The sequence below is a fragment of the Marmota flaviventris genome, chromosome 8 (genome assembly GCF_047511675.1).
Source record: "Marmota flaviventris isolate mMarFla1 chromosome 8, mMarFla1.hap1, whole genome shotgun sequence".
Classification (NCBI taxonomy): Eukaryota; Metazoa; Chordata; class Mammalia; order Rodentia; family Sciuridae; genus Marmota; species Marmota flaviventris.
The window spans coordinates 47,083,622-47,155,710 of NC_092505.1; positions in this window are offsets into that span (position 1 = coordinate 47,083,622).

Here is a 72,089-nt window from a genome sequence, read left to right on the forward strand (position 1 = left end):
CACCCAAAAATCAGAAGCTGGAATTTACATATAAATAATTATTTGTACAAAGCAATATGAACCTAAAGAAAAACTATGAAAAATGAATATTAGGTAGCTTGAGTATTATTTCTTTGCTACTGACCTTCAGAGAGTACACCCTACCAAGGAGTTTGTAAAGTAAGTGAGGGCATTGTTTGAAATGAAATTGCCTTTCTATCATTGACTGTGGCACTAATTTCAGGAATAAGAAAAATGACCATAATTCTTGCTTTAGTTAGGTTAGAGTTCTACGGGGTAAAAAGAGATATAATGAGTGAGATCAATATTTAGCTGTCATCCTATCTTGGTTCAGTAAGCACTCTTGTAAAATAGTAAAAAACAAAGATTTTATCCAGAACAAGATACTAAAAATAAGTCCTTTTAGAAGATATATTTAATTTGTGGCAAAATTAAAGTGAAAATTTCTTTCAGCCATCTTTGGATGAGTTAGCAACTATCAAAAAAGTGTTTTGTTTTTACTTTAAGTACGAAGAAGTTCTTCAGTGTTCATTGAAGCTTCTCCATAGTTATGTATGTCACAATAGCAGAATTCACATTTTTTTAAGTGCACATGAAATATTCACCAAGAAAGGAAAAGTGAGAGAGAAAAGAGAATTTTTTTAAACACCTCACAAAGTATATGCTCTGACAAAAATTTAATTAGACTTAAATCAACAAAAGTAAATGTCTTCAAATTTAACAAATTAGAAAATCAAATCACTGGAACCAAATGAAAAGGAAAACAGTTTAGCAAAAAGAAGAACTAGAAAAATCAATGATCTAATTTTCCACCTTAAGCAGTTATGAGAACTAACTATAAAGTCAGTAGAAAAAAGAAATAAAAATTATCATAATAGAATCTAGAAAAAAATAGATAAAAATCAATGACATAAGAGGTAAGGTTTTTAAAAAGAGATATAAAATTGATATACTTCTAAGGACATTCATTAAGGAAAATAGAGACTCATATTTCCAATGCTGAAGACAGAGCAATATTATGATGATCCTCAGACGTTAAAAGGATAGCAAAAAATTATTATAACTATCTTTATGGCAATAGATTTGACAACTCAAATGAAATGAACAAATTCCATGAAGACAAAAAAATAATTTAGAATTAGAAAAAAGTATAGTGTTCAATACCAATTAAAGACATTATATTCATAATAAAACTATGTACCAGGCCCAAATGTTATCTCTGGTGAATCCTGTTTGCCTTCTATGGTAGATATAAATACAAGTCCTTCATAATTTTTTATTAAGTAAATGGATGAAGAGTGAAAATTTCCCAAGTCATTTTACCTTTTTATGCTATCAAAACAAAACAATGACATAGTAAAAGACAAAGAAAACTACAAACTGATATCCTGGAAAAAATAAATAGAATAAGTGAGGATTATTAAAAACTGCAAGATTGGTTTAACATTCTAAAATAAATCAAGGCAATTTACCATACTAAAAAACTTAGGGGAAAAAACATATAATAATTTCAGTACATGCAACTCTACACTCACTCATTTCAAGTGGAAATGTAAGATTACACAACCACTTTACAAGACTTTGGTTTTGCCTATAAAATTGGAAATATACTTACCATGAGATCCAGGAGTTCATTCCTAGATTTTTACCCAAGAAAAATTTAAACATATGTCTTCTCAAGGATTACACACAAATCATTTATATTCATTTTGGCCAAAAGAAAAATGGAAAACAACAAAGAACAAGTAAACAGATAATCAAATGGTGGAATACATGAAATTGAATATTGTTCAACAGTAAAAAATGCAAAAAACCGAAATATTAATAAATGGATTGACATACATGAATCTTAAAACATTATGCTGAGAAAAATTGCCAGATAGAAATACCAGACAATCACATTCCTATGAAGTTCTAGAAAAGACAAAAGTAATTCATCATGTTGAAAATCAGATTAGTGATTGTTTTGGGTTTGGGGTGAGTGTGAATTTACTGCAAAACAGCATGAAGAAATTTTGGGGATGACAGATATATGACATACCTGCTGTGATGGGTTTATGCCACATATGCCTACATCTGCCAAAAGTTCATCAAACTGCACCCTTAAGATGGCTGCATTTTATTGTATGCAAATTTTGTCTTAATAACATTGATTTTAAAGAATTGCAGTGACTGGAAAGCATTTTGAGGATTCTTATTGTCCAAAGCTGCAGTGTCAAGGTTGTGCATGTCTCCTCCCTTCCATTATAATAAAGGACTTCTTAGTTAGGTGCCAACTAGCCAAGATCTCCACGTGGGGTGCTGAGCTCTTAATAAAACCCAAGGCCAAAAGGTGAGCACAAACAGCCCCACAACTGCTTACTCTGGAAAAAGTCACCCACACCCCTCCAGAGGTAATCCTCTTAAAGATGTAAATTTGCAGGAAACATTTTTTTATGGAGTTTCTTCCCTGTTCAGACATTCCTGTAGTGTCTGCTTATTGTTTTTTTTTTTTTTTTTTTATTCTGAGATTTTGTTTTGTTTTTAATCCTGCTTAGTATGATGATGGATTTATAGGCTGGTGGGGCGGGCAAGTAGCTAGATTAATGAATTAGTTCATTCAATACATAGCAAATATTACCAGTCCTGGAACACTGTGCGGGCAAATGGGAGTAAATGAACAAAAAAACGTTCTTAAGTACCCACAATATATATACAAGTTGAGGGAGATCTGGTGCACTATCATGATATCAGCCCTATTCAACTCCTCTTAAATTAATTAGCAAAGAAAAGTAGAGGGAGAGAAGTATACCATATAAAAACTGGTGTGGTAGAAGACAAGGGCTTTGTAGTTAGAAAAACCTGGATTTAATTCAAGCCCTTTTTTATACTAGGTTAGTGAGTAAGTACCAATATTTAGTGTAACTAGAAAATAAATGTGCATGCTTTTTATCTTGTTTTTGAGGACTTGAGAAAAAAATGAAAGTAATTTGCAAGTTAACATTATAGGAATAGTTGAATGCAATCTGGATACTTTGAATACATTTGCCATTAATAGTTATTCACATAATAAAATTTTAAAATGATCCACAGAGAGCTAGTGAAAAAAAATTGAGATCTGTAATCTTCATTTAAAAAAGAAATACAGCATTTGTTGAGAAATTGTTCAACTTCCAATATTTTTTAATTGTGATTTAACTTTGTTAAACTTGACCAAAGTAATCAGATTTTTTTTTGTACAGTTTCTTAGGCCCTTTAAGCCTGAGTTTCCTCATCTGTGAAAAAGGCAAAGCATACCTACTTTAAAGTTCAGTAAAGTACCAAGAACCATTCATTGTAAGTTTTCAGATCAATACTTTTGAATGGAACTAAGTGGAGATAAAGCAAAAAGAGTTTATTCTATTACCTTGGTTGACATCCACTGGAATCCCATAGTTGTTCAGCTAAACAGCTTCCACAGGCACCCAAAGTCAACAAATGAGATTGTGTTCTCTGTTGCTGAGATCTTGTCACTGTCACTATTCAGGAAGAGTTGACCCTGGTACTGTGAGAACTTAGTAGCTCAATAGAGTGGTGTTTGTTTTCTCCTTTAACTTTTACTTTTTTGATCAGTTACTCATATTGACAGTAGAGTAAAAGAATCACTGGCTGGTTATGAAAAATCTACCAAATATTCATCAAGGTATCTTTTAATTGGATTGTGCCATCTAAAGAAAACTTACCCTATAGAAATAGGCCCACAAGTTGATTTATTTATTTATTTACTTATTATCTCATTTAATTGGTTTCTTATTGTTATGAAAATAAATCTACTTGAGTAACTTGAATGGTTAGGTCATTAGGTTAATGAACTTAAGTAATGATTTGAATAATGCTAACCAGTAGGGTTGACCTAATTAATTCCAAAACTAAAATGTGCTTGTAGAAATTTGATCAATCAATACCTAAATTGGCCACTGGAGGGCTAGGTAATATATCAGATATAGTGGTTACAGAAATTTACCACAGAGGTGGATTTAGAAACTTATATTAGCACAGCTGTACACTTTGTTCAGAATTACCTCTCCTCTGTACTTAATAAAAATAAAAGAAAATCATGATCACTTAAAAAGTGATTTTTCAAAATAAAAAAATAAAAAAAAATCATGATCACTTAAAAAGATGAGACACTTCTACCTCGGATGAAGAAATATAGAGAAACATTGTATATGTTGTATTTATATTTACATAATATATATATATATATATATATATATATATATATATATATATATATTATATATGTGCATATTATTCATAAAATATTTATGCAATATATATACCTATGATGTATACATTAATATATAATATCATATATTAGTGTGAACATATGTGTGTATGTATATATATATTCTTTGTAGGTGTATACCTATATATTTTTTTATACACAGACTGAGGGAAAGCAAAATATTCTATGACAGAGCTTTTCAAGTAGAATGTCCTGTCCCAGTAGCCAGTTCTGTAAGATTTCACCCTTCAATGATACTCCTTCCCTCAGTTTACTGAGCAAATAAGATGATTTTAATTTAGGTTTATTGGAAACAAAGATCTGCATTAAAAATGTTTTAGGAGATTTTGGAACAATGCCTGTAAAGAAATAAGGGTTAAAAAAAAAGTTTCACTATGATTCAGTTAACACAGAATTCTCAACCAGACCCTTGGGGACCTCTGGAGTTGGAAGAGCCCCTTGGTATTCAAAGGGAGACAATTGTCTCAGAATCTTCACATCCCTGCTTAAATTATTCTTTGGATAGGAGATGCCCTCAAAGCAGGTGCAACTTTTGAATCCCGCTAAACAGTAGCGTGGAACATGCTAACTATTGGTGGAGCCTGTCATTTCTCTGTAGGATAAGTGCCAGAGAGGGTAGAAACCATGGGACATCCAACTAAGACTCCTAGACTTCTGGTTGCTAAGAAGATCAATGCTTCACTCCTGAAAGAGAGCTCTGGACAACACAACAGATTATTCACAATAAGTATCCCTTATATTGCTTGAACCACTCCCTTCTTATAGTAATTTTATGACATCCATATACAGCTTCTCCAGAATTCTCACTGATCTCCTTTATGAGAAACTTACAAGAAGAGGTTGGTAGGATGAGACATACTTTTGCTGATTGACTAGTCTCACCTATGGCTAATTGCCCTACTTACTAGTGACTTACCAGATGCAAGTGTCTATCCTCTGAGAAATTGGGTCAGTAGACCAGCAGGGTTTGAGATTTCAGAAAATATAGCAAAAATATAAATAGTCACAGAGATGGATAATCAGTGGAGCCATCTTTACATCAAGTTTTTGGTTCCCATAGCCAAGTACTTTAACCACAGGGAACCCATCATAATGTCATGGTTATGTCAAGTGTAAAGTATACCCTTGAGGATTGCTCATAGCAATCCTTTCAAGTTGACTCCTAGCTGTACCTTCAAAGAGTGGATATATCTAACTATAAGGCTGGCAACTTCTGGGTGGCATGACATGGAAGGACTAGTAGGTCTGAAGCATGCCTACTCTTTTGTAAAGGAGACTACAGGATTCAAGGCTTTGTTGTATAAGAACCCCTGCCTGTGAGAAAACAAAAACAAACAAACAAAAAAACTTTAAGTCCCTCGATGAAAAAGTCCCCTAACAGGCAGAAAAGGTAAGTAAAGTCATTTCCAAAAATGATAGTTCTATTCAAGGTCAATTAATGTCAAGTTCGAAGGTATCTATTGTAACTAGCTTACCGCCAATTGAATGGTTGATATCGTTAATGTATGATGTTATGTGTTTGTTCCTGTTGCTATCATGTCAGAATTCAACAAAGTAGCTAACTAAATGTTGATAATCCCAAGCCTGTGTAATTGGGCTCATTCATAGCTTTCATATCAATCACAATAGATCCCCTCTTCAGGCATGTTGTACCAGCACTGGAATGGCCTAGTTAGTGTCTGGCCAATGTCAACTATTGAAAGCCATCCTGACTTTCATTGTTTAGTTTTTCTTCAATAGTGGATTTCCTTTGTTGAGAGTTACTATGTAGTCCAAGAGACTTAACATTTTATGTGTACTCTCAACTGCACATCTCTTCTCTATGCCTTTTTGTTTCATATTTGCCCATCTCTCTTCTTCTGCCATTCTTTTGCCATGCCAAGTATATGACCAGATGCAGTAACCAAAATTAATTTAAAGCTATCTCTGAATTAGACTATAGGGAAGCATCTGTCTATTTTTTTCTTGTTTCTACTTATATACTAGGCTAACTCACCTGTTCAGCTCTTCCATCATCTGGTCATAAATAGCTTTATATGAACATAGGTATGAGTTGAAACAGGTGCTAGTCCAACAGTAATGGATCTGTCCATCTGTGTGGGCAGCTTAATGTGTCCTCTAGCCTTATGTATGCCTAGTAAAGGATGTGTTAATTCCAGCCTGTAAGTAATTAATGAAGTACATCTTTTTATTTGATTGACCTAACAGAACCCAGCTCTTGATTGGGAGTTGTCCCTAAGTGGTCACATAAAAATATTTTTCAAAAGCTTAATTTTTACCCGATCCAATGACATACCAGGTGCTGATTTTTCAATTGTGTCTTGTGCTCTGCTGCAGATGTCATGGCCTTCCTCCAACATGTTACAGTGGTTTGCAATAAATTCTGTACAGAATTCCACTTCCAGTATCAGGATCATAAGACCCAAAACACAAAGCTGCTTGTACCACAAACTGAATTGATTGCAGAGCCTTTTACTGCTTTTTTGCAGACCTATATTATGCCGGCAGCTTCTTTGTCATCTGGTAAATGGGTCAGATTAGTATTCACAAATGAATAAAATGTGCATCTAAAGCTCATGGAGGCCTTACAAGCTATGTTTAGTCAAAGAAAATATGATATAATTTTTGTCCTTGATTTGGGAATAGATGTTTTAGTAAGTCCATGACTACTAGACCCAATAGTTTGTGATTTGTTAGACCCCTGAAATGTTATATGGCTTATCTACTGATCCCTTTACAAATGTAGCTTTATAGGTCTTCCAATATGCATTCCATTAATTATCCATTGTGATTGATATGAGGTCATTGATACAGTGGATGAATATGATGTCTCCATTATAATCATATAGTCTAGGTTCTTTGTCTTTATTATAATAAAAGATGAGGAGACCCTGAGCCAAAATAGTGAAGCATACACAGTTATTGCTTCATTGTTTTCATGTGGCTGCAAACTATATCTCAGCTCTCCTCTTGATAGGTGGATAAGGAAGTACTCATCCTTACACACATGTGCTGCATGCAGTATACAAGAGACTGTTAATCTACTCTAACAAAGACATGCCATCTGTACAGCAGCCAAAACAGGGATGGCTACTAAGTCTGAAGTTCATTGTCATCTGCCAGGTTTTCTCTTATTTTTCTAGAGCTGCAAAGGGTGAATTGATGGAAACACAATGGAGGAGACAATTTCTCCTTTGGATCTTTAAGGTACCACTAATCTACCATTTACTCCAGAATTTGACATTGTTTCTGATTGATTCTCATTCCTGAAAAATGATAGTTTTAGAGTTTGCCACACAGCCTTCCTCACTATAAAAACTCTTACCACAAAGGCCAAGAAACCCATTGGAGGGTTGGCCTAACTACCAAGATTTCCTTTCTGATACTGCATTTAGGAACTGAAAAAATGGTATTAAATGGGGTAAGAAACTCAGTGGCATTAATATAAGTTAGACAATGAATGGGACTCCATTTATTCCATGGCCTACCTGGAGGCCTGCTATAATAGATGTTAGATTATGATGGCACTTTTGATGTCCAGGTGTCAATTTCAAGTAAAATCTTGTGTCTAACAGTTTTTGAAATACATATGTTCTGGGACAGATGAGGCTGAACACCAAGGAATTAGCAGTAAGAAGGTTTATTGGCTGCAACCAGGCTTAGAAGGGAGCTTTCACCATAGTCCATCAATCCCTCTGAACCCCGAGTTCAGAAGGTTTGAGAACTTTATACCCGGTGTATAGGGTAGGGGCTCAGAGGCTTGCAATCTGTAGAAGTCCACACAAAAGCAATCTTTTTGCTGCTCTGGGCATTAAACCCAGGCCTGGATACAAAAATGCAAATGCCTCTGTGGAGGCCTTGGGTTAATCTTTGTTATCACATCCTGCTTCAGCAACACACCTCCTGCCTGAAAACTTTGTTGCATAAATTCTTGCTGATAGTTTAAGAACAGTTATGGTGAGGGTCTTTGGAGAAGTTTAATTAAGATTTTCTGTAGAGGAGGGGGTGCCACTACACCTGGATACCTGTTTTCCTTTTTGCAGGTTGCATACTGGACTAGAGATCTTCACTATACAATGTAAATTATACTTCACCCATATACATTCAGATAAAATACTAGACCTGATGCTGCAGTGTATGCCTTCCCAAGAATTTAGCCTCTTTTGGTCAGTGGCTTCTGGGCCTGAGAACTGGCAAGGAATTAGAAGCTAGTGGATACCATAAAGTAATAATTGACCTTCAGGATTAAGGAATTATTTCCCTCAGCTTTCAGGAATTTTGTCTGCTGCTGACTGCTTATACCTGAGTCACTCTCCAGAAATTTCCTGTGGCCAAAGGTGGCTACTTTATTCAAGACTATAATCTCTACTTAAGAGGCAACTCTGGGGATATGGGTATACAAAGACACCCTCACCTCAATTCTTAGAAACTTGGTAGGGACAACTCAGTTCCAGAATTTCCCACTGACTTTTCAGAGACTTTTGTTTAAATTACCTGCCTTTAAAATTTCTTATACCCATACTTCCTATCTTTATTCCCTCAAGTGTTCTTGCCATGTTTTATTCCCAGTAATATTCTGACTTGAATTATTGCTGCTTTAGAGTTAGTTCCCTACAGAATCTAACCTAAGATAGTGGATAATAATCCATTTTCCAAGAAGTGTGAGTCATTTTCACTGCAGGGCTTTTATGTTCTGAATAGTAGGTTACTTAACTGCAATTATTTCTTCCCTTACATTAGGCACATTCTATACTTAACATAAAGGGCTAGAATTTATTTCTCTTATTTTTGTAAACTGACATTGTGGTTGACTTTTCTCAATATAATGTGGCAAAGTGGTGGTTTTGATCTGAACTCAGATCTTGAAATGATTAAGACCTTTAACTTTCTGTCCATTTTAACACTAAATTCTGAGAAGCTAAAGCCTTAGGGAGAAAATACATGAAAGAGAACCCAAGTGCCCTGGTCTCAAAGATAGGCTGATCTCCCAGACTGACTTCCAGTTTTCCCTTGCAGCCAACATAAACTACCCACTACTATGAGTGAAACATACTGTATATCCTATCCTGATTGAGCCGCCAGGTAACTGAAACCCAGATAGCATCATGTACAGCAGAATTTTCAGATGATCCCTGTAAACTTATGGAATTATTAAGCAAATTTTAAACAATTATTGTTTCATGCCATTAAAATACAGGGTATTTTTTTTGCACAGAAATAAATAATACAAAATGGATACCTAGAAGTGAGCTACTACCATTGCTATAATTTAAAACATGTGGCAGTAGATTTGGTATTATACAGAAATTATAACAGTGTTAGTAGAGACTAAAGAACTGTAAGGAAGTATATTTGGAAATAGGCAAAAAGTGGCAGATGCTATGTAGTTCCATAAGGTCTAAGAACCCTGCAATGGTGGTGACATGGACTCATGAACCTAATAAACTAGTATAAGGATTCTTCCAGGCAGGGTGGTGGAAATAAAAGTTGATTTTTAAAAATTTGCCTATGAAAAATATGGAAAGAAGTGAATGAACTAAAGTTACCATGATTCAGTTTTTTAAAAAAACACATAGAAGAAATCTCATAATTGCTAGGTTGGAAAATCAAAATCTTTATCATTCCCAAGTACCTTAACACATGAAAGATGCCCAAGGTAAATTAAAACGTAGAACACAATGTCAAATATAGGAATATATTAGTAAAAGCCTTACAGTGGAAGAATAGCTCAAAAGGACATTTATAAAATCCTTTGATGTGAACTGAGGAAGATTAAGGTCATGTCTACAGAGTTTTGAGCTATACACCACGTGCTTTATAGACTCTGTTAGATAAAAGGGATTCTAAGAATCTTAAAGGTATTACATCACCACATGCTTACCCTTAATTCAACATATAAAGAAAATTATCTCAGATATGTAGTTGTGGATTTAATCTAATAGAATAAAACATAACTTGATTCACTATAAATCCACAAGGTTTTAAAAATTTTTTTATTAGCTTGAACTAAAGGGACAGAACTAGTTCAAAATGAAAATAGACTTTTAATCCCCTTTTTCCCTATGAAGAATACAGGCTAACAAAATTATCAGCAGCATATATAAGATTATTTTTTATTAAATAGAATAAATGACTCAATACAGCCAATGTTTTCTACCAAAGGTAAGAGAAAAAAACAATACATATTTACATGGATTTCAGAATTGCTATGAACCAGTGACATCTATGAGTACTATTTCTTCCCTGTTAGAAAAGGGATGCTTAATGTTGTTTTTAAGTCAATTTCTTGCATTTCATAAGGGGTATTTAGGAAAATCAGGCAATTTGGTGGGGAGACTTATTTCTCTATACCATCACATCCAAGGACAGGTACACAAGGACACCCATTGCTACCTTAACCTGATTTATTTGATGAAATTCTAGATTTACTATATGCTAATGCTATAAGTAGTTGAAGCCCTTTGAAGTCTTACGATGAGTAAGAGAAGTGACATGAATTTTTGTGGCCAAAAAAAAAAAAAAAATAGACTATGCTAGCTAGTTTCCAAAGATGGAATAAATAATACTTTCCCCTTCCTGTATGTATGCTGCATTTCTAATATCAGGACATGGTAATTATTTCAGTGCACCTTGAATTGAGGATGATTTTGTGATTGGCTTTATTATAGACTGCAGGAAAAAAATGATGTTCTAATTTTGAAAAACTGAAGACTTAATTCTACTGGAAACTTCAACTCTCTGACTCATAGAATTCAGACTCAATGCTATGATAATGTCAAGTCACTCAGAGAGGCCCCATAAAGAATAATTGAGACACCCTTGTAGATAAGTCCCAGGCAAGCTCCCAACAAATATCCAGCTCCAACAAGCAGCCATGTGACTGAGTCAATGAAACTCTTAGATAGCTGTAATACTAGCTGCCAGCACACCCAGCAAACGAACACCTGAAGGGCACCAACTTAACACTAAGAATTAAGAGATGGATTGTTGCTCTAAACCACCAAGTTGTGGGGTATTTTGTTACAGAACTACAGATAACTCAAACAAATACAGTTTGAAAGCATCAAATTTAAACTAAGCTGACTGTATGAGGAAGCTGCCTCCTTCCCTTTATTCCTCAGTGACAGTGCTCATCCTCATTTCCAAATAAATGTTGAAAATGTTTGATGCATATTAATTGATTTAGTCAACAAGATGTTAATACAACAAGATGTTAATATACAATGACAAGAACATGGAAAATAACTAAAACAGTGATCCAATAATTTTTTTAAAAAAAAAGAACAAAGATTTTCATTGTGTAAGTCAGTAAAAGGATGTTCTAGGAAAGGAATGTCAATAAAATTGCAAGTTACAATGACATAAAGCAGAAAAGTATTTTTTAAGTTCTTTTCCAATGCAGAAAAGGATCATTGTAAAAGTTTTTAGTTTGTTCACAAACCCTTTGACACCTCATTTCCAGAGGTTGAGCTTAATTTCTTCTCCTTAAGTTTGGGCTGGATATTGTGTCTTACTTCTAGTATACAATATAGGACAAAAATGACATTGTGCTACTTCTCAGATTAGATTATAAAAGACACTGTAACTTCAATTATCTTTCTCCCTGCCTGCTTCTGAGGGAGCCAGCTGCCTTGTGAAAGGACACACAAGCTGTGCCATTGAGAGGCCCTTCTGAGGAGGAATGAACAACAGCTCTGTGAATGGGCTTCAAAATGGATTCTTCAGTTCTAGTGAAGTTTTTCAAGGACTCAGTCCTGAGAAACTTCTTGAGTGCAACCTCATGAGAAACTCTGAGCCATAACTACCCAGGAAAGCCATTTTCAAATTTATAATTCACAGAAAATATGAAGTTGTAAAGACTTGGCATTTTTAGTTTCTAATTTTTCGAGTAATTTGTTACACAGTGATGGATAACTAGTAAAGATTTTGATAACTGGAACTGTGGTGCTTCCATAACAAAAACATAGAGCATGGGACAAACTTTGTTATTGGACCATTGATAAACACTAAGAAGGACTTGGAAGTATGAATGAAATCCTGAGAAGCATTGAAGGAATGGCTAATTAAAAAATGCCTTTGTTACTAGTTCAGAAAGATCTAAATGATGCTTCAGAGTAGCATCCAGTCAAACAAAAGCCCCATCATTGTGTGAAAGGTTACGTCTCATGTCTCATAGATCTCCTTAATCAGACAGTGACCCTTCTAAGAAGCTTGAAGATATTGTCTCACAGCCATCTGGACAAAAGCCCAAGTTACTTTTGTAACACTGGTCTAATAAATTCAGAAATCCAAGAAAGTTTTGAAAAGAATTGTGTTTTCAGGAAAGCCACCAGTTTGGACTAAAAGGGAGTGAGAAAGTATAGAATGAAAAAGGAACTTTGGAAGCAGAGTATTCAACTGTAACTGGTAATACCTTTTACTACAAAGAAAGGATAACTTGGAAAATAAGATCCAAACCCCAAAAGATAGACGAAGAACTGTGAAAAATCATCATCTAAACCTAAGTTTTGATCAAGGCAGTTACAACACAAGCCCAGAGAGATTTCAAATTTGCTACGTATCAGTGACTCCTCTGTGACTCCCTTTTCCTCCTTTTGTCTGTTTATTTCATAGTTTTAGAACTTTCTTCTGGGAGCTGTAAATAAGAAGCTGAACCTATGGAGTGTCTGCACCTGGATGTAATTTAGACTTGAGTTGATAGTATAAAGTAACAGTGCTTTCGGTCTTCATGAGGGAGAAATATATATATATGATGTAGATGGACACAGCACAATGCCTTTATATTTATGTGGTGCTGAGGATTGAACCGGGTCCCGCTTGTGCTAGATGAGCTCTCTACCACTGAGCCCTCTACTGCTGAGCCACAATCCAAGCCCGAGAACTGTAATTTTTATGTGTGATTAGTGTAAATAAACTGTGCCCAGAGGGAATATTGTGATAGTTTTAAAATATCCACAAGCTCTTTGATATTGCTCCTTTCAAAGGACAGAGCTTAGTTCACACCCAACCCCTCTGAGAGTGAGCTAGATTAAATGGCTCATTTCTAACTACAATCATAGGACAAAACCACAAGTGTGTAAGTTAGGACAAAGGCAGTTTCAAGTCCCCTTCCCTCTTGGATCACCTACTCTGGGGGGATCAACCATTATGTTGTGTGGCCCTCAAATCACCTTGAGGAACAGTTCATGTGGCAAAAGACTATGGCCTCTGGCCAATAATCAGTGAGGAACTGAGACCTGCTACCAATAGCACTGGAGTGATCATGGAAATAGATCCACAGTCCTATTCAGTCTCCAGTTAACTCCAAGAGTGGTAGACAACCAGCCAAAAACCATATGGGAGACCTTAAGGGAAAAGATAACATCCACATTCCTGAATAACAGAAACAATGATGTAATAACGTGGTTGCTTTAAGCCATTTGGGGATAATTTATTATGCAGTGGTAGTTAACTAAAAATATCATTGATAACCAATAGGAGTGATGTTTTAGTTTAGTAGTGTGCAAAATTTGAGGAACTTATATTTCAGATTTCAGTATCAAACTTTGACGTATAAGTTAAATTGCATCAGCAAGCAGGACACACTTTCCTAGCTAAAGTTTTTACTGAATTAATATTTACCCTAGCACTTAAAATTATTTGAAGTTCTTCAATATAAGTATGAAAAACAAGGATTTAAAGCCAGATATAATGTATCCATTTCATAAATTAATAAAAATGTGACATCTTTAAAAGGAATATTTTGTGTAGAATTTATCTTCAGTACATTCAATTAAATCAAATGGAATACTGCAAAATTTCAATTACTATCTTACTATCTATCTCAAAAGAGAGATTTCTCTACAGCTTAATTTTGAAGTGCCACAAATTAAAACAGAATGTTAAAATCTTTGACTTGCCTTAGAATTTATGTACCACTAGTATCCTTAAAAAAATGATCAATCAAAATATTAAAAATAAGATGATAAATTGGGAACAGAATGACAATGTATAAAAATATAAAAGTAATACTAAGCCCCTGCAAATGTCTTTATCTGAGCAACCTTTAAACTGGTTGCTGACACAAAAAGAGAAACAAGGAAAGCTTTTAAATATTATTCTTGTTACACAGCAGAGGAAAGGTAAGATATTTATCTTCAGAGAGATACTTTTCCTGGAACCAAATGCAAATTTGGTTTAGATCTTTAGAATATATCTAAAGATCTCTTATATATATGACAAATTGAATAATGACTTTTTTGCACTAAGCAACATTTGGATCCCAGATTAGCTCTTGTAGAGATCATGTGTCATGTGTATAGGCAGAAAGAGCAATGCTAACTGACAAATCAGTGAAGGCATATTTTGCTGGGTATTGAGATCAAGGGGCTTCAGTAGTTCCATTTCAATTCAAATCATCTTACCTTATAGGGATGGGACTTGTAGTCTACTGGAATGTTAACACAGCTATTTGTTCATTTGCCTGAAGGTATCTTATAAAAATATTTCCAAGTGCTGCATTGACAGTCATTTACAGCAGAATCATCTGTTACGTGATTGTCATGCTATATTCCATGTGATTAGCTTAAGTGAGCCTGAATCTGTGAACTTGAGGAAAGCAAAATTATCACTCTTTCATTAACAGCCAGTTTTATACACTCAAATATATGTAAAATATTCTCTTGGGTTTTTTGCTCAAAATTATGGTCTTTTTAAGTACTTTAGACCATACAGAATATATATAAACAATATAAAAATATAAATATATTGTTATATATTAAATATAAAAATATATATCAAATATAAAAATATTGGTATATATTGACGTGTGTGTGTGTGTGTGTGTGTGTGTGATCCAGCCATTCCTATTTTCTGATGCTAAAGCCCCAAATATAAATTCTCCCTTCTTATTTTTTAATCCAGAGTATAGATTTGGGAAAAAGAAAACTGAAGAATGGTTAACTAATTAGCAAATCAAGATAAATGCAAAGGAAGCACATACTCTACCCAGCCCTCAGGGTTCCTAGCCAGGAGACACAGCAAAGTAAATAGTTCAATGTCAATTCAGATGGGACATCTCCTGTTTATCATTCTTTACACCTTCTCTTTCTTTTCTTTTCATTATCTCCTGTTTTTCTCTGTGTTTCTTCACAAAATATTTCTTTTCTACTCATAATTCTTTCACTTTCTGATCTTGTTCTTCTCCAAATACTCAGCTTCTCTTCTAAACGATGCCCATAGGAATTTATAGGCATAACAGTCAATAGTTGCCAGTTATTAAATGTTTTGTGTGTGTCAGGCATAGTCCCAGAAGCTTTATATATATTTATTTATATTATTCCTATATTTATGAGAAAGATTTCACTGTTATCTCCATTTACTGATGAGGAAACGGGAGCACATGAAGGCTAAGTGATTTGTCAGTGGTCACACAGCTAATGAGTGACAAGAGTTGGCTTTCTGCCTCTGTAACCCACAGTTTTATCCACCACATCATACTGTGTTTTTTGTTTGCATTCTTAGTATTTGTTATATTTTTACAACAATAACACTGTATGGTCTTTCTTTGTAATTTAAAAAGCAGGTGAATCTGGAAAAATATTCACAGGCTATCAAAAGGTTATGTCACTTTGAATCCATTTTTTTTTTTAAAAAAAACATGTACTTACAAACACATACAATTTTCATTTCCATATATAATTAGTGTGTGACTAAGTTTTGTCTACTTTTATTTTCTTTGCCTATGATTATATTGTATTTTAAATAATTTTTTATTCTAGGACTTAAGGTTATTTAAAAATATACACTTTATACCTTTGTTTTAAAAGATCAAATGTTAAAGGTAGTCAGTTTGAACATGAAGTTGGTTGCAAAATTAAAATACAAATATAAGACTTGGACTCAGGTTTGTATCTTGGACCCCAAGGCTAAGTAAATATATATTTGTGGTTGGGGATGGAGAGAGGGTATTTCACACTGACTATGATACTCTCTAGCTTTTCTAAGCACTTCTAGTTTTATAAACATTGGTAATAAATTTAATATTTTATATTGAAAAGACATGTTCACTTTCTTTCTTAAAGGAAAAGAAAGGCACTCACATTGACATTATCGCTGTAGACAAGGTAATATGTTGTAATGAATAAAGCCTGGATCTCATGGCACCGGATCTGGATTTAAATTAGCATGAGCTCTTTTATAAGCCCTGTAAATTGGTCCAGTTATCAACAATGATTTTGTGTTAGTGTTCACATACCCATTTGGATCAAGCCTGATAATATTTTATGTAAATGGCTTTGAAAATTTAAGTGCTAAGTGTACAATATAGAATTTAGCTTCATAATCAACATGTAATCAATTTAATTGCGTATTTCTTTTTTTTTTTTTTTGCAGAATTTGAGGACAATTAATTTAATTTTCTTGAGTTAAAATTTTCATTCATCATTATATTATTAGGCAACTCTCCTGGGCAAAAACTATTATTCTCAATACAAATAATAGGAAAAATGAACTAACTGTCCAAATACTTTAATGTTTATTTCTTTAGGGCAAGAGAACCTCCTTTCTGAAATATAGGCAGCAGATATTAGTAATATATTGTGAATTAAAAAAATAGATTAGAAGGCCTGAGACAGCTTTAATTAAACAGAGCAGAGGCATCATTTTATAAATCCGGGGTTAGGCTTATATTTTCTCTTTGTCTGTTAGAACCTTGATTCTAAGAAGATAAAATTAGTCCCTAGTTATAAAACACCAGCAGCACCTGCTCTAGGAAGCCCCTACCGGTCCTGTTGTTGGATACCAAATTACTCCAGAATTTAATTGCTTAAAACAATAAACATTTATTATGTCTGAAATTTGTGAGTGGCTCAGTTGGGGTTATATTGGACCATCACGTTTTTCTGGCTCAGTGTGTGTCATGAGGTTTCAGGCAAGACATCAATCACTGGAAGCATCAGTCATTAGCACCTTACTAGGTGCTGGCAGGAGGCCTCTGTTGCTTGTTGTCTATTTGTCAAGAGGCCTCTTTTTTAACCCCATAGGCTTCTCATAGGCTACTTGACTACACTCACTATATGGCAGCTGGCACTGCTTCCCGCTCCCTGCCACTAGCAAGGGATTCAAGAGAGCATAGAAGCAGGAAGGCTCAGTGAATTTTATGGCCTATTCTCTGAAGCACAATAAAGTTCTCTTTTGCTCTATTATTTAAAAGTGAGGCATAAAGTCTAGCTCACATAAAAGGGGAGGGAAATTAGGTTCTATCTTTTAAAAAGTGTGAAAAAAAATTGCAGAAGTGTTTCAAACTACCTCTGGTAAGGGTGCCTCAAAGCTCGGTAAACATAACAAACCTTGCACCACAGCATAGTAGAAATCAGAAAAATGAAAATCAGTGACACAAGGAAGTACCACTTAATGTTTGCCAGGTAAAGAAAGTTTAAATCTCTGAAAATAGCAATTGATGAAAAGGATATAGAGAATTAGGAGCTCTTACTACTGTGGAGGGTAGAAATGTTGGACAAACCCTATTGAAGTTTTCAACTGACTCACCTTATAGCCTAGCAGCCTCTCTTCTATACACATGTAAAATTCTTAGCACAATCACACAAAGTAGTAAATTCAAAGGTGTTTATCTTGGCATTATATGTAGCAGAAAAAAAATGAAATAATCTAAATATTCAACAATAGAGAAATACATAAATAAATAGTAATGCATTCATGTATGTTATTGCTATACAGGCATGAGAATCAATAAATCAGTTTACATTTTTCCATATGAATAGAATTTGAAAAAAATAAAAAGATGTTTAGGGTTTTTTCTAGCCCAGGTGCCCATCAAGAGATGAATGAAAAAGAAAAAGAAAACGCGGTATATATACACAATGGAGTATTATTCAGCCATATCTAAGAAAGATTGTCATGTCAATTGCAGGAAAAATGATGGAACTTCAGAACATTGTGTTAAGTGAAATACACCACACTCAGAAATTCAAGGATCATCATATGTTTTATCTCATATGTGGAAGCTAGAAAGAGAAAGGGGATTTTAAAAAGGTGGAGAGATCCCATGAAATAGAAGAGACACCTGTAGAGTAGAGGAAAGAGACAAGGGGGTAAGAAGAAAGGGAAGGAAAGGAGAGGTACTGAGGAATGAAATTGACCAAATTATCTTGTATTTATGTATGAATATGTAACAATGAACCCCAGTAATATTTATAACTATAATGCACCAATAAAAAGATTTTAAAAGATGATGAGGTTTTCTTTTTAATGTCTAAATTCAGAATAAACCAGATATTACAGCTAAGTAGTTAAATGTACAGGCATAAATGCATGTGTGTCTATAATATATGTGTAATGAAAATATATTATACATGATTTAATTCATGAGAATAATATAAAAAATAAAAACATCAATGGGTATGACAGAATCCAACTACAGTTCAGTGGTTTCCTCTGGAAAGAAAGGCAGGAGTATAGGAATAGTCAGTGATGTTTACCGTAAAGAATTATAATAAAGAGGAGACAGACAAGGTGCAGAGGCAGGGAAGGTGGCAGAGTGGCTCTTTGTCCAAGCAGCCAAAGAGTTATATTATTTATAACAATAGGTTACATTAGGTGATTAGGACCATACCTACATTATTGTTTAGAATATCAGTAAAGTTGTTTATGCTGAAGTTACATTTCACAGTTACAATGTTAGGAGCTTTGTGCAGTTCTCAAGAAAGTCCATTGTCTGAAATTACTATTAGGAGGGCAGCTTCAGAAGCACCAGAGCTTGATGAAACATTGTAGTTATCTATCAAACAAATTCTTCTATTCCCAGGAGCTATGTGCCTAAGATCAAGGTCAAAACCCTCATGGAGAGAATTGCTACAGTGTCCCATGTCTTTGACAGGGGAGTTTCCTAGTAGCCAGGCATTCTGTACCTTTGCACAGAAACTTCCTAGCCACCAAGCATGCCATGATCACAAAGAGTATCAGAGACCCAATCCCAAACACAGAACTCCTGCAGTTTACCAACAGAAGTTAGAGTCATCTGCAATGGTATCTTTCTTTAAAAAACAGAACTCAAAAGATAATAAATATAATAAATGTTGAAATCAATACAATCCAAGTAGTATATCAAAGGTTCTCTGGAATTTTAATAATATTTAATATGTCAATTTTTAATAAAGCAAACACAACCATGACATGTTACTAGTCAAGCTATAGGTTCAGGGAAGACAAAATTGAAAAAAAAAATTGAGATGGATGGTGAGTCTATCACCATTAAACAGTGTAAACTTGGGAACATCATTTCATCTCTTTAAAGTGTATTCTCTTCATTTGTAATGTGGTATTTTTTTGTGATTATAAAATAAAATAATATTTGAAGAGCACACAGCACACACTAAACACTAGTTTATCAATTTAACCAAGTGTAAGTATTTTCTCCACTCTAAGAATCATATTCTTCTCTTATATTTTGGTCAATATACAGTTAGAATTTGATGGTTCTCATATTCATCTTGAGTCATTCATCTGACAACTGCTTCTCAGTATTGTATGCTGGGAGCCATTAGCCAAGTAGGTATGACAATTTCCTTGCCAGCGTACCCCATGTTGCTGACATGTTGCAGCGACATTGAATGTAGGTGACCTTGCTCAAGGACCAAGGCAGATTAGGGTGTTCCCGGTTTTAAGATAATCGTGTTTAGGGCGTTCCCAGTTTAGGTTCCAGGTTTAAGGTTTAAGATTATTCCTCCCGGGAATAGGGCGTATCCTGCTGCCTGAGTTCCCCTTGAGTTCTCACGGGATTCAGACAGTATATTTTGGAGATAGAAGCCCAGTGGAGGTGGATTTGGGAGAGAACGTGGATTTGGGCAGAGAACGTGGATTTCCCCAGAACGTGATTGTAGACGGCTGGTGTGAGTTCGGGAATAAAGAGTTGCTGTTTGAATCTACAAGCTGTGTGGTGGCTCGTGATTGTGTGCCCAGCCAGACTGCGGCATTTGTGCCCAGCCAGACTGTGGCATTTGGTGGCCCGTACGGGGCACTTCTGAAGCTTAGAGGTAAGTGAAATTTCTCGCTCTTGAGGAAGAGAGAAAGAATGGGTGACCAATTCAAACAACAATGTGTTATTGTTTTGATTTATCTTGTTTTTGTTTCAAGCTGCCTATCCCTAGAAATTTCTCAGGCAAACTGGAAAAAATGGTTGACTAAAGGTTTGAAGTTTGTCGGCCCTGAGGAAGAGAAAATTGATACAATGATTTTTTATTCCGTTTTTGTTTCATTCAGTTTCGGCTTTGTTTTGTGCTATCTTATTGGGTTGCGTTATCTTTATAGTAGATTAGAAATAAGTAAAAAACAAACCGAAAAGATGTTAAGTAAATTGTTAGAGGTTCAGACCATGGAGAAAGACATTTTAGATCAAACAAAAGAGAAGGTCTCTCGAGCTAGTCAGACAGAGGAAGAAAATTTAAAGGAAAAGGGGTTGTTAGGAAAAAGGCCACAATAGGAGGCTGTTACTAACTCCGTTTTATCACAAGAGGGCGTAATTCAACCAACAGCCCCACCGATGGAGACAGCTGAGTGGCCCTCAAACCCCGTAGTTGATAAATGGGATCCTGAGACAGGACCTCAAAGATTAGCATGCCCTGTACTTGAACAGGCAGGAGGGCAGCGAATTCACCGTGCATTAGATTTTAAAACAGTGAAGCAGTTAAAGGAGGCTGTAACAACCTATGGTCCCCAAGCTCCCTTCACGGTAAGCATGGTTGAGTCCATTACTAACTTGGACATGACGCCAGCAGATTGGGCTAGCATGTGTAAATCTGTACTAAATGGAGGACAATATTTGTTATGGAAGGTTGCCAATGAGGAATTTTGCACGGAGACAGCTAGGCGAAATGCAGCAGCTGGTTACCCTCAAAGAAATCTAGATATGTTGTTAGGAAAAGGACCTTATGAGGGTCAACGGCAACAAATTGAATATGATCCTGCTATATATGCACAAATTGCTGCAGACGCAGTTAGGGCATGGAAGACTTTACAAGGACATGGAGATTTACAAGGTCAGCTATCTAAGGTAATACAGAGAGCTAATGAACCTTACGCTGACTTTGTAGATAGGCTAATTCAAACGGCTGCCAAAATTTTTGGGGATACAGAACAAGCAATGCCATTAATAAAACAACTGGCTTATGACCAAGCAAATCGTTGCTGTAGAGAGGTTATTAGACCATGGAGACATGAAGATTTAAACACATATATTAAATTATGTAGAGATATTAATGAACAAGGGCAAGTCTTGGCAGCTGCAGTACAACAGGCTTTAGATGCCAGGCCAAAAACATGCTATGATTGTGAACAAACAGGACATTTTAAAAGGAATTGCCCCATAGGAGGAGGGTTTAACAAAAGTAGGTATCAAAGGAATAGAATACCGGGTATTTGCCCACGATGCCGTAGAGGGAGACATTGGGCTAATGAATGCCGTTCTCAAACCACCATAGAAGGTACTCCCTTATCAAAAAACGGACAAAGACCAGGTATTTATCCAAGATATCGTGGAGAAAGGCATCAGGCTCCATTGCCAAAAAACGGACAGGGGGGCCCAATGCTCCGGGGCCCACAACCACAAATATACGGGGCAGTGGAGGATCCCAGCAACACCATCAGGGTAGTGCCCAGGACACATTGTCCATTAAATCCCTCATCAGACAAACCCGAGGGAGCGCAGGGTTGGACATCTGCGCCTCTGCCAGAGCAGTATTAACTCCAGAGATGGGAGTTCAAATCATTCCCACAGGAGTAAAAGGACCTCTTCCCCAAGGAACAGTAGGCTTATTACTGGGACGTAGTTCATCTACATTAAAAGGACTTATGATAAGTCCTGGGGTAATTGATCCCGATTATGTAGGTGAAATAAAAATTATAGCTAGTTCTCCAAGAGGTATATCAGTAATTTCACCTGGAGACAGAATAGCACAGTTGTTAATAATACCCAGCCTACATAATAAATTTCCTAGTCATAGTGTAGAAAGAGGTTCCAGGGGATTAGGCTCCACAGGTGTAGATTGGGCTATGTTGTCTTTAAATTTAGATTCTCGCCCAATGCTAAAACTAAATATTCAAGGTCATGAGTTTAATGGACTACTGGACACAGGAGCTGACCTTAGCATCATATCTCGTCAAGAATGGCCAAAACATTGGCCATTACAACAAGCCACTCAAACGCTTCGAGGCCCAGGAGTGGCGACTAATCCCCATAGAAGTTCTATGATATTAGATTGGAAGGATCCTGAAGGATGTGAAGGAACTATACAGCCATATGTATTGGATCATCTTCCTATAAATTTATGGGGATGAGATGTCCTAGATCAATTAGGTTTGACGTTAACAAATAACATCAATCCTAATGTGCCCACTAATAGGGCTAGACAAGGCTTTAGGAAAGAAAAAAGATTAGGAAAACAAGGGCAAGGTATAGCAGCACCAGTACAAATAGATCAAGGAACAGACAGACATGGGTTGGATTTTCAGAAAGGGCCACTGAGACAATCAAAATTACTTGGAAATCAGAAAGACCAGTGTGGGTTCCTCAGTGGCCCCTGACTAAAGAAAAGACACAAGTAGCCCATGATCTGGTCAAACAACAATTAGCGGAAGGACATATACAACCTTCCGTATCTCCCCATAATACTCCCATTTTTGTCATCAAAAAGAAATCTGGTAAATGGAGATTATTGCAAGATTTAAGAGCCATTAATAATGAGATGGTTATTATGGGACCTGCTCAATCGGGGATTCCTCAATTGTCTGCTTTGCCAAAAACTTGGCATGTTTTAGCTATAGATATTAAAGATTGTTTTTTTTCAATTCCAATTCATCCCAAGGATAGTCCACGTTTTGCATTTACTATCCCTGCATTAAATCATGAAGGTCCTGATCAGAGATATGAATGGAAAGTACTCCCTCAAGGGATGGCTAACAGTCCAACTATGTGCCAAATATATGTTAACAAAGCAATCCAGCCACTTAGAAATCAAAATCCTGAACTACAAATATTTCACTATATGGATGATGTATTATTGGCACATAAAGATAAAAACATATTGCTGGAATGTTATGCCACACTTACAAACTTATTAAAAAATTATAATCTAGAGATAGCAATAGATAAAGTACAATTAAATTTTCCAATTAATTATTTAGGAGTTCTATTATCCTCAACCATGGTCCGTCCACCAAAAATTCAAATACGAGTAGATCAACTCAAATCACTTAACGACTTTCAAAAGTTATTGGGAGACATAAATTGGATAAGGCCTTATCTAGGTATACCAACAGGAGAGTTGGGACCTTTATTTGATATTCTAAAAGGTCCATCAGATCCAAATTCACCCCGCATGTTAACTCCTAAAGCAAGAAAGGCATTAAAAATTATTGAAACATATATGGAAAATATGCATTTGGATAGAATTGATATGTTTGCCTTTATTATTTATTGTACTACCAACAAAAACTATTCCTACAGGAGTATTTTGGCAAGAAGGTCCATTATTATGGATACATTTATCTTATTCTCCTAACACTATTCTTACTAGGTATCCTGAGGCTGTAGGACAATTAATACTCAAAGGAATAAAAGCAGCGAAGGGAGTGTTTGGAATTTCTCCCAATAAAATTATTACTCCATATACTATGGATCAAATTGATGAGTTAGCTAATGAGTTAAATACTTGGGCAATAATCATGTGTAAATCTAATGTTTCATTTGATAATCATTTACCATCTAATCCTTTGTTGTCTTTTTGGTCTAAGCATCCTGTAGTTTTTCCTAAAATGACAAGAAAAACACCTATCATGAATGCTCCAAATATTTTCACTGATGGGTCAAATAATGGTACAGCAGCAGTAGTTACCCCTGATCAAACTTTTACATTTTTAGTACCCAAACAATCAGCTCAAAAGGTAGAGCTTAATGCAGTTTTACAAGCTTTTTTGATGTTTAAAGATTCTGTATTTAATTTATTTTCTGATAGTATGTAGTTAATGCTATAGTATCTCTTGAAGATGCTGGTAGGATTTCCCCTTCTTCTACTGTTTTCTCTTTGTTTTCCACTATACAAAGTCTAATCTGGGACAGAAAAGATCCATTCTTTATAGGACATATTAGGGCACATACAGGATTGCCTGGAGCCCTTAGTTTAGGCAATGATTTAGCAGATAAAACTACACATGACATACATATTTTCTCTACATTTGAAGAAGCTACAAATTTTCATAAAAGGTTTCATGTTAATGCTAATACTTTACAAAAGCGTTTTAAAATAACTAAGGAACAAGCCAGACATATAATAAAACAATGTCAAAATTGTGTGACATTTTTACCACAAGTTAATCTTGGAGTCAATCCTAGAGGACTGATACCTAACCATATTTGGCAGATGGACGTCACACACTTGCCAGAATTTGGAAAATTAAAATATTTACACGTTACAGTCGATACTTCTTCTGGATTTTTGATGGGCTCCCTTCATGCCGGAGAAAAAACTAAAGATGTTATAGCTCATTGCTTACAAAATTTTGCCACTGTGGGCGTTCCTAAACAGTTAAAAACCGATAATGGTCCTGGCTATACCTCTACCTCTTTTAAACAATTTTGCTCATCATTTGGTATTACTCATATAACAGGAATCCCATACAATCCACGGGGACAAGGCATAGTTGAAAGAGCTCATCAAACTATTAAAACATACTTATTAAAGCAAAAAGAGGGAATTGGAAAGGGGTATATATCCCCCAAAGATAAACTTAAAATAACCCTTTTTACTCTAAACTTTTTAAATTTGGATTCATCAGGACTTAGTGCTGCGGAAAGGCATATGTATCCAAAAAATGTACATAAGCCTAAAGTACTTTGGAAAGATATTCTAACAGGACAATGGAAAGGTCCTGACCCAGTGATTGTCTGGAGTCGGGGGTCTGTTTGTGTTTTTCCACAGGGAGAACAGCAGCCCATTTGGATTCCAGAGAGATTAACTAAAACAGTCTCTACAGATCGAAAAGAAGATGATTTGACTCAAATCCATAACAGCTGATATCCAGAACTCCAGCTTGGCCATTCTTACATCTGCGACAGTGATTAACCAGGATGCTTTTTTCAATAGCTATTTTATTATTGCATTTTTCCACATCATAAGGTTCTATTTTTATTTTTTGAGCTCATACAAACCTAGGTTAATGTTTTTATGATCAGTTTTATTTTTTGACTGTGGAGTTTTTAAACATTGCAATGGAGATTTCACCTAGGTAAAGCTACAAGGCCTTTACTATTTTCTTATGTGTTGTACGTTTGTGTACACTCTTGTGTTTTGTGTTGTATGTCTGTATGTGCGTATGTCCATATTTCTTATATGAGGAGCGCTCATGAAAAAATGGATCCGAATTATTATTATTTTTATTCACGTGATTTAAATGGTTTAATTTAAATTAGGTAAACAGCTGTTAAGGATTGTTTTTAAAGTAGGTTAACAGATCTGTTTGTTTACTTTCACCTTTCCTTTTCATTATATTTAATAATTCTTTTCAGGATAATGTCTCTTTAGCATCATTGCCAGAATTCCTATCTCCATCCCAGTGCCAGTGAAGAACTCAACAAGTAATGCTCAATCAAAGAGTCAACTTACTTTGGGAGGAAACGGATTTTGGGAGGAAATGGACATATTGATAGATTCCTCTGCTTTGAACTGCTTGCAGAACTTGCCTGGACTATGTAACTATCGTTTGGTGCAGCGAATTGTGGTAATGCTGGCATATCTTTGCTGATGGTGTCACTAGTGATGCAATTTTTATTTCCTTGCCAGCACACCCCATGTTAATTGTGGTAGTGCTGACATATCTTTGCTGATGGTGTCACCAGTGATGCAATTTTTTCCCAAGGAGCTGTCAATTGGCTTGGTGTCGTGGCATTTCTGTATCCTCCTCCCTTCTGCTAGTGATGGTCTAAAATTTGGGGGCCAATGGCTTATGCTGGACCGGTAGTCAGTGACGGGTATGATCCAATTGCAGTGGTATCAACCTAAGACAGGAGGCTGACGCCTAGAGGTCAGTTTTCCGATGACGGGTAAGAACCATATGTTGAATTGGACAACCTACCAGGCACGGTCCATAAGCCACATTAACCTCACTCCCCCACTGGCACCAAGGCCAAATTTGGGGGCCAACAGAGGTGAGGCAAAGAACCTCACCCCCCCACTGGTGCATAGACCTATCCACAAGTATGGCTGTATGCTGGACCGGTAGTCAGTGACAGGTATGATTCAATTGCAGTGGTATCAACCTAAGACAGGAGGCTGACGCCTAGAGGTCAGTTTTCCGATGACGGGTAAGAACCATGTGTTGAATTGGACAACCTACCAGGCACGGTCCTTAAGCCACATTGCTTGTTGTTTAATTAATCAGAAGGGGGGAGATGCTGGGAGCCATTAGCCAAGTAGGTATGACAATTTCCTTGCCAGCGTACCCCATGTTGCTGACATGTTGCAGCGACATTGAATGTAGGTGACCTTGCTCAAGGACCAAGGCAGATTAGGGTGTTCCCGGTTTTAAGATAATCGTGTTTAGGGCGTTCCCAGTTTAGGTTCCAGGTTTAAGGTTTAAGATTATTCCTCCCGGGAATAGGGCGTATCCTGCTGCCTGAGTTCCCCTTGAGTTCTCACGGGATTCAGACAGTATATTTTGGAGATAGAAGCCCAGTGGAGGTGGATTTGGGAGAGAACGTGGATTTGGGCAGAGAACGTGGATTTCCCCAGAACGTGATTGTAGACGGCTGGTGTGAGTTCGGGAATAAAGAGTTGCTGTTTGAATCTACAAGCTGTGTGGTGGCTCGTGATTGTGTGCCCAGCCAGACTGCGGCATTTGTGCCCAGCCAGACTGTGGCAATTGTAGGGTCAACCAATCACTTCACTTCTATTAACTACCTGAAATTCAAGATTAATCATTGCTGTTGACTGCTGATTCCTTCTCACAGTGACCCTTTCTCCATGAAAACATCACAGGATGATATACAGGAATATCTATCTTTGCTGAAACTTGAGATAGCTAAATATCATAAGAAAGGAAATGAATTATTATCACTCTACTATATTTGAATTAACTATTATACAAATGAAAGACATCAAAAGGGTTAAATCTTTCAATTGGGGAATTTCACAGATGTCTCCAGGTCCTATTTTGATTCTCCTGTCCTCGCATTTACCTTTTAAAAATAACCCCCACAAATAATATCAAAATTCTACCCTGTAAATCTCTATTTTTTTAAGAAAGGCTACTATGTACCCATTGATTTGATTTCCATCCAGAGTGTGTTCTCCTTACTCTAAGTTTTAGTTATCCATTGTAGAACATACTCTATGGGTGTCACCAAGATAGTTCATGGTGGCCTTTGGCATTCCTAGACTCACAGGATTGTCCAGAGTTATGAGGTTGCTTAGATACCCTAAGTTGGCGGGCCCCCATGAACAGGAGCTGAGCACGCCCCCTTAGCCTTTAGTAATGGGGGTGTGGAACTGGCATCCCATGAAGTGAGAAGCAAGTGGGCCTTACCTTTTCTGGAAAAGGAAGTGCAGCTCTGGGATTGGATGTCACCCAATGGGACTGGGCTACACACCACCCTGTTTGTTGTAACACAATCCTTTGCCTTATTTGTGTGGAGTATTCTATCAAATGTCTTCCCCTAATAAATACTGGCATTCGGGTGCACTTACTCTCTTGTCTCTTGCCTCCCTTGCTTTCCTTGTCCTCCAGCTTGGGAGCTGACACCTGAAGTCTCAGAGCTGTCCCTGACCCCCGAAAAAGGTATTTCTGTATTTGTGTGGTCTTTTAGTTGCCAGCCCAGCCAGCTGGCAACACTGAGACTTGGAGTAAATTTTAGAGCAGCCACAAACAGACCAAGTTAGTTCTTTTGGAAAGTATAAACTGCACATAGGCATATAGTTTTGTTTTTCTTTATGTCCAACATGTAATTTATTCAATCTCTTCAACATAATATACACTTACACCTGAACACACACATTTCTCAGACACATTTCAGGATAGCATCTAAATATATTTTGTGGAAAATATTTTCCTAATAGCCTCCCAAATAGGTAAGACCATCTATCTTACAGTGAAGTTATTATTTACTTAGTATTGTGTATTTTCCTCATCCCATACCCATTCTCAAACTGCATACCCATGCTGGAATTAAAAAGATAAGCCTTTCTATGGATCAAATCCTACCTAGTGTTACTACTTCAGTTGTGCAAACACCAAGCTAAAGATTTTTAAATGTCACTTTTAAGAGAATAAGTTCTTAAACATGACTTTTTCTTCCCCACACCTTCTGGTGGTGGTGGAGGAGAGGAGCACTTGGGGGAGATAGGTTCTTTGTTTTGGAGTAGGTGAAACAGGATCTTCAGCTAATTCCTATCATTGTTATCATTTCTTGTTAAATGAGTGTACTTTCCATTTGCCTTTATGGAAGGAACATTTACTCTAATTTCTTATGCAGTGATTTTTCTCCAGATGAATACTTTATCCTTAGGGTTTTTCTCTTTATTTTAGATATTTAATGTACATAGTATATAAAACCACCTGGACTTCTCTATATTACAATAAATGAATTGAATTCAAGAGATACATATTTTAATTACTTATCTTGGTAATCAAAGAAGGAAAAGAAATCCCATGATCCTCATGCATCTAGATGTCGCGACCCCTTGCCCGCAAGGAAGACTCAACTCAGGAATCTTCTTTCAGCAGTTTATTCAGGTCCTTGATATTTCTTCTTACTACTCTCGGATGCCCCTCCCAGCCTTAATAAAGCATCTCAAGCCCCAATGCAAAGCTGCCACGTGGAGCTTTCTCATAGGGTGGTGAAAAATCATGTGCCAACTCTCCCAAATAAGGAGTTGTTTGTCACAGACCACAGCGGAGCCAGCGCCATCTTGTAATGGCGACCATAGTCTGCAGAAACGGCAGAAGCGGCTCACCACATCTAGATAGCAAATGAGGAAGAGTGAATGAGGGGAGGAAATTAAATGTGATGATTTGAGAGGAAACAAGGAGTTATTCACTCTTCATCAAGCTGAGATCTAGTGTCAATTTTAAAGTAAATTGCTATCAGCAGAGATAATTTGTTCACCAAAAGGCAAACGAGAGAAAATCAAATGGATTAGGTTGGATGGATGCCATCTTCTTAGACACTTCAAGTGAGATTATACAGACATTAGCATTCCAGATATGTTACTAAAAATATTTTGGAATTAGAACAAGAGCTCAAAAATTACTCAGCTTCTAGAAACTTTGGCAACGAATTGTTTCTTCTTTTAAAAAGTAAAGTTTTCTCTTACAAAACCAAAAATGTCTTTTATTTCAATTTGAAAAACAGTCATCCTTTAAATTAAATCATTGTTTATCAGGGGAAAGTTAATTGAAAAACATGTTTTTCTAACTAAATGGAAGCCTGCATCATGCAGGCAATAAACATTCTTGCTTGAAAGGAATTCTTGCTCCTTCTTCTAAAACTGCCATGGGAATAAAATAGAAAAGGGGGGAAAAAAACAGGAGAAAAAAAGCTCCACACAGCCCTGTAGTTGTGTCTAGTTTAGGAGCCAAATGGGATTTTGAAGCCTACAAGTTTTCTATTCACTTCTAAATTTAGCACCCACAAATTTCCCATTTGGATAATCATGTTCCCCAAACCTGAGTGCAAGCCATTTTTTGAGGAATGCTAGTGTCAGTTGCTCCTTGTTAACAACCATAGCTAATCTACTCCACTGGATATTTGGCAAAAGTGTATTTTATAGTTTCTGGAAGTCCACATAGTGTAAGATGAAAGTGAGAAAATCTATAATACCAGTTCATGAAATATGGCAAGAAAATATTTTCAAAGGCAAACCATTTCTGAGCCCTAACTCTCTGTAAACTACAACATAGGCATATCACAAATAGGACACTGATTTCTATTTCTGTTTGTCTGTCTGCTGGTTTTGATTCATTGCTTTTTATTTCTTCTTTTAGAAATAATTTACTGTAACTAAAATGACACATATTTTCCAATGTGCTCTAACAAAATTTTTTATGAACCCAGTGACAGGAGATTATGAAGCCCTTCCTGTTAAAGTTGATTGCTGTTTGTGTATATCATCGACTTTTCAATTAACTCAATGCTATTATTTCTTAAGATTCACATAGATCCTAGCATGGGGCCTCACTTATAGTATATATTCTGTTAATGTTTGATAAGGAATGAAAATGATTCTTTTTCTTGATCTTATTTGTCAATCTCTTACAATCCCCAAGAAATTGCCTTGTAGAGTGGAGAAAGTAGTTTGTATGCAATGAATATTTGCAAATCCATAACCAGGTATAATCTTGACCCTAAAAAAGAATACATAGATTCAAATTTTGAGTGTCTCCTTTGGCTCACATCTTTTTCACTTAATTATTCCCTCAAATCTTGTAAAACTATATTACCTTCAATGTTTTAAATGACCAATCTCAAGTTCATAAGACAAAATCACTTCTACCAAACATGCAACTATTTTATGTTGGGCATGAATTAAAATCTGGATTTCAAAGCAAGTCATTTATCCACTAAACATAAAATGAAAGAGAGAAAAGATATACAATCACTGATGAATTAAAGGAAACCTAATTCGGTATAGTGGTGCCTGCCTATAATCCCAGTGACTCAAGAGGCTGAGGTACCAATGGATAATCAATTCTATAGTGAGAGAAGAGCAGGAGTATTGGGTTTGAGAAGAGACTGTCATTGAGAGAAGTGGTAAGGCAAAGGGAGGCCACAGATGAAATGAAGAAATATATGAAAAGCATTTCCAAAGGGGAACCTCAGAAGTCCAAGATTGAACTGATTTTACACAGAATAGGAGGAAATTTGCAATCCATTAAGAACCACATATAACAATAAAAGCATCATAAAGTGACATTCAAGAGGTCAGGAGCCAAATGGAGTTGCTTTTTTGCCGCAGTCTGGCTGGGCACAAAATCACGAGCCACTCAAACAGGAACAAACTTTATTTTGAAACTCCCCGCCAATGCCCCGTATGCTCCCAGGGGGGAAAAAAATGCCGACCGACACAAGCGGCCTTGGGCGTTGGACCGCAACAGGAAATCCCTCCTCCGGAATTCCCTCCTATCGCACTTCCCCAACCAATGGGAACTCTCCAGGAGTCCCGTAGCAGGCCAAGGTGGACAGCAGGGGTCTAATATCCATATGAATGCAGATCTTAACATAATCATATCATCTCAATGGCTTGTTGGCATCACCTTTCAACCAAAAATGCCATGCATCATACTACTTGGCTATGGCTCTTAGCAGTTTTTCTATTTGAAATACAGAATATTTTATTTTTCTGACATTTTCTTTCCCTCTTTTTGACCTGGTGAACTCGTGCTGTTCTTCAATAACAATTTCAAATATTCTCCCATAAAATATTCTCAGATTCCCAGAGTGATCCCCAGTCTCTGACTTATCTATGAACTTCCTATAATTTTTGCTTCAGGTAGAATTTACCACATCACATTATACTTGTTGATGCCCATAGAGAAGGACTTCCTTAATATGTGAACTGGTTTTTATTCATATTGGATTTCTTGTTAACTACATACCTTGCGTATAATAGATGAATAGGATATTCTTTACTTGAGGCATGAGCAAGTTCATTATGGGCAGGGTAGTTTTGCTCAACTCAGACTTTTCTAATATATACATATTAATCAGATGAACTGAGAACTCAACTCCAAGGTCTTAAAGAAGGAAAACAGGCCAACATTTTTGGGATGGTACAGACAATATGGCAATTAGAATCCCCCTGTAAGTATGAGCAGGACATGTTCACAGTCAAAATTCCCCAGAAAAATGAATATAGCTGGCTGGCAAAATATGGAATGTAAAGGTTTTCTTCTAGACTATGTGCTACTGGGTCTTCATTTTCAGTTGCATTTTTAAAACTAAGATGTGGTTATGGGTGTAGTTCCATGGCAGAGCACATACCATGTGTATAGCCCTGGATTCAATCCCCAGCACTAATAAATAAATAAATAATAAACTAGAAGAATCAAGTTGAATTTCAAAGCACCACTCCTATAGCACTCTTCTTACATATTGGAATTAGAGTTTGTTTCTTTCTTGTTCCTCATTATTGTTAGCTCAGGGGCAATGATATTTACTTACGTATTTCTTCAGTTTTTTTTTTCCACATCAGAAATAAGGGATTGCTTATCACTGGCTTATTTACTTGACCTTTCCAATTGACCAAATTATACAATATATACAAATATATTACAGTAAAACCCATGTCATGTATAATTATAATGCACCATTAAAAATAAATAAATAAATGAAAGAAAATAAAAATAATTTCTTGTGGTATGTGATCCCAATTTTTATTGATTCATTTGATTAAATGAACTGGGTGAAACTCAAAATCAAGACCATAAAGAATTAAAATTTTTTGTAGTTGGCAATTCCTAGGAATATAATGTTATTCTTGCATACTGAATATTTATTATGTTTTCCTTACCCATGATTGGAAAATCACAAATGAATTTTTAAAGTGTCCTTATAACACATAAATATATAATTAAGCATGAGAAAGATGAATAAGGAATTCAGTTAATAGTCATACCTGGGTAAAAAGTAGGAATCATATGAATTCTGGATAGCTGAATACAGAGGTTTTTGTTATTAGTTTTTGTACCAAGGATTAAACCCAAGGGTGCTTAACCACTGAGGCATATCTCCAGCCTGTTTTATTTTTTATTTTGAAACAGGGTCTCATTACGTTGCTCAGGGCCTTGCTAAATTGCTTACGCTAGTTTGGGACTTGTGATCCTTCTGCCTCAGCCTCCCCAGCTCCTGGGATTACAGGCATGTGCCACCACGCCCAGCAATCACAAATATATTAATGAGATCTGAACCAATGTTAATACTTAAAGCCAGTGATTCAGTACTCACGTGTTCACGATCCTGTTAATTCTTTTTCATGTATGTGAAATATATAGAGACAGGTTAATGAGACAGGTTAATATAACCATAAACAACGAAGATTCCTACAATGACATCACCTAGGCAGTGCATCATGGCTGGAAAGTGGCTCTTACCCAAGAAAAATCTAGTGCCCATCTTCTTACTCTCCAACAGATCTCTAATTTCCACGCCCTCCTGTGAGTAATCTTGTTCTTCACAGTAGGCTGGGTCTATCTCCAGCTGCAGGGAATGCATCTGATCATTTCCTTTGCAATAAATGTTTGAGGCAGGGGATGTAAAGACATTTTGGCCAATGAGAGGGAAGGGCCATGTGAGGGGATTCTGGGAAAGTTTTTAGTTTTAGAATGAAGATACACAACAAAAATTGTTGATTTCCTGCTTTGCTACCTGCATGTGATTCCTGGAATGCCTGCAGTCATGTTGATACCATCTTGATTCCACAGGCCCAATCTTCTGTGTTAAGTGTATACATGGAGAAGAAATAACAGAAATGTGGGACAGAGACAGGTTAATGAACCATTGAATTAATGAATGACTGTTGTCTTTTCTGTGAGATAAAAATATGCTTATTTTATGGTTATTTTTAAGTTGTGGTTGCTAAACTTTCCTAAATGATTCATCGTTTTCTTATTCTTCTGTTGGATTATTTTAGAATGCATACTTAGGACTAGAGTTTTTATTCATATTTGCTCTAGAAATGCATTTTAAAATTGCTTTTCAGTAAAACTCTAAAATTCAACAACCCTGTAAAGCAAAGACAGAATAACAACGAAGATTATAATGTCTTTTATGAGTACCCAGCCATGTTATAATTTATTGAGAACTAGTGATCATATACCCAAGAAAAAACAATTCAAAAATGAGCCTGAACTCACAATATTGCTTAAAATTTTGGACTGTGTAGACCTTTTGGAGTCAATTTATTGTCTGTGAATTACAGAACAGAAATCCCTATTATAGAATTTTAAGTACCATAAATACTTACACCCTAATTATTTCTTCTAGTGATTGAGGATGTTGATGTTAAAGAAAATTCCAAGCTAACTTTTATTTTCATCTATAAATACCTTTTATGTTCCTGGAACCAGTTAAAGACTTTGCAGTTAATGTGCTGCTACATCCCTCACCAGATTCAAGACCATCTTATATCTTTTCACTGGTTTTCCTTTACTTCTTCAATTCTAAAACTGCTAGGATGGATACTATTTTTAGACTTTTTCATATCCTTGTCTTCTTGCATTGAAGAAGGTGACTCTGGAATCATTGGCAAACACTAGGCATTTTTAATTATAATTAGCAAATTGTTGTAAACAGAGAAAATAAAGGAGCCAATGGCTGTCAGAACCATTAATGCTGATTAAATTAGGCTGTGTGGGCCCATGGTTTGTTTTGAAGCATTCATGCTGTAAGAAATCCGGCCTGCTTTCCTCATTGCCATGGCAATATTCAGGTCTTCATGGATATATGATGGGTAGAGCATTTTCTAACCACTGCACATTAGCTTAGACCAAAGTTGTACTTGCCTAAATAAAAGGGGGTGGGGGTGTGGAATGAAAAGTGTGTGTACTTGTGGAAATCTAACCAATCCATTCCTTTATAATCATTAAAAGAGAATAATTACATTATATAGACACTCCCATCCCTACCTTCACAGATTTATTCCCATGCACTAATATTAATAAAATATTCAGAATGTGTTTGAAAATTCCTATAGTCTTTATCCTTGAGTGATGAAGTACTTTTATTTATTTGTAGCTGCTTATCATTTATTTATTTTGTGGTACTCCCCCAAACCCAAGGCATTGCACATGCTAATCAGGAGCTCTGCCTCTGACCTATATCCTCAGCCTCTTTTTATTCTTTTTGTTGTTGTTTTTTGTCTTGTGGTACTGGGAATTGAACTCTGGGGTGCTTTAACATTGAGATACATTCACAGCCCTTTTTTATATTTTATTTTGAAACAGGGTCTCTCTAAGTTGCAAAGGCTGGCTTCAACTGTGACCCTCTCAGCCTCCCATTTGGGGGAATTATAGGCATGTGTCATTGTGCCTTGCCCTCTTCTCATTCTTAATAAAGGATTCTTAAATAATAGAAAAAAATACAGGGAAGCAAGCTACCAGCAGCAAAAAAAATGTGCATTTACCACATAAATGTTACAATGCCAAACCTTTAATGCATATGGGTATCATTTAATTTAATCATTTAAACTATTCTATGAGAGAAATTATGCTAGGGCTGGGGATGTGGCTCAAAGGTAGAGTGTCTGCCTGGAACACACAAGGCACTGGGTTTGATCCCCAACACCACAAAAAAAATAATTAAAAAAAAATAATCATGCTCATTTTACATGGAAGATTATACTTTAATGATCCTAATAGTCTGATATCTATATAAGACTTATCTATATACAAAAACCAAGATTCAAATTCCATATTTGCAAAAACTGGCATATAATTTAATATTGAATATACATATATTATGTGTGTATCTATGCTCTGATATCTATTAAATTTATATGTATGGCCTTGAAATACAAGGGAGACCAGTAGAATAGAGGAAAGGGACCTGCAGAAAGAGGGAGGGAGAGAAAGCGGAGGTACTGAGGACCAAAACTGACCAAATTTTATTGTTATATTGTGTGCATGTACAAATATATAATAATAAATTCCACCATTACATATAATTATGATGCCCTAAGAAGAAAAATATATATCTACATATGAGTGTTTACATATTTCTCTTTCTGGTGTTCTCTCTTTTAAATCTAATCTTTCATAATTAAACTTCTCTTTATTTGTACAAATGAATCTTCAACTTCACCATGTACATCTTTGGTAAGGTCAGTCTCTAAACTTCCTTGAATGCTTTATCTCATAAACCTTAATGATGTAAAGAAAATAATTGCTTTTACAAACTTTTAATTACATAAAGCAATGTCTACTCAACTTTAAAGAGATTCATTTTGATTTTAATTTAGAATCTAATAGCCAAAACACACTTAAATATTATATTTTTAAACTAACAGTGAAATTTTAGTGTCCTAAGTTCAGATATATGTCAATCTGTAAAACTGCCTCTTTCTATTATTTTTTTAAGAGAGAGAGAGAGAATTTTTTAATATTTATTTTTAGTTTTCAGCAGACACAACATCTTTATTTGTATGTGGTGGTGAGGATCGAACACAGCTGTGCCTCCCGCATGCCAGGTGAGCGAGCTACCACTTGAGCCACATCCCCAGGCCTTTCTATGATTTTTTTACATCAGGTTTCGAAATAAATTTGTTTGTATTTCTCTGTTATCACCCCATTCTAGTCTAATGAGAAATTAGCTTCTTCACAAGCACATACTGGTTTTCAAAATTTTGTTTTCCTTTAAAAAATCATTATTGAAAGATTGTTCAGATTCAGGTTATCAAGGGAGGTTCTGGCTTAAATGAAACACGAAAGCCCTGACACTTGCTGATTCTAAGTACCTGCAGCCTCCAGTGGCCACAATGGAGCCAGGATTCTCAACAAGCACCTGAGAAGGTTGGTCCCTCTGTTGAGGAGCTCTTTCATCTTCACCACACCTTCAGCACAATTCAGGATGGATGTATTTTCATAGCAAATGAGTATGTATTCTTTTCACTTTTCATGAACTTTGTATTTTAAAAATATCTTCAGGAAATTTACCTTCTTTGAAGGAAAGGAAGACCACCATACTTACCCCTCACCCTCCTGGCCTTTCTCATCTCTTTCGTGGGTTCTTGTTACAGAGAAGAAATTGTCATCTCATTTCTCTAATTTGCACTACATGAAGCCAGAAATAATGGTGTTTTCTGCTCCAATGCAAACCAATCATTTATTTGGACGCCCCTGAAAGAACTTAATTTGCTCAACTAGTCAGTATTCTGCCTCCGTTAAAGGATCCCAGACGCACACTTGGACTTTTCTTTTAACTCACGTTTCTCCCCCTGCTCACCCCCACATACCACCTCCTCAAGCTTTCCCAAGTGAGAGCTGCCTGCCAACCCCTCCCCTTCACCTCCTTCAAGCTATTATTCTGGGCTCTAGTTACCCCCAGCGCTGTGTCTCAAACCTAAGGCTCACATTTGCCTAAAGTAAATAATAAGCAGAGAGAACAGACAACCGGTTTGTTTTGCCACCTTTTTTGAGACCGTGAGGTAATGCTGACCTATTCAGTGAGTGCTGCAAATGGCTGACAGACATTTAGAGAATCTCAGTGGTGAGAGATGAGGAATGTCCCAGCTAGGGCTGGCAGCAGAGTCCAACCTGGCACACAAGCGGCTTTTTAAGGGGCCAGTGGGAAGAATTTTTAATGTTTCCATTCAGAGCAGGATTTAACTGCTCATTGACAAACCACCTAGACATTTTGTTTTGTTGGGTACTAGAATGTGTCTTTTTTTGTCTTTGAACTTTACACTATTCTGCACATTTAAGAGAAGGATCACTGATTAGTCCATGGTTTCTTCTATTGACATTTCTTATTTTCTAGCCTGATGTGTGTGTGTTTAAGAGAGAGTAAAAGAGAGAGGAAGAGAATAAAAAGAGATTAAATTAATATTAGGTTACTAAGATTAATATGCAAATACTATCTATTATAGTTTTGAGGTCTTCATAGAATTATTCTGTAAAGATCTTTTCCAAATTAATTCAACATTTGATAAATAAATAACACTATATGATTAGAATAAAAGAGAGAACAAAGAAAATACTCAAAAGGGTGACCAACCAACACACTGTATTACATACATGTATGTTGTGTGTGTGTGTGTGTATATATATATATAAAACCAGATGTATAAATATACATATTTTTGTTAAATATACATATTTTGTTAAATATACATATTTTAAAAATATACACAAAGTAAAACTACTTTGCCTTTCCATTTAACTAACTTCTGTGTCCTGGATTTCTTTCTGTAAAATAGTATTGGCAAGCTGAAGTTCGTATCTTTCTTTCACTATAATGAATTTTTAAGCTTTGAAGATTTAAAGTACCACAGATATTCCAAAGAATAAGTTGATATGAGAATGAGGTACTTTTACAAAAAATTTTTGTGAAGAACTCAAGCCATGTGTTGAGGGGTAGCTGGACTGTACTAAAAACAATAGAAAAGATGATAACTGATAGGAACAAATCTATAATTAAAATTTTCTGTGGTTAATACAGTTGGGAAAGCAAATAATTGTCCTGGTAAAGGAGACAATCTGCCCCTTGCCCTTCATCATAGAATCTAGGGCAGTGTCGGGATTCCCTTGAGAACTTGCCCTGGTACCTAGAAGAAGCTCCTGGGAAGCCCAAATTATTTTCATCTGATGTTTTAGCTCTGTGCCAGGAAACCAGAACAGGTAAGAAGTCACTCAACTGTGAGTCCAGGTTGCCACATAACCTCTTTGTTGGATCAGTTGAGCAACTATAAGTGACCTTTAACTTTACTGGATGACTCTAAACAATTGAATCTCTGTGGTCTTTCTCTCATTGGTCTTTCACTAAACCATATGAGTTCATAAATATTATTAAAAACATCTTAGAAGAAAATAATAAGGAAAAAAAAATTGTTGGTAACTAGGTGTATATCCTAAGAATGATTTCAATGATATACTTACAAGTGAAAAAGAACAGTTTATAGAAGACAGAGTACTTTATAATTGTGGAGAGATGTAACGTATAGATCTAACATGTTACAAATGTGAACTTGAAATTGATACTGGTAAAATTCCAGAGGGAAATTAGTAACAGGACATTACCAGATTTCCAAAATTAGGAAATGAGGAACCAATATGGGTGGAATTATTTGTACCAGCTAGGTTTAAATTTTATTTTCATAGAATCACTAAGTTTATAGATGTAGGATTTTGTCATCGATTACCATAGTCAGGATGTAAGCATGGGAAGAATATTGAGCCTAATTAGAAATCCAGGTAGATTATTGTTTTGGCCTTTACCAATCAGGTATTGTATCTGAAAGCAGAAACTCAGACCAAACTTTAGGGCTGAACAATACCAAATGAACAATATGTTCTAACAAAGCACTAAAGATGTAGCACATTGAATGAACAAATGTGTTCTCACAGACAATTACAAGAGTTGGGATTAAAGCTAATAGGAGCAAAGTAGAGTCAAAGGAAGAAAACTGACCATGCACAAGGAGCTGAGAGAATTTTTCCAGAAAGTCTGATGATGCTTCTAATTTCCCCTGAATGTACAGTGTGCAAATAACATAAAACTCTAATTATGCTTTCTTATAAATGTAATAAATATATCTTGGTGTATTTGCAACAAGCTAGGGAAATAAGAGATGCATGAAAATGAATATAGATGATTTCATAATTAGTTGAATAAACATAACTATGGAGAGGCATTGAATCTCCACATTAACCAGGAGGAAACTTCTTAATTGGTAGACACAGCAACCTCTGTCACCTTCTGCACAGTTCAATATTTTTTAGTAATAATGGGGATGGAACTGAAGGGATAACTAAAATATAACAGTGTGCTGAAGCCAATAAAAATATGTTTAAGATAAAATTAAGGGGGGCTATGATGTACTTGGATTAAAAAACTTAATGTCACAGATATCATTTCTATCCAAATTCATCCATGGATTTAATGTAATCCCAATCAAAATACAGGAATTTTTTCTTCTGGTGTATCTTTTAGAAATTGAAGTGTTTTAAAATATGTATGGAAATATGAAGTCAAAACAACAAAAAATGATTAAAAGCTGAAGTAATTAAGGCACTAAAAACAACACATCTATACACAGGGAGATCTGGTTGTTTTCACAAATGGTGCTGCTTCAATTGAATATCCACCTTACACTCTTTTTTTTTTTTTTTGCCCCAAATTAAACTCCAGAAGAACTCAAAATCTAAAAGCAAACAGTAAAAGAAGGGAAAAAAAAGAAAAGAAAGCTTCTGAAAGATAACAAAAGACAAGTCTCATGTATTTCGAGTAGTCAAAGATTTCTTAAGCAGACATCTTAAATACAAAACCATAGATATTAATGTTATTAAGCTTTGTTAAAATTGAAAATTGTGGTTCATCAAGACATTGCTAGTGAGAAGAATGAATTTAAAGACTGGGAAACTATTTGCAATACACATATCTTACTTCTATGGAAATACATAGGAAACTACAAATGAAAATAAAATGTAATAAAAATTATTTTTAAATGAGAAAAATAATAAATAGACACTTCAGAAAACAAAATATACAAATGCTCTGGATATGTTTTCAAATATTTAGGTATCAGGAAAGTGAAAATTAAAACTGCAATGCACTACTACTACCCTCCCGTGTGAATAGCAAAACTTAAAAAGAAAAGAACAAAAGACCACACCAAGTGTTAGTGTGGATGGAAACAACTAGGATTCTTGTACACTTCTGGTGTGACTTTCAACTGATAAAACCATCTTCACAAACTTTTACCATTATTTACTAATCTGAATATACAATATTCTAATTTAGTCCTTCTACTCCTGTGACTAAACTTAATAGGGCTGGGTGTGGTGGTGCACACCTGTAATCCAAACAGCTTGGGAAACTGAGGCAGGAAGATGACAAGTTCAAAGTCAGCCTTGGCGATTTAGTGAGTCCCTAAGCAACTTAGAACAACCTTGTCTCAAAATAAAAAGAGCTGGAGCTGTGACTCAGTGGTTATGTGCCCTGGGTTCAATTCCCAGTACCAAAAAATAATAAATAAGTGAATAAATAAATAAACAAACTCAATAGAAATGAATGATATAGGCACTGAAAGCTGCTATCCATATTCTCATAACTTTTGACCATATCTTTATAAATGGCATACTACACATGAATATATAAAATATAGATTGACTTTCATGCAACTACAAAGAGATATGATATTGAATAAATTAAGGTAGATACATGGGAATATATACTACACAGATGTTTCTACATATGTAAGGCATAAACAAATCAAATATATAATGGTAGAAGAATAGTGCTTAATATCAGGATGTTATTAATTGGAATTAATGAGATTTTGTTTGTATGCTAAACTTCAAGGTAAGGAAACTAAGAAAAATATTTTTAAAACATAAGACAGGGGCTGGGGATGTGGCTCAAGCGGTAGCATGCTCGCCTGGCATGCGTGGGGCGCTGGGTTCAATCCTCAGCACGACATAAAAATAAAATAAAGATGTCGTGTCCACCGAAAAATAACATATAAATATTAAAAAATTCTTTCTCTCTCTCAAAAAAAACCCACATAAGACAATTGAGCCAAAATGAACAGTAAGAGCATAACTAAATGGTGTTTGCCTTTTTGTACATTTGTGATTTAATTTTTGAAAATAAATCAGTGTTATCACATTAGCAAGGCAAAAGGAGAAAACATCACCTCAGTATATATGGAAATTAAACTGATAAAATTAAAGCCATTCATGATTTAAAAAAAAAGAAAGACAAGAAGCCAGAAATGGATGAGAACTTCCTTAACTGCTTAACTGATAGCATATCCATGCAAAAAAGATTAAGGCCCAATATATTTAATCATGAAATACTAAAAATCCTACTCCTGACAAATTGGAAACAAAACAAGCATGCTTGCTCTACCACTTCTTTCTTCAACAGTGTATAGGATGTCCAGTGTGGTGCAAAAACTACAACAACAACAAAAAAATGCAAGTACAGGGATTAGAAAGAAAATATAAAACTGACAATATGCTTAGACTGGAGGTAGTGTATACAGAAAACTCCAAAGTATCTCAAAGAAAACTTAAAGTAACAATTAGTTTAGAAATACTGATGGATAGAATTTGCAGGGAAATGGATGGCATTAGAGCAGATTATGCTAAGTGAAGCTAGCCAATCCCTAAAAAACAAATGCCAAATGTCTTCTTTGATATAAGGAGAGTAACTAAGAACAGAGTAGGGACGAAGAGCAGGAGAAGAAGATTAACATTTAACAGGGATGAGAGGTGGGAGGGAAAGGGAGAGAGAAGGGAAATTGCATGGTAATGGAAGGAGACCCTCAGGGTTATACAGTGGAGGAGGTAGAGAGAGAGGAGGGGAGGGGAGGGGAGAGGTGGGGAGGGGGGATGGTGGAGGATGGGAAAGGCAGCGGAGCACAACAGACACTAGTATGGCAATATGTAAATCAATGGATGTGTAACTGATGTGATTCTGCAATCTGTGTATGGGGTGAAGGTGGGAGTTCATAACCCACTTGAATCAAAGTGTGGAATATGATATGTCAAGAAATTTGTAATGTTTTGAACAATCAACAATAAAAAATTAAAAAAATAATAATAAAAAAAGAAATACTGATGGGTAAGAATTATGTGTAGGCTGGGGATGTGACTCAGAGGCTAAGCATCCCTTAGTTCAATCCCTGGTACCAAAAATAAATAAATAAAAAATAATTGATATGTAAAATCATTTTTTTTCCGTAGCAGCATAAACTTTTTAATTTAATGCCATCTCATTTATTTTCCAAGTTTTAGGGGCCTTATTGAGGAATTCCCTGTGCCTATAGGTTGGAGTGTTGCCACTATATTCAGAAACAAAAGAGATGTCACAATGAATCTTCTAGGATTTAGACTCACTTCTTTCTTCCCTATTTGAGTAGCAACAACACTATCTCCTTGGTGTAACCCAGGTCAACCATTTCTGTCAGTGGTAACTTCTTTTCTACTTTGTGTACTACAAGCAGAAGAAACTCTTAATGTCCACAAGACAACAGGTATATTTTTAAGATCATACAACCTTACCATATCCTCTGGTTGAAGCACTCTCCCCAGAAAAGAGAATGTATAAATCAGATTATAGGGAAGAGGAATATTATTCAATCAATATGAGTAATGGTGACATAGGAAAATACTATTTTGATACCTTGTTTTCCAGACTTATTGGGAAGACTATCCCATGTTTGGGCTTCTGCTTTAATGCATATATCATATCCTGGAGTACAGAGCTTATGTTCAAGCTGGGGCCTTTGCTGAATCTTTAATAGCCTATGTCTTTATTCAATTTGGCTGGCCAATTCCAGGCATACAGAGGAACCAATGTACTCTAGTCATGGGGGCATTGTCTCTCCACTCTTGGCTACAAAATAAATTTCCTAGTCTTCAGCTATATTTGTGTGATTTCATATTATTAATTCATGTATTCTTTAAACCTCAAAGATGATGATGATAGCAGAACCAGAGAAGGGAAACTGGGAACTGTTGTCAGTCTGGTAAGGAAGAATTACAAGGTATAAGAAATTGGATATAATTGAATTATCACCAAAGGCCACCTGTTCTTACCAAGGTGCTTCATCATTAGCTGAGCATCACGCTCCATAGCTGGCAGGTTTTTCATTCAACATCATCAGAAGTTAGATTGGCATCACTGGGAGGGAGCCCTTATTGTTGAGTCAGTGTTTAGACTTACCCCTGCCATCTGGCCATGTATTTCATGAAGCCATGGTCTACTCACTGTAGTTCCTAAGAGCACAAGCTGATTGTCATTCACAGGATGAATCTTCTTGTCTACCTCATTTCTATGTACTTTCTCTATGATCAATTCTTTTTGGTGACCATTAATAAAGGAACAAAATCTATATGATTTATAATCCCATTAAATCCTTCTGCATTCCTCTTTCCCAAACTTCTTATCACCGATTGTCCAATTTTTTTTCTTTTTAACTAATGTTATTTTAATTGACAAATCATAATTTTTTACATTTATGGGGCTAAATGTGTTTTAATATATGTGTACAATGTTGGATAATTAAATCAAGCTAATTAACATATCCATTTCATCCTTTACATACTTTTATGGCAAGAACTTTGAAATTTACCCTTAGCTGTTTTGAAATATGTAGTAAATTATGATTTTAGACACCATTCTGTACAATTGGTAAAAAACTCCTCATTCTCCTCTTCTGCCATTATCCTGTGCCACCTCTGGCAACCACATTTCTAACTCTCTTTATGAATTTTCACTGTTTTTAGATTCCTCATGTAAGTGGGATTATATATTATTTGCCTTTTCTATGCCTGACTTATTTCCCTTAGTATAATATCCTCTAGGTTTATTTACATCATTTCAAATTACAGGATTTTCTTATTTTTTTGGCTGAAGATTATTATGTATTCCAAAATTGTTATTTCCAGAACATCTAATCAAGCCAATTCCAAATGTCTTTACCAGTTCGTAGCCCAGGCCATATCCTCCTCACTTAAAGGTGAATAACCCTGTGTATAATTCAGCTTTGCTGATTCTTTCTTTTCTTCCTGGGCTAATATTGTAAAGTCAATCAAACCGTGAAACAGGCTCAAACGTTTTCTTTCTGTTAATCAGAATACAGGTTATCTCCATTGATCCTTAGAGGTGAGAAAAGAGGGTGGCATCAGGTAATATAGGTCAGTAGCATGGGAATCTGGGTCCTCTGGACCTACTCAGACTAACTTCACTGTATTAATTCCATTCAACAATGCATGGTGGTTGTACTCACCTGATGGATCTTTCAGCAGACCACACGAGATAGGCTACTCATCTTCCAGAATCAGTTGTTTAGTTTCTATAGAGCCTGCAACATATCTAGAGCTTGTCTTCAAATGAAAAGTTATTCTGTACTTTAGAAAGCATATCTTGTACTACAAACTAAAGATCTGTACTAAAAAAATACCTTCTGTTAGGGCTTTACAGAACTTCAGCATATATTCTTTTTATTAGTTAATTATAGATACACATAACATGGGGGTTCATTTCAACATAATTATACTGTAAAGGTTAAATTTAAGTTTTGCTCTCCTGTTAAGTTTTGCTTTTCTGTAAGTTTAAGTTCTGTTTTCCTGGAACCCGAAACTTATGTTAAAAACAGTTACTTATGTCAAAATGTACCCTGACCCAACACCCCCTGACAAAACGCATGATTATTCTGTAATGGTTATTTTGTAACAATCCCACCCTCGCACCCTAACTGCCATATGAACTTCCCTGTTTAAACACTGCATAAAAACTCTGCTTAAGCTGTGCTCAGGGCTCCAGCTTCTCTCAGGAGAACTCTGAGCCCCAGCATGCTGGTCCAATAAACCCCTTTGCTTTTGCATGAGACAGTCTCTTGGTGGTCCTTTCCTCTGACGTTTGCCCGACCCTAACAATACAAGCATAGAATATAATTTGCTCCATTTCAGTCACCAGCACTTCCCCTTATCCTCCTTTCTCCTCCTCCTCCCGATCCTTTTTTCTCTACCGTACTGATCTTTCTTCAATTTATAATTGTTTAAAATTAGTGCACTATGGCTAACCATAAAGGTGAAATTCACTATGGTATATTCACATATGTATATAGGAAGGTTTGGTCAGATTTATTCCACCATTCTCTTTTCCTGTCCCTCCATTCTCTCCCTCAATACCCTTACCCTACTCCACTGATCTCAATTCTATTTTTATATACCCCTATTTTTTAAAATTTTTCCCTTACTTTGGTCTGACTTCCACCTATGAGAGAAAATATTTGACCCTTGACTTTCATGATCTGAAATAAAAATCTTCCAATGTGCAGAAACTAAAGAATTCATAACCTCTGAGCTTGCACTAAAAAATATACTCAATTAAATTTTCATGTAGAAGAAATGAAAAATAAAAATGAAAGCAGAATAGAGATTAATTCACTAGAAAAGTCAATTAAGGGAGAGTCAAGTCTGAATTAAATATTAGAAACAAATCAACATGGCAAGAAATAAAAATCATCTATAGTAATATTTAATATAAATGGCCTAAACTCTTCAATCAAAAGACAAAAATTGGACTTAGCAAGACCCAGTCTCAAAAGAGAAAATAAAAAGGGCTATGGATGTAGCTCAGTGATAAGTGCACCTGATTCAATCCTCAGTACCAAGATAACCTGGTTTATCTTAAAATCATAGTGAAGAGTCAGATGCATCCCTGGATCCAGTGTTTGAAAGTAAAGCACCACATATGACTTCAATGGTTTTATGTATTTGTGATCTGCTGGGAAGCTATGCAAAAAAAAAAAAAAAACAACCAAAATCCAGATTGCTCAGGGGCAATTATGGTGGGTATGGCTCAAGATGGATACAGTCAAGTAAAACTATATCAATATAAAATCTTAATAATTTATAAGGATACCGTCTTTTTGAATAAAAATGTCTTAAGTCTTAAAAAATTACATAGATTGGCAGATTGGATGACAAAACAAGACCTAACAACATGTTGTTTGCAAGAGACTCGCCTTACAAAGACATCCACAGACTACAGGTGAAAGGACCAGAAAAGATATATGATATAAATGGAAACTGAAAATAAGCACTGGTAGCTATTTTCATTTCAGACTGAAGTAATTTCAACTCAAAATTAATCAGAAGAGATGAAATGGGTCACTTCTTTGAAGGCATCATCCAGCAACAAGATAAGATCATACATATTTATGCCCCAAACAATAATGCATCTGCATATATAAAACAAACCCTTCTCAATATAAAGAATCAAATAGATCACAATACAATAATACTGGGTGATTTTAGCACACCTCTCTCACCATTAAGTAGATTATTCAGATATACACTATGTATGCTTCACAACTAAAAATTAGTACTAATCAACTGGAACTAACAGACATTTATAGACTCTATCATACACTGACAACTGAATTCACTTTCTTTTCTGCATACATTCTTGTTTAGTCTGGTGTAAGGGGCATAATGATCATATGGGCCAAAAGAAAGGACGGATTGCAATATAGTCCAGTAGGCATTGTTGTTTGTCCTACTCAAAACATCATCCAAAAATCAGTAATTGATTATAATTCCAAATGAAATACATGCTTTGTAATAGTCCATTCAGGCTACTGTGACAAAATACCACACACTACATCACTTAGAAATAGAAATTTACCTCATAATTCTGGAGGTTTTTGGTGATTCCGGGATCAAGGTACTGTCAGATTTGGTGTGGGATGAGAGCCCAATTAATCATAGACAGCTGTCTGTACTCTAACCTCACATTGTAGAAGAGGCAAAGGATCTCTTTCAAGTCTTTTATAAGGGTACTCATCTTATTCATGAGGGCTCTACCTTCATGACCTAGTCACCTCACAAATGGCCCCATCTCTGTATGCCATCAACTTATAGGTAAGAATTTCAACCTGAATTTTAGGAGAACATAAACTTTTGGACCACAGCATGCTGCTAACAGAATCCAAATATATCTACCCCAAAAGAGTGTTCAAGCCTATTACAGGACATTGGACTCCTAAATATTTCCTGCTGTGCTAGTGAAAAGACCTTAAAGCCCCAGGCCCAACATTAGGAAATCCAGCCCCTATGCCTTGAAGCTGCAGGATGCTTTCTTACCCAAACCCCATGTCAAAGCCCCACCAGCTGCCCATAGCATTTCAAGTGTTGCACAAAGTTACCACAAGATGTTCTATGTAGATAACCCTAACAGGCCCCCTACCACAAAATGTTCCTTTCAGACAGCCCTACCAGCTAAACTTGAGAACTAAGTTTAAAAACAGGAACCAAGAAGGGCAAGGTGTAACTTTAGGGTTTTTCCAAGAACAAAAAGTCAAAAAACAAGTTTACCCCCTAGGTGACCCCCCTGCTGGATTCAGAGGAACCAATAGAAGGGCTGTTGCTGTGCTAAGCTAAGAACTAACCCACTTGTACCCTATAAAAGATCTGTATCCCAAAGCCCGGTGTGCCAGTTCACCGAAGCTCCGGCTGAGGTTTCGCTGAGCACCCGCAGGCGCCTGTGTGACAATAAACGCCTCCTGCTTTTTGCAGCCAGTGTCTCGTGTGGTTCGTTCCGGGTTTGGGATCTGTGGATCTTTCAGTAGATCTCTGAATGTTCATGAAGTTTTCTCCCACCCATACATATACATGATGTGCTGCAGAAAGTCAAGATAACCAAAATATTTGCAGACTATAGTGTAAAAAAGAACAGAAACTAACCACGAGACAATACAACAAACGTATCCTTCTTTCTTACCACATAAACAGGAACTGATGAGGACTGAGACAAATGCATTCCATAGACCAACAGATAAAATGCCAGATCCTGTTTTTAATCCATTTAAATAAGGATACCATACCAGACAACTTACCAGTTGTTTAAATTTTTGATGATATATCATAATCTGCCACAATTCATCTGTTTTTTCTTGGAGTCAAGGAAAAGTTGAATGAAAATATGATGAGGATAACTCTGATATATTTCTTTTTTGGTGGCATTAATATCTCAGGTTATTCCTAGAATACAATATTGCTTCTCTTCTACTATTTTGGTGAGAAGGAAGGGGCTGGTTGAAGACATCTCATAGGCTTCCACTTGATTATTTCTGCCATAATGGTTCTTAGTGCACAGTTCATGTAACCTGAAGAAAGTAAGGATTCTAGTCTTGAAGAATCTGGAAACAGACACTCCAAAATACTAAATAAATGACCTTGACTTTTGAATATGTTTGGAGTGTTTAAAAATCATAAAAGGTCCAGAATGACTGAGTGTAAAGAAGGAGAGTGATAGTGAAGATTTTAACCTCTATCTTGCAGAACTGATAAGTTATGGAAAGAAATCATTTCAGAATCTTGAAGTTTAAAAAAAAACAAAGTTAATGAACTAGATTTTTTTTTTTTTTGTACTGGGGTTTAAACCCGTGAGTGCTCTACCGCTGAATTTTTAAAATATTTTTTTTGAGACAGGATTGCTAAGGCTAACCTTGAAAAAGAGTACACTTGAAAATTTATAAACATAATTGTAGTAATTAATGGGACAATTAATCATTAAAATTCACAGAGCTTGAAACTTAATGATAATTAAAACCTATGAGACATTAATAGATGTTTATGCATAAGAGATATAAATATAATGAAACATTAAAAATGAGTAGTAATTTGATAGAAAAAAATCTTACACAGTTTTATTTGGAAAAAAAGAAAGGGTAAATATTAATGAGCTGTACATTCAAGATATATAGATTGGAAAAGAGTAATAGAATAAATCCCCCACATGTAAATAAAGGTAAGAAAAGAATGTAATGAATTAGAAAACTCACCCACAATTAAGATGGTAAAAAATACAAGGGTAAATTCTTGGAAATATAACTAATAAAACTGAAAAATCTTATAGAGACACTAAACAGATTTGGTAAATAGTGGAAATATGATAATCAAGAAGTAAATTATAAAAATCACCCCAGTATTTATAACTTTAAGAATTATATACAAAAACATACTCAAGATTGTAATCATTGATTGTTTTATAGCCATTAAATGGGTTTCAAGCATATAAAATATATATATATATATATATATATATATATATATATATATATATATTTTTTTTTTTTTTTTTTTTTTTTTGCGGGTGGGAGGTACTGGAGATTGAACCCAGGACCTTGTGCATGCAAGGCAAGCACTCTACCAACTAATCTATATCCCTAGCACTAAAATAATTTTTCTATGGACTGGGACTGATGTATCATTGATGAGGAAACCAGAAATATGCATGAAAAGAGTGCAATATACCTGTCAGTTTACAAATTTAAATCTTAAATCTTCATCAACTGCATGAAAAACCAAAATGTAAGTATTACAATGTAACTGGTAGAAAAATATAAAAGATTAATATTATTCTTTAATCAACATTTCAATTTGGAGTGGTGGTTAGAAGGGATTGAACTCAGGGCACTTTACCACTGAGTCACATCCTCAGCATTTTTTATTTTGAGATATGCTCTCTCTCTTGCTGCTGCTGGTCTCAAACTTGCAATTCTCCTGACTCAGCTTTTCAAGTTTCTGGGATTATAGTTGTGTGCCACCATGCCCAGCCAACCTCTCATTTTTTTACACTTTTCAAATTTAGATAATTTTAGGAGAGTATCTTGGGTTTTATTTTATTTTTGAGCAAAAATAAAATTTGTACTCATCTTTAACAAATAGTTATGCACCTTTAAATTATGTTTGGGTCAACAACAAACCACACATAATAGTGTTTCCATAACTTTGTAATAAAGCCAAGAATTTCTGTTTCCTACTAACACCATAGCACTTAATATCATTAAACAATACATTACCCACATGTTTGTGGTGATACTGATTTAAATAAAACCTATTGCACAGTCATATGAAAATACAGTACATACAATTATGAATAGTATATAATGATTTATAATGATAACAATATGATTTATAATCATAATAATAATGCTACTGGTTTACATATTTACTATATCTTTGCTGTTTTATAGTATACTCCTGCTAATAAAGAAAAATTTTACTGTAAAAGAGTTTGATGTGTTACACTGACAACAGGATCTTATGTTCATTATTTCTCACATTCACTAAATTAGTTTACTTTTCTTATTTGATTGCTTGGTTTTGATAAAATGACCTTTAAATAGTAAAAAATTTTAATTTTCAAAAAGAAAAAAGAAAGACACCACATCTGCTGATTGATCTATACTCCTAGGTTTGTATAAATGCATAAATACATACTGTGATGTTCACACAAGAAAATCACTTAACACATGTCTGAATATCTATCCTTGTCATTAAGCAATGCATGTCTATACTTGATGTTATATGTGTTCAAAACTGTTAGAGAATTTTTAAAAAAATTATTCCAATTGTCTATAAAAATATGAAGAGAAGCATACTTTCTTCACCAACAAAATTTCATTTGGGCTGGAGTGTTCTCTCAGTGGCAGAGTGCTTGCCTTGCTCATGTGAGACCATGGGTTCTATCCTCAGCACCACATAAAAATAAATAAACAAAATAAAGGTATTGTGTCCATGTGTAACAAAAAAAATATATATTTTTAAAAGAATTTCATTTATGTTCTTTGGGATAGAAAGTGGTATACACTAATGTTTTTAATTAAATAAAAATGAATATTTCACTTCTCAGTATATAAATTGAATTTGTCTCAGACATGTCCAGAAAAATCAATGACAGTGATAACCACTCTGTATTTCTTTTGCACAGAAGAGTTCATAAAACATTTTACAAGCGTTGTATCATAAAACTCATGCATTTCAATTTATGTAGACTCCCAAAAAATATTGATTAAAGGGAAAGAAGTTAGGAATTCTCTATTAAAATCTTCCTGGGTCACAACATAGCCTGTCCTAATGACGGAAAAAGTACACCCTAACAAGTGTGTCAAATCCCTACCCCCACACTCCCTTCATATCCAGAATTTCCCCTTTTTTATTCCCCTTTGCTTAATGTCCTTTAATTGTAGATTCTAATCATCAATCTAACCACCCCATCTTCTTTCCCTCTCATTCGTACATTGCTCTCAGGAGTTGGAGGCATTCCAGGCACAATGAAATCATGAAGAGATCATCCCCACTCATCCCAATTTAACACTCTTATTCACCACTATGCCTGGCACCTCCCGCTTTCCCTCCCTCACTTCTCCTCACTATTCAAATCTAATTCTAAGACAAAATAAACTTCGGCATTGGTCATCAGCAACCTTTCTTTTTCTCATCCCTGCCCTCCCCATTTTACCACTGCTCCTCCTCCAAGACAACCTCTCCCAGTGCTTAGAGGCTTGTGAGAGGAGATTAAACTAATCCCATCCACCGACAAGCTCACTAAGCAGTTCCTGAGTTAAGTCCAAAATTCCTGCCAAGCAATAGAGCTGGGAGGAGGGGGGAAGAATTAATGTAACAATCAGCACATTATAGTAATAACTTCTCCATGAACATTCTTTCCCTTTTACTAATCCCATACAAAGTTGGGAGAAAGTAGGAAGCATGGAGGGTGTGGGGAATGTGGGGGGAAGGAGGAATAACAATTATTTTCTTTTTTCTTTTTAAATATAAATTAATGAACTAAGTATGTTGGCACCACCACCTCCCTTCTTTTTAAAGTAATTTAATCGACCTCTTTTCTTCAAAAATGAGAATAAGTGTGTAAATAGCCAACCTTTAAGTGGTTTTGGATTGGTTCATTTGCTAATTAATACTGAAGAAAGTAGACTAGAAAGACTGGGCAGGAAGGAATAAGGCAATTTTGGAGTGTTTTGTCCACAGCGTATTGATGCCTCTTTCTGTAACTCCAGTTCTGAGAATCAAGGCAGCTGAGAGCCATCAGTTCATCTTTGGGAGAGGGTAACTACTTTCAGTCACTCACCAGTGTGTATAAATTCTCTGGATCAGAGGTCCTGAAAAATAATAACAGGCAACATTTGAATCGGTATCTTGAATCCCTCCAGCATTCCCAGCATTAGGACTCCCATTATTATTTTTTAAAGGAATGAATGTAAGTCTCAAAAGCTGAGGTAGGCAGAGGCAGTCACTGCCAGTGGCTGTGTAGGGGGTAAGAAATTTCTTTTCAAATAAAGGTGAATGCAACTGGTAATGTTTAGAAAAAAAGTGGGAGAGGTTCTGGGGAAAGTTGAGCCTTGGGGGTAAATCCATGTTTTTTTTCTTCTTGGCATTCATTATACTGAAGAATTCCATGTTAAAACAAAATGGAAAAAAAGTTCTAAATAAACAAACAAAAAGAGCTCCAAAGACACACTTGAAGGGCTGAAGCCACATTGAGGGTAAGACCAATAAAACTAATAGGTGGTGCCTTGTACAATAACTCAAAGAAAGACTTCACCAATTCTGCTAGCATTTAAGAAAAAGGGCTTCTAACTATGCCCCCACCTCAAAAAAAAAAAAAGTGCATTGTATTTAGAAAGGCATTTAAACTGTAGTTATGCAATGTCAGACTTCCCAAAGTTGGCAACAGATCTTTCCAAATACTCTCACGGTTTCCCAAGAAACTTCAGAAAGACAACATGCAAACACTTAATTTGGATTTCACTTTATTTTGTATATATGTTTTTGTCAGGCGATTTGGAATGAAGACAGGCTATCGTGAATCCTTGCTGTCCCTTAGTTATTAATAGGAAACAAAGTAAAATCATTCTATATTCAACAAATGTTTAATGGACACTTATTCTTGGAAAATTACTGTCTTTAAGAAATACTTTTGTGCTATAATTGCTTTTACAGTTACATTTCTTAAGTTCAAATATGTAAAGATTACTCTTGTATTTGGAATTGAGCTAGTATGGATTAAGTGGTATCATGTGGATTATTTTAGGCATATTTCAGCATAAACAAAGAGGAGGAACAATTTGGTTTGTATTTCTTGTGCAATAGTTTTATCACTACTACAGTTGTGAAATTTGAAGTATCATCAAATACATGTAAATTTACGAGAAGCAATACAATTTATAAAGTACTTTCACAGTGTCTTCACTGTGAGACCCTGTCTCTAAATAAGATACAAAATAGGGTTGGGGATTTGACTTAGTGGTTGAGTGCCCCAATACCAAAAAAAAAAAAAAAGTGGTGATGTCTTAGAATGGGATTAAGCCTTTACAATATCCTCATAAGTGGGATTAATTACCTTATAAAAGGACTAGAAGGAAGTAGCTATGCCCTCTTGTTCTTCTGGCATGTGATGACTTGGTGGTCATCCCTCCTGTCCAGCAAAGAGGCAGGAAGAAGGTGCACACCAGACAGTGAATCTCTTGGTGACTTGGCCTTAGACTTTCAACCTCCAGAACTGTGAGAAGCAAATTTCTGTTCTTTAAACATTTCCCAGTTTCAGGTAGTTTGATGTAGCAATGGGAATAGACTTGTGCAAATTCTGAGGAAGATGTCTGGCATATAAGTGCTATGTAATTATTTACATAATTGTATTATTTCCATTTTCTCTAGCTTCCAACATATAGGCAAGATTCCTTAGGTAATTCAAGGCTAATGCTATGTTAAAATGAAAACCTATAAGCCACCTCATCTTTAATCATAACCTATAAGTATTTTCTCAGGAGACAAATAACAATTCTCAATCTCTGTAGTTGTTACAATAGAAGTCACAATAGCAATATAATGGTTTTCTTTTAAGCTTAGGAAGCTGTGAGTTTCTGAATGTTTCTCTGTCTTTATAATTATTTTTCAGTAAAGCTAGGACGGATTCTCCTGAAACACTCACAAGATGCTAATTTAAGCTGGAAATTTATTTTCCATTCTGAAGATCAAGAAATTAACATTTACTCAGCTTCTACTGTGTATGAAAACTATAGTTAATAGGTATTGTTAAGACAATATCAGTCCCATTATAGTATGGTGGCATTGAGAAAGAACTTATAATCAAGTAAAATATATCTAAATTCTGATTTCTTTACTTACTGTTTGCTGTGGGGAAAGATAACTTAATATGCCTGTGCCTTGGATTCCTCATCTTTAAAATATCAATAATGGTGCCTAGTGATGTTTTACTCATGACATAATTGTTATATTAAGCTAAATAATATATACATAACTCTATAGTGGCTGTAACATTTACAATTCTTCATAAAAGTTTGCCTTTAATTGGTCAGACTAGAAGGCAGAAGTAAAGCAAATACCTCTAAGACAACCTATAGTAAGTCTGATCATTAATGAAAAAATATGTACTACAGAAATATATAAATGGAAAAAATATTTTGTTCAGGTATTTCAATGAGAAATTGATTTCCATTATAGCAAACAAAGATGTATTTATTTAAATTAATTAATTAATTAATTAATTAATCTGTTTATTTATTGGAGAACTGATATAACCCTGAGGTAGGACAATATGTTAGTCATTTTTCCATTACCTCAACAAATACTTGAGGAAGAAAAGGGTATAAAGAGAAAAGGTTTATTTTGTTTCACAGTTTGGGAGTTTTCAGTTAATGATCAGTTGACCCCATTATTTTGGACCTCTGGTGGCACAGTACATTTTGTTTCAACCATGGGGAAGAGAAGGCCATTTTCCTCATAGTAGGAAGCAAGAAGGAAGAAGAGGAAAGGGCCCATAATGACCTAACTTCCTCCCATTAGGCCCTACCCCTTAAAGCTTTTATATCCTCCATACAGCATTTAGGGTCTGGGGACTAAGCCTATAACATGGATCTTTGGGAGTATATTTTTAAGCTCTGAAATATAGGACCTTTGGGTGTACATTTTTAAGCTCGAAATTGTAGATGAAAGTGAACACGTGTTGGTGATCTTGCCAATGGAATTCAAACTATTTCTGGTGATTTCCATTTATAAGTATGGGTACCAAAATTTGCCTTATCAGTGGCTGCATGGCAGACATCAGAAGATGTATTAGTTTGTTCCAGCAATGCAATGACATCTGTTACAACTGATTAAATTGGAACTAACACTTATTTTTTATTATGAAAAACTACTGCTGTTCTCCAAGATTCATCTGTTTTCTGCAAAATCCAAAGAGCTAAATTGAATGGAGATGTAGTAAGACTTATCACCTCTATATCCTACAAATTCATCATAGTGGCACTAATTTCTGAAATCCTTCCAGGAAGGTAATATTGCTTTTGGTTTATGATTTCCTAGGTAGAAGCAGTTCAAGTGGCTTCCACTGAGTTTTTCTAACATAATGGCTAGCTCTGCATTGGTCAGGAAACAAATATGATATTTCTTCCAGTTTCTAAGTATTTCTATTTCAATTGTACATTTAATATTTGAAGAAATGACCATAGAATCAATTCAGGAAACTACTGGACCAATTGTGAGATGACACTAAGGAAAAACTTTATGGATAATCTGATTTCTATAAGCCAATACTCTAGAAGAGCACAGTGACATTTTGAATTTCCTTGATTTAATCTCAGTTATGAACCATTTTCTACTAATCCTAGAAAAAAATTATTATTTCCTTCCCTTATATGAGCATTTACCCTTGAAAAGGCTGTATGTCTCTTCAAGTAATTCTGGGAGAAAGATTAAGAGTACACATTTTTGACAGGGAATCATAGACCTTCCTCAAAGAATCCACGCTCCCCTTTATTCAAGAGGCTCAGGGTTTGTAAATTTATTGACAATAAATTTACATTTTTATGATTAAATTGGATGTTAGTTCAGCTGACCTAGAATTCTTCCACTATATAGAGAAAGTACCAATTAGAAGAAGTAGATATCCTGTCTGTCTATTTTAATTCTAGGAACATAATGATCCACTAACCAATGATACAGGTTGTGGGGACAAGTGCATGGAAGACTGAATACATGGCATATGTTAAGGGCATCTGAGTGGCCAACCACTCCCCTGTGCTAGGCCTATGAAAGGCAAACTGCTTACCCCATAGGCACAGCCCTGGGCTGAGGCCACATATTGCAGTCCCTGCACTTGTCCCACAGCCTACTCCTTTATTGGTCGTTGCAAGGACAGTTGGCCAGAAATTGCATTGGTGGCTGCCTGTAATCTGCTTAGCTACTGCCTGAGTATATATACATGGTAACTGTGCATTAAAATCACACCAGATTCCTGCTTGGCTTCCAGGGGTCTTGATTAGCAACTCCACAGCCACACTCTCCTCTACCCTGTTTTGTGGACCTTCTCGCTGGACGAGAGAGCCCATGGAGCTGGCACTTGGACAGAGACCTGAGGTAATCCAATAAGGCAGTGTGTGACCCCTCACAGAGCAGTGAGGAAGGGGAAAGGGAGAACCACTAAAGTCTCGCAGCTGCAAGTGCTACCCACTCTCTTTGATACCAGAGGTTCTACCCTGAATAAGAGTTCTGGGATTTTGTGATTGATACCAGTCCATGGATAAGTGCTGCTAATGTTTTTTATCCTAGGATATGGGACAAGATAATGGCAAATGCGTGGCAAGCTGAAGTAAGACAGGGATATAATTTACCATTACATTTTTTTCCTACTGTGACAGCCATTCAGCAAAGTTAAGGGGGCCCTGCAACAGACCCTTGCCATATAATGATGGTCCTGAGGGAAGATGAGGCTGTGAAAGACAGGCAAGGAAAAAAAAGCGGAGGCGACAATCTACCTCAAAGCAAGCAAATGCAGCAGGTAAAGGAAAACGAGGATGAGAATCTATTTCAAAGAAAGCAATCACAACAGGTGCAAAAGGGAGAGAGGCAGGAAACAGTACTGTTAGCCTTCATGGTACAGGAAGAGGTGACCACAAATAGTGCAAGTGCACTTTCTACTGACAGGCAAAGATTATATCCTTCCCTTAGTCAATGGCACCTGCCTCCTTATGAGACAATGACACAGCCAGCAAAGAACTATGAGAGCTTAGAGATGACCAGCCGGCCAGACAGGCTCAAGCAATGATCTCCCAGAAACCCATTCCAGGAGGCCAGAGATCCTTTTGAAGATTTATGTAAGATAAGAGGTGAGAAGTGGGGTAAGGGAGTACAAGCCTTCCCAGTCAACATGGCACCCTGCCACTTGGTACCCACATGCATCGGGTACCCTGAAGGTGTTCAAGAAGGCAATAAAAGAGAATGGGCCCCATGGGCCATTTAGAACAAATGCTCAAATCACTCAGTCTTGGACTTAATTGCCCTCAAGTCTGGAAAGAACTAGCCAGAGCAGCTCTTGAGCCTGCAACATTTTTTAAGTGGAAAACATTCTTCTATGATGAATGTGAACACCAAGGGGATCATAACCACATCACAAATGTTAACCTCCAAGCTGAATGCTTGCAGGGATAGGGAATCTACAGTTCCCCTGTGATACAGGCTACAGGCCCACAAAATTATTTTGATCAGGTTGGCTCTGTGTTCTGAGAGCCTGGAGGAAGTTACTTGCTGAGGAGGCACAGTTTCTATACAGGGCTTAAGGCATAAAGCCACTGAGGACTTGCCACAGTTTACTGACAGAGTAAACAAGGTGGTAGAAGGGAAGGTGTCTCATGAAGGAGCTAGGGAAGCCCTAGCCAAGGAATTGATCTGGGATGGACTAAATAAGTAACATAAAGCAGCAGTGGTGCCAGTGTAAAATGGCACTCTTGATGATTGGATTTTGGCCCCCCAGGATATAGGGACATAAGCAGCTCAGGCCTTTCTGCTGGCCTTGGCCATGGCAGTTGCATAAAAGCAGGACTAAGGAGGTTTACAAACAGCTAGTCAGAGACTGCAAAAATGTACACCTTTTCTCCCCATTGGTCTTTTACAACCTGCTAGAGTGAATCCCTGAGGGTTAACATCTAATGGTTTATGGCAAATGGATGTCACTCATTTTACAACTTTTGAAAATTTAACATATATTCATGTAATTATTTATATCTATTCAGGCTGTATAATGGCCACAGCCTTCACAGGAGAAGCCACAAAAAAAGAGTCATCTCCCATCCACTTAAATACTTTGTAGTTATGGATGTTCCCATGTCTATCAAAACTGACAATGAGCCAGCCTATACTAGCAAGACATTTCAAGTGGTTTGCAGTGATTGGCATATATAGCACTTAACTGGGATCCCCTATAACCCTCAGGCTCAAGGCATCATAGAAAGAACACACAAGAAATTAAAGATCATGCTACAAAACAGAGGGGGGAAACTACATCAAGTCCTCTTACAATGCCTTGAACAAAACCTTATTTGCTTTAAATTTTCTTTCAATGTCAAAATTTTCTCTATAAACAGCAGTCCATAAAGATTGCCACCCCCCCCTTAGGGGGCCCTCCCATCTACCTATGGTCTCATGGAAGGATCACATAACGAATGCATGGGATGGTCTGGGGTACCTCCTAACCATGGGTCGAAGGTTTGCATATATTAAGAGGAGCCTCACCCCATCTGGGTGCCTGCCAGAAAGTCAAGCCCTGGACCCCCAGAACCACCACCAAAGAAGATGAAGGACCTAACTCTGGAGGAGAAACCCCACAAGCAAAAGACTCAACAAGGCAAAGGGACCTCACGTAAAGTAACTTGGGGTCATCTTAAAGGTCTTGTTGACCAAGTCATCAGATTGGCATCTTTGCCTGGTGGCAACCTCATCCCTGGGCTATGATGATGGTCCTAATGTGTGAAATGCTCACTGCTAACAGTGAAGCCTCCTGTTAGGTAAATTGGGCTTTGGTCACTAGGCCACCACTTTTAGAAGTGGCCAATTGGGAAGGATCCCTAACCAATCTCTTCTCTAATAATTCCAACCTTATTGATCCTGAATTATCCATCCAGGAAGTAACTGTACCAGAATTTCCATACCCACTCTGCCTATTTGGTTCTCCATAGTAGATAATAAAACCTGTAATCTAGGCAGTCCCCTCTGTTTTGCTCTTGCCAATGAGAACTATTGTAGATAACTATAATAAGCCTTATGTTGGGCTATCTCTCACTGTTTTTAGAGTTATAGCTAATACTACATATAGATATAGACTCCCCCATGGCAAATTCAAGAAACCCTTGCTACCAACATGCCAATGATGCTTTTTGGAAAGCCCTCCTCAGATAATTATAGCATCCCATGGAATCAATGTGTCACTGCCATACCTTATCTGTTATGAGAAATTCCTCTGGGAAGAACAACATCTATGCAACTGGGTGGGCACAACTCCCTATCAGGCTATGTAACTGATATGCCCCCAAATTACATGGGCTAATTCAATACCTTCTAAACGGGACAAGCCGTTACCAACCATTATGCAGGAAATCAGTATGGCATGATGGATATTACGCCAATATTGCTGGCTGCTGAGCCCATCAAAAGGGCAGCAGCTGGCTGGATGAATGCACCTATATTTAGTCCAGACCCTGACCATGGATTTGCCTTTGTGCCAAAGTATACCCACACCCACTATGCACAAACTTATGTTATGTCACCCTTTGCCATGCTAAGAATCAATGATACTGATGGCATAAATATCACTCATACAGGGATCCCTCGTACAGTCAATCCATCCTCCTGGCTCACAAATTGTCTAACCCCTGCTATGAAAGCTAAACATATATTTATCCTCAGAATGCCCCCCAGCAATCTGGTTTCCAGTGAATCTGTCCAGAGAGTGGAGAAGTTCATGGGACATGGAGATGCAGAATCTTCTGAAAGAGATTCTACACCAAACAAGGCGTGCAATTAGCCTCATCATCCATGGGATTTTGACCTGGTAGCTGCTATCACCGCCACAACCATTGCTGCTGCTTCATTCATTCAGAGTATCCAGACTGCTAAGACTGTAAACAATTTGTCTACTGCCATGGAAAAAGCCTGTGCTGTTCAAAATGACTTAAATAAACTGTCCCGAGCTGCTATTTTAGTCATGCAGCAAGAAATAGACCTCCACCAGGAACAACTAGATATTCTGTTTATGTTGCAAAGGCTCACTTGTGACCCTCAATTTCATAGTATTTGTGTCACCCAATATACTGTATTTGTCACCCAATATACTGTATCTGACTATGCTCTCTTACACTTCTCTAATTTTTCTCAGTATATTAAGGGCTCTTGGGATTCTAACTATGTTATGACTATGCATAAACTTACTAAGGCAATTGTCAAAATCAATGAAACTAAGGTGTTTATTTTGACAACCTCTTCTTTCTTCCAAGGATTAACTGAACATTGGAAAAACCTGATAGCCAAATTAACTAATCCTTATAATGTTATTACCCTGGCCCTACTGTTTATAATAGTGATACTTTTTTCTTGTGTTTTGAGGTGCTTTTGTATCATGTAAAGTCCACCAAACAAAAAAGAGCAATGCTGCCTGAAGTCCTTGTGGAACAGTCAAAGGGGGGGAGATGTGGGGACAAATGCATAGAGTACTGCATACATGGCATACATTAAGGGCGTCTGAGTGGCAAACCACTCCTTTGTGCTAGGCATGTGAGAGGCAAACCTCTTACCCCACGGCACAGCCCTGGGCATGAGGCTGCATGTTGCAGTCCCTGTGCTTGCTCCATGGCCTGCTCCTCTGTTGGTCATTGCAAGGACAGTTGGCCAGAAATTGTATTGGTGGCTGCCTGTAATCTGCTTAGCTTCTTCCTGAGTATATATACATGGTAACTGCACAATAAAATCAGACCAGCTTCCTGCTTGATCTCCAGAGGTCTTGACTGGTGACTCCACAGCCAAACTCTCCTCTACCCTGTTCCATGGACCTCCTTGCTGGACAAGAAAGAGCACACAAAACAGGTCTATGTGAGTCAGTCTGTTCTTATTGCTAATTTGACTATGCTCTCAATTATATTAATCATTCTTTTAGTGATTAAGTGTTGCTACTTGTCCCCTGCCACTCTGGGATCAAATTTACCCATCACATTATATCCATTTTACTTAAGTGTCCCTACTCAGAGGTAACAGTTCCTATTGTAATTTCTACAGGAAATAGCAACCCCATAGAACTTCAAGAATGCTGGTGCTCTACTCACAAATTTATTTCTGTGTTATGGTATAAGATGTGATCTCTAGACAGTCCAAAGGTTGGTAAGCAGATCTTACATGGTAGATTTCACTTTTAACTTTTCAATCTCACCAAACCTTTGGATCATTTCTCCATCCACCAAGAAACTCTGGTAGTTCAACTGTTTTTGGTGTGGGCCACCTTTTGGTTTGTTTCAGCCAAACAACCACACAGACTGTTAGACAGTTTTCTAACCTTCCAAAGTATAAGGTTAAAATCAGAATATCTTCTTAGTAGAACCATAGCAATAAATTTAATCTGACACAATTTTTATTTTCCTGATGCCATTATGTTATGTCCTCAATATCACAAACACACATATTTCACAGTTTTCTGCTTGGGAATATTGTAAAAATCTTTCTCAGGTCATATAAGACTTAACTCAAGCTATAGGACCAAAAGAGAAGAGTAGTAGGAATGGGTCTTGAGAAAAATTGGTAGCATCTTAAAAGACAACTACCTCAGGGGAGGCCATTATAATTTCCTTATGCAGAGCAGGGGTAATTTCCTTAGACCGAGGTGCAATGTCGTCTTCTACAGGCAAGCATGACTCATCAGAATATAGGAGTTTAATGTCCCTAGTTTCATCAAGAACTTCTCACCTCATCCCATTCCCATTTTTAAGAATTCTATCCCAGTGAATAAACTTGCTTCAATGGCAAAGTGCTGCGACGTTGAGAGTCCAATCTGAGTTGTAATTTAGTCACTTGTGAGATGAGATTCTCAGTGTGGTTTTCAACAATATCTCCATTACTGATATAGAAGATTTGTATTTCTTTCAGGATGGACATAGGTTACTTATGCAATGCTTCAGCCAGGAATTTGAACCACTAAGCTTATTGATTTCTTTTTTTTTTTTTTTTTAATTTTTTATTGTTGGCTGTTCAAAACATTACATAGTTCTTGATATATCATATTTCACAATTTGATTCAAGTGGGTTATGAGCTCCCATTTTTACCCCATATACAGATTGCAGAATCACATCAGTTACACATCCATTTATTTACATATTGCCATACTAGTGTCTGTTGTATTCTGCTGTCTTTCCTATCCTCTACTATCCCCCCTCCCCTCCCCTCCCCTCTTCTCTCTCTGCCCCCTTTACTGACATTCGTTTGTCCCCCTTGTATTATTTTTCCCCTTCCCCTCACTTCCTCTTGTATGTACTTTAGTATAACTCTGAGGGTCTCCTTCCATTTCCATGCATTTTCCCTTCTCTCGCCCTTTCCCTCCCACCTCTCATCCCTGTTTAATGTTAATCTTCTTCTCATGCTCTTCGACCCTACTCTGTTCTTAGTTACTCTCCTTATATCAAAGAAGACATTTGACATTTGTTTTTTAGGGATTGGCTAGCTTCACTTAGCATAATCTGCTCTAATGCCATCCATTTCCCTGTAAATTCTATGATTTTGTCATTTTTTAATGCAGAGTAATACTCCATTGTGTATAAATGCCACATTTTTTTTATCCATTCATCCATTGAAGGGCATCTAGGTTGGTTCCACAGTCTAGCTATTGTGAATTGTGCTGCTATGAACATCGATGTAGCAGTGTCCCTGTAGCATGCTCTTTTTAGGTCTTTAGGGAATAGACCGAGAAGGGGAATAGCTGGGTCAAATGGTGGCTCCATTCCCAGCTTTCCAAGAAATCTCCATACTGCTTTCCAAATTGGCTGCACCAATTTGCAGTCCCACCAGCAATGTACAAGTGTACCCTTTTCCCCACATCCTCGCCAGCACTTGTTGTTGTTTGACTTCATAATGGCTGCCAATCTAACTGGAGTGAGATGGTATCTTAGGGTGGTTTTGATTTGCATTTCTCTGACTGCTAGAGATGGTGAGCATTTTTTCATGTACTTGTTGATTGACTGTATGTCCTCCTCTGAGAAGTGTCTGTTCAGGTCCTTGGCCCATTTGTTGATTGGGTTGTTTGTTCTCTTATTGTCTAATTTTTTGAGTTCTTTGTATACTGTGGATATTAGGGCTCTATCTGAAGTGTGAGGAGTAAAGATTTGTTCCCAGGATGTAGGCTCTCTATTTACCTCTCTTATTGTATCTTTTGCTGAGAAAAAACTTTTTAGTTTGAGTAAGTCCCATTTGTTGATTCTAGTTATTAACTTTTGTGCTATGGGTGTCCTATTGAGGAATTTGGAGCCCGACCCCACCGACTGTAGATCGTAGCCAACTTTTTCTTCTATCAGACGGCGCGTCTCTGATTTGATATCAAGCTCCTTGATCCATTTTGAATTAACTTTTGTGCATGGCGAGAGAAAGGGATTCAGTTTCATTTTGTTGCATATGGATTTCCAGTTATCCCAGCACCATTTGTTGAAGATGCTATCCTTCCTCCATTGCATGCTTTTAGACCCTTTATCAAATATAAGATAGTTGTAGTTTTGTGGATTGGTTTCTGTGTCCTCTATTCTGTACCATTGGTCCACCCGCCTGTTTTGGTACCAGTACCATGCTGTTTTTGTTACTATTGCTCTGTAATATAGTTTGAAGTCTGGTATCGCTATACCGCCTGATTCACACTTCCTGCTTAGCATTGTTTTTGCTATTCTGGGTCTTTTATTTTTCCATATGAATTTCATGATTGCTTTCTCTATTTCTACAAGAAATGCGGTTGGGATTTTGATTGGCATTGCATTAAACCTATAGAGAACTTTTGGTAATATCGCCATTTTGATGATGTTAGTTCTGCCTATCCATGAACAGGGTAAATTTTTCCATCTTCTAAGATCTTCTTCTATTTCTTTCTTTAGGGTTCTGTAGTTTTCATTGTATAAGTCTTTCACCTCTTTTGTTAGGTTGATTCCCAAGTATTTTAATTTTTTTGAAGATATTGTGAATGGAGTGGTTGTCCTCATTTCCATTTCAGAGGATTTGTCGCTGATATACAGGAATGCCTTTGATTTATGCATGTTGATTTTATATCCTGCCACTTTGCTGAATTCATTTATTAGCTCTAATAGTTTCTTTGTAGAGCCTTTTGGGTCTGCTAGGTATAGAATCATATCATCTGCAAATAGTGATAATTTAAGTTCTTCTTTTCCTATTTTTATGCATTTAATTTCTTTCGTCTGTCTAATTGCTCTGGCCAGTGCTTCGAGAACTATGTTGAACAGAAGTGGTGAGAGAGGGCATCCCTGTCTTGTTCCAGATTTTAGAGGGAATGCCTTCAATTTTTCTCCATTCAGAATGATGCTAGCCTGAGGCTTAGCATAGATTGCTTTTACAATATTGAGGTATGTTCCTGTTATCCCTAGTTTTTCTAGAGTTTTGAACATAAAGGGATGCTGTACTTTGTCGAATGCTTTTTCCGCATCTATCGAGATGATCATATGGTTCTTATTTTTAAGTCTATTGATGTGGTGAATAACATTTATTGATTTCCGTATATTGAACCAGCCTTGCATCCCAGGGATGAATCCTACTTGATCATGGTGCACAATTTTTTTGATGTGCCTTTGTATCCGAGTGGCCAGAATTTTATTGAGGATTTTTGCATCTAGGTTCATTAGAGATATTGGTCTGTAGTTTTCTTTCTTTGAAGTGTCTTTGTCTGGTTTAGGTATCAGGGTGATGTTGGCCTCGTAGAATGAATTTGGAAGTTCTCCCTCTTTTTCTATTTCCCGAAGTAGCTTGAAAAGTATTGGTATTAGTTCCTCTTTAAAGGTTTTGTAAAACTCTGCTGTATACCCATCCGGTCCTGGGCTTTTCTTAGTTGGTAGTCTTTTGATGGTTTCTTCTATTTCCTCAATTGATATTGGTCTGTTTAGGTTGTCTATATCCTCCTGACTCAATCTGGGCAGATCATATGACTTAAGAAATTTATCTATGCCTTCACTATCTTCTAATTTATTGGAGTATAAGGATTCAAAATAATTTTTGATTATCTTCTGTATTTCTGAAGTGTCTGTTGTGATATTGCCTCTTTCATCCCGTATGTTAGTGATTTGAGTTCTCTCTCTTCTTCTCTTCGCTAGCATGGCTAAGGGTCTGTCAATTTTGTTTATTTTTTCAAAGAACCAACTTTTAGTTTTGTCAATTTTTTCAATTGTTTCTTTTGTTTCGATTTCATTGATTTCAGCTCTGATTTTAATTATTTCTTGCCTTCTACTTCTTTTGCTGTTGTTTTGCTCTTCTTTTTCTAGGATTTTGAGATGAAGTATGAGATCATTTATTTGTTGGTTTTTTCTTTTTTTAAGGAATGAACTCCAAGCAATGAATTTTCCTCTTAGAACTGCTTTCAATGTGTCCCATAGATTCCGATATGTTGTGTCTGTGTTTTCATTATTCTCTAAGAATTTTTTAATTTCCTCCTTGATGTCTTCTATAACCCATTGATCATTCAGTAACCTATTGTTCATTCTCCAAGTGATATATTCTTTTTCCTTCCTTCTTTTATCGTTGATTTTCAGTTCCATTCCATTATGATCAGATAGGATGCATGGTATTATCTCTACTCCTTTGTATTGTCTAAGAGTTTCCCTGTGACATAATATATGATCTATTTTTGAGAAGGATCCATGTGCTGCTGAGAAAAAAGTGTAACTGTTTGATGTTGGGTGGTATATTCTATATATGTCAATTAAGTCTAGGTTATTAATTGTGTTATTGAGTTCTATAGTTTCCTTATTCAACTTTTGTTTGGAAGATCTGTCCAGTGGTGAGAGAGGTGTGTTGAAGTCTCCCATGATTATTGTATGGTGGTCTATTAGACTCTTGAACTTGAGAAGAGTTTGTTTGATGAACATAGCTGCACCATTGTTTGGGGCATATATATTTATGATTGTTATGTCTTGTTGGTGTATGGTTCCCTTGAGGAGTATGTAGTGTCCCTCTTTATCCCTTTTGATTAACTTTGGCTTAAAATCTATTTTATTTGATATGAGTATGGATACTCCTGCTTGTTTCCGAAGTCCATATGAGTGATATGATTTTTCCCAACCTTTCACCGTCAGCCTATGTATGTCTTTTCCTATCAAATGCGTCTCCTGTAGGCAGCATATTGTTGGGTCTTGTTTTGTGATCCATTCTACTAGCCTGTGTCTCTTGATTGGTGAGTTTAAGCCATTAACATTTAGGGTTATTATTGAGATATGGGTTGTTCTTCCAGCCATATTTGTTTATTTATGTTACTAAACATGGTTTGTTTTCCACTTTGATTATTTTCCCCCCTTTAGTGTCCTACCTCCCACTGTTGGTTTTCATTGTTATTTTCCATTTCCTCTTCCTGTAATGTTTTGCCAAGGATGTTTTGAAGAGATGGTTTTCTAGCTGCAAATTCTTTTAACTTTTGTTTATCGTGGAAGGTTTTAATTTCATCTTCCATCCTGAAGCTTAATTTCGCTGGAAACACAATTCTTGGTTGGAACCCATTTTCTTTCAGTGTTTGAAATATGTTATTCCAGGATCTTCTAGCTTTCAGAGTCTGTGTTGAAAGATCAGCTGTTATCCTGATTGGCTTACCCCTAAATGTGATCTGCTTCCTTTCTCTTGTAGCTTTTAAAATTCTCTCCTTATTCTGTATGTTGGGCATCTTCATTATAATGTGTCTAGGTGTGGGTCTCTTATGATTTTGCACATTCGGCGTCCTGTAGGCTTCTAGGATTTGGGGTTCTGTCTCATTCTTCAAGTCTGGGAAGTTTTCTCGAATTATTTCATTGAATAGATTGCTCATTCCTTTGGTTTGAAACTCTGTTCCTTCCTGTATCCCAATGACTCTTAAATTTGGTCTCTTGATGTTATCCCATATTTCTTGGATGTTCTGCTCATGGTTTCTTAACAGTCTTGCTGAGCTGTCTATGTTCTTTTCAAGTTGAAATACTTTATCTTCATTGTCTGATGTTCTGTCTTCTAAGTGTTCTACTCTGCTGGTAGTATTCTCAATTGAGTTTTTAAGTTGGCTTATTGCTTCCTGCATTTCTAGGATTTCTGTTTGTTTGTTTTTTATAACCTCTATTTCCCTGTATAGTTGATCTTTTGCTTCTTGGATTTGTTTATGTAATTCATTGTTGAAGTGATCTTTCATTGTCTGATTTTGCTGTCTGATGTCTTCCTTGAGACTCCAGATCATCTGAAGCATGTATATCCTGAATTCTTTATCTGACATTCCATCAGCGGCAGCTATTACCTCTTCTAAAGTTGAGTTGACCTGCAATGCTTGTGGTCCTTTCTTTCCTTGTCTCTTCATACTGTTCGCGTTCCTTTCTTCTTGGTGAAACTGTTGTGCTATTGAATTTTCCCCCTATGTATTTATATTGGTCTTGTATAGTTGCAAAGTCTCCCTCGCAGTCGCGGGAGGCGGCTCTGCCCCTCCGCCAATTGGGGCAATGTGCCTACCACGCCGGCAGGCCGCTGGGCCTGCTCTGCCAGTCGGTAGCAGGTCCGCCGTCCTTGCAGGCGCGGGCGGCGGCTCTGTCCCTCTGCGGGCCGCTAGGCTTGTTCTGTCGGTGGTCGCAGTTCTGCCTACTTTGCAGGCGCAGGCAGCGGCACTGCCCCTCTGCAGGCCTCTGGGGCTGTACTGCCAGTGGGTCGCAGGTCCGCCTACTTTGCAGGCGTGGGGGGGGGGCGGCTCTACCCTTCCTCAGGCCACTGGGCCTGTTCTGTCTCTCGGTTGCAGGTCTGACCTGTTCTGATGGTGGTCTCAGTTCCGACTACCTTGCAGGCGCGGGGGGGAGGGGGCGGCTCTGCCTCTCAGCAGGCTGCTGCTCCTCTTCTGCCGGTGGGTCGCAGGCCCACCTACCTTGCAGGAGTGATTGGAAGCTCTGTCCCGCCGCGGGCCACTGGGCCTTTTCTGTCGGTGGTCACCCTTCCCCTACCTGGCAGGCGAGGGGGGTGGGGGGCGGCTCTGCCCCTCAGCAGGCCACTGGGCCTGCTCTGTGTTTGGTCCCAGTTCCCTCTACTATGCCGGCGCAGGGGGAGGGGGCGGCTCAGCCTCTCAGCAGGCGGCTGCTCCTCTTCTGCCGGTGGGTCGCAGGCCCGCCTACCTTGCAGGAGTGATTGGAAGCTCTGTCCCGCCGCGGGCCACTGGGCCTTTTCTGTCGGTGGTCACCCTTCCCCTACCTGGCAGGCGAGGGGGGTGGGGGGCGGCTCTGCCCCTCAGCAGGCCGCTGGGCCTGCTCTGTGTTTGGTCCCAGTTCCCTCTACTATGCCGGCGCAGGGGGAGGGGGCGGCTCAGCCTCTCAGCAGGCGACTGCTCCTCTTCTGCCGGTGGGTCGCAGGCCCGCCTACCTTGCAGGAGTGATTGGAAGCTCTGTCCCGCCCTGGGCCACTGGGCCTTTTCTGTCGGTGGTCACCCTTCCCCTACCTGGCAGGCGAGGGGGGTGGGGGGCGGCTCTGCCCCTCAGCAGGCCGCTGGGCCTGCTCTGTGTTTGGTCCCAGTTCCCTCTACTATGAGCTTATTGATTTCTTTCTCTACTTTATCCAGCACAATTTTCAGTAACTAGACCATATCATTTAATTCATTAATTTGACAAAAATTTCCTGAGGTATGAAATTCTTCATACATTTCTGTGCACACACATATTTCTTTCTGTTATACATACATCTGGTATTTTAAGAAATGTTTTCAGTTCTTTTTTAAGGACATAAGGAAGTGTAGTTTAGCTCTTAGGAATTGTGAGTTAAGATGTCATTTTTGTAATTTCTGCAATCATCATCTAACTAAGAGACAATGAGAATATACAAAGTGGAAAGAACCTAGACCTTGGATAACATGGTTGATTAACTGAATCCACCAACCATCAGCCACCTCACCAATAAACTTAGTATTATATCAGATAAGCATATCTCTTTTGCTTAAATTTTTAAGCTAGTTTGAATTGAGTCTTATCTGCATTATATTACTTTTTATTTAACTTTTTATTTGTTTTAATTAGTTACACATGATAGTAGAAGGCGTTTTGATACATCATATATAATGGAGTATAACTTCTTATTTTCCTAATTATACATGATGTAGAATCCCAGCAGTCATATAATTATACATGTACATAGGGTAATAATTGTCTCTGATTCATTCTACTATTATTCTTACCCCCTCCCCTCTCTTTACTCCTCTCTACCTAATCTGAAGTATCTCTATTCTTCCCTAACCCACCCCCCATTGTGAATTAGCATCTGCATGTCAGAGAAAACATTCAGCCTTTGGTTTGGTTTTGGCTTATTTTGCTTTGCATGATATTCTCCAGCTCCATCCACTTACCAGAAAATGCCATAATATCATTCTTATTTAAGGTTGAGTAATATTCCATTGTGTATATATACCATACTTTTTTAAATTCCTTCATCTGTTGATGGCTACTTAGTTTGGTTCCATAGTTTTGTTAATGTAAGTTGAGCTGCTACAAACATTTATGTGGCTGCATCATTGCAATATGCTGATTTTAAGTCATCTGGGTATAAACCGAGAAGTGGATAGTTGGGACAAATGATGATTCCATTTCAAGTTTTCTGAGCAATCTCCATACTGCTTTCCATAGTGGTTGCCCTTACTGGCATTTCCACCAGCAATGTATGCATGTACTCTTCCCCGCATCCTCATCAACCTTTACTTTTGTTTATATTCTTGAAAATTGCTATTCTGACAAGAGTGAGATGAAATCTTAGAGCAGTTTTGATTTGTATTTCTCTAACTGCTGATGTTGAACTTTTTCATATATTTGTTGATTGATTATACATAATCTTCTGAGAAGTGTCTGTTCAGTTCCTAGCCCATTTATTGATAAGGTTTGTGTGTGTGTGTCTCTCTCTCTCTCTCTCTGTGTGTGTGTGTTAAGTTTTTTGAGTTCTTTATATATGCTGGAGTTTAATGCTCTATCTGAGGTGCATGTGGTAAAGATTTTCTCCCATTCTGTAGGCTCTCTCTTTGTGTTATTGTTTCCTTTGCTGAGAAGAAGCTCTTTAGTTTGAATCTATTTTATTTACTGATTCTTGATTTTACTTCTTGTGCTTTAGGGGTCTTGTTAAAGGATGTCAGATCTTAAGCCAACATGGTAAAGATCTGGACCTACTTTTTCTTCTCTTAAGTATAGGGTCTCTGGTCTAGTGCCTAAGTTTTTTATCATTTTCAAAACACTAGAAAAACCTGGGATACTAGGAACATACCTCAACATTGTAACATGCTAAGCCCAAAGTTAACATAATTCTAAATGTAGTCAAATTGAAGCATTCCCTCTAAAAACTTGAACAAGACTGTCAGTACCAGCACAGTCAAACTTGCAGTTTCCAGTGAGAGGTGAAGGGGATAAGAAGAATGAAGACTCACACATGCAGATTTTGAAAATAAAGCCAGGGTCAGTTGGAGTGCTACTCTCTGATGGAAAAGCAGATCTAAAAAGTTACACCAGCAATTTTTATTTATATATATCCCATTGTCAGATTAAAGACTATGCAAGCATTATTCTGTATTCAGGAAAGTTACAGAAACTAGAAACATCTATGTAGCTCTTCCACATTTGCAATGTGCAATGTTAGGAGTTTTGTGTAGTGCTCAAGAAAGTTGATTGTTTAAAGTTACTATTAAGTGGGCAGGCTCAGGAGTTAACAGAGCTGATGAAACATTGTGATATTCTAGCAAAAGAATTCCTCTATTCTCAGGAGCTATGTGCCTGAGATCAAGGCACATAAGACTCTCACACAGTGCCTCCTCATACAGAGCATTACCACAGAAGCTAAGCATCCTGTGCTCTTGCACAGAAATATTCCCAGGGACCAGGCATGCCATAGCCCTGAGGTCATCAGAGACCCCAATCTCAGATACTGCTCTCCCATTCTCAGTTACCTCTCTCCTAACAAGACAAGGATGCCCTCTTTCACCACTTCTCTTCAACATCATCCTTGAAACTCTAGACAGAGCAATTAGATAGGAGAAAGAAATTAAAGGAATATGAATAGGAAAAGGAGAAGTCAAACTATCAGTATTTTCAGATGACATAGTTCTATATTTAAATGAACCAAAAAAATTCCACCAGAAAATTTCTTAAACTCATAAATTCAGCAAAGTAGCAGGTTAAAAAATCAACACTCATAAACCAAACATGTTTCTATACATCAATGATGAATCTCCTGAAAGAGAAATTAGGAAAACTACCCCATTCACAATAGCTTTAAAAAATACTTGGAAATCAATCTAACAAAAGAGATAAAAGTCCTCTACAATGAAGATTACAGAACGCTAAAGAAAGAAATTTAAGAAGACCTTAGAAGATGGAAAGACCTCCCATGCTCCTGGATAGGCAGAATTAATATTGTCAAAATGACCATACTACCAAAAGCATTATACAGATTTAATGCAATTCAAATTAAAATCTCAAAGGCATTCTTCAAAGAAATAGAAAAATCAATGAAATTCATCTTGAAAAATAAGAGACCCAGAATAGCCAAAACAATCTTTAGCAAGAAGAGTGAAGCATGAGGCATCACAATACCAGACTTTAAACTATACCACAGAAGTATAGTAACAAAAACAAGCATGGTGTTGGCATCAAAATAGACACATAGACCAATGGTACAAAACAGAAGACACAGAGACAAACCCACACAAATACAGTTATCACATACTAGACAAAGGTGCCAAAAACATTTACTGGAGAAAAATAG